The following is a 72,089-nucleotide window of genomic DNA, read 5'->3' as shown; positions in this document are numbered from 1 at the left end:
ATTTGAGATCTCTATTCAACTTTCGATAAGTGTTGTCAGCCACACTGTGTTTTGCTTATTTATTTATTTTTTTTTTTTTTCTGAGCTCAGTTACTTAAAAAAGTAAAAAAAATATTTACAAAAATGCTCTATTCAACAACAAACATACATACATTTTTTACAAATTTTTAGCACTAACTTGAAATTTTGAAAGACTCAAAATAGTTTAAAAATTAAAAAAAAAATTATTTTTTAAATAAAATACTAAAAAGTTTTTTTACATACGTCAATTTTTTTCTATTGCCATGAATATTTTTTAAATTTTTTTAAATTGTGGAACAGTTAAAAAAATTTTAAAACTGCTATTTTTGTAAATTTTGAACATTACCACTATGACAAATAAGTATATAATAACGCTGCATAAAATTACTTCTTAAAAAAATTTAAAGTAATTTTTAGGTGAAGACTTTGTTTTGTAAGAAAAGTAACAAAGAAAAATGTCGAACATCACAGTTGTTTATTTTTTTTACTTGTTTCACAACTGTTACGAATCTAAAAAAATGTACTTTAAAGTAACAAACATTAACACATTTTTTGAACATTATTATCACTGAATTCAAACTCTAAGACACTTAAAAAATGTTTTAAAAATCCTAAAAAATTGTTTTTTGAGTAGTATAACAGAAAAAATTTTTAAACAACACGTAAGCATTTTTCTATTACCGTCAAGTTTTTTTAATAATTTTTATGAGGTATGGAACAGGTCAAAAAATTAAAAACTGCTATTTTTGAAGTTTTTGTTTAGTTCGTTACTACGGCAAATAAACTAAAAAAAAAAAGCTCTGTAAATAGAAAAGACGTATGAAAAATTTTATATCAAGTTTTAGATCTCTATATCACTTTCGGTGGGTGTGATCGGCCACACTATGTTTTTTATTTATTTTTTTTTTTTTTACTCTCAGGTGCTTAAAAAAAATTTTCAAAAATTAAAAAAAATGCATTATTAAATAAAAAACATACACATATTTAAAAAAAAATTTTGGCACTGAATTTAAATTTTAAGAGACTTTCAAAATGTTTTAAAATTAAAAATAAAAAAATAAAAATTTTTTAGTAGTATGACAAAAAAATTAATTTAACACGTAAACTATTTTCTTGAATTTTTTATTTTTTAATTTTTATAAGTTGTGTAACAGGTCAAGAAGTTTAAAAACTTTTATTTTTGGAATTTCTCTACATTATTACTGCGTCAAATAAATTAAAAATAAAGCTCTGTCGATTGAAAAATAGTATAAAAAAACTTGTACAAAATTTTGGATTTCTATATCATTTCCGGTTAGTGTGATCTGCCACGATTTTTCTTGAATTTTTCTTTTACTTTTTTTTCTTTGGGCGCAACAACTAATAAAAAGTACAAAAAAATTAGAAAAAATGCACTATTCAATTACAAACATACTTACATTTTTTTTTTTTTTTTTTAGCACTGAACTATAATTTTGAGAGACTTTCAAAATATTTTAAAAATCCCAAAAAAAGTTATTTTTTGAGTAGTATAATAAAAAAACTTTTTTAACAATACATAAATTTTTTTTCTATTACCATGAATCTTTTTTTTTTTATTTTTAAAAGTTATAGAACAGGTCAAAAAATTAAAAAACTGCTATTTTTGAAATTTTTCTACATTATTACTACGTCAAATAAATTTAAAAAAAAAGCTCTGTAAATCAAAAAGAAGTATAAAAAATTTTGTATAAAATTTTAGATCTTTATATCACTTTCAGTGAGTGTGGACGTCTACACTGTGTTATTTAATTTTTTTTCTGCTCTCAGTGACTGAAAGAAAATTTTAAAAAATTTACAAAAATGCGCTATTCAATAAAAAACATACATACTTTATTTAAAAATTTTTAGTACTGAATCAAAATTTTGAGAGATTTTCAAAAAGTTTTTTTTTTTAATTCTAAAAATAGTTTTTTGAGTGGAATGTCAAAAAAACTTTGTAACAAGACGTAATTTTTTTTTTTTTAATTATCACGTTTCATTTTTATTTTTAAAAGTTGCGTAACAGGTCCAAAAAATTGAAAACTGGAATTTTTGGCGATTTTCTACATTATTGCTACGTCAAATAAATTTTAAAAAAAGCTATGTAAATCGAAAAGCACTATAAAAAATTTTATATAATATATAAGATCTTTATATCATTTTCTGAAAGTGTCATCGGCCACACTGTGTTTTGTGTTTTTACAAATTTTTTTTCTGCTCTCAGTGAATTAAAAAAAATTTGTTTTAATTCATAATAATGCATTTAAAAAAAACAAACATACATATATTTTTTTTAATTTTTAGCACTGAATTTAAATTTTGAGAGCCTTTTAAAATGTTCTAAAAATTCTAAAAAAAAATTTTTTTTGAGTAATATGACAATAAAATTGTTTAACAGCACGCAGATTTTTTAAAACTACCATGAACTGTTTTTACTTTGAAAAGTTGTGGAACAGGTCAAAAAATTAGAAACCACGATTTTTGGTATTTTTCTACATCATCACTACGACAAATAAGTAAATAATGAAGCATCGTAAAATTACTTCTTAAAAAAATTTTTAGCAATGGTTCATGTAGGCTTTTTTTTAAGACTGCGTATGTTTCACAAGTAAAAATATTTTAAAAATTATTAGTACTAGAAAAAAATTTTGCGTTGTGTTCAAACAAATTTTTTTGGCCATAGCACCTGAAAAAGATATTTTCTAAAATTTTAAACAATTTTGAAAGTCTAAATAGTACAGTTTAGTACAAAAAAAGTTTTAAAAAAAATTGATGTATATTTTTTATTCATCAGTCCATTTTTTGTACATTTTTTTCACCATTTTTCAGTCACTTACCAAAAAAAAAAAAAAAAAAAAAAAATTCCCACTTGCACTACCCAGGATTGATCTAGAAATCTGAAATTTGGCTTAACATTTTTTTATACTTTCTTTCGATCTACAATAGTATTTAGTGCACTTTAACTCTTCTTACCTGGCTAAACTCTTTGCAATCACATTTTTGAGACAAAAATTTTCCAAAAAAAAAAAAAAAAAAGATTCAATAAAACCATTGTTAAAAACTTTTGTTTAGTGGAAATACACAGAGTTTTTTTTAAATTTATTTGTCGTAGTAATGATGTCGAAAAATTCCAAAAATTGCAGTTATTTATTTTTTTGATATGTTTCACAACTTTTTAGACCTTAAAAAAATTCGTGGTAACAGAAAAATATTACGTTTTGCTGAAAAATTCTTTTTGTCATACCACTCAAAAAAAATTCTTTTTTGCTTTTTAAAACTTTTGAATTAATTTGAAAATTTGGATTTAGTGCTTAAAATTTTTAGTAAGTTTATATATGTTTGTTGTTCAAAAGTGCATTTTTGTACATTTTTTAAAACTTTTTTTTAGTGACTTAGCTAACATGATGAATAATAATAATAATAATATACATATAAGAAAATAATAAAAATAAAAAACAAAGCAAAATGAAAAACACAGTTTGCTTCATTACATCTACCAGGAGTGATCTAGAGATTTAAAATTTCAGTTTTTTTCTCACTAAGCTGAGAAAATGAAAAAAAAACGGTTTGACCGATCGCACTTACCGGGAGTTGTTAATTTTAGAGATCTAAAATTCAGCGTCATAATATTTTTCATACGGCCTTTTGATAGTTTGGTGTTATTCTCCTTAACTGGCTAGACCCTTTAATGAAATTGTATTTTTATTTTGAAATATTTAATACTAAAATTTAAACAGAAAATTTTAGTAAAAAGAAATTTTTTTTTTAATTATATGGTGAATGTGCATCAGATTTTTCAAATTAAAAAGTATTTTCATTTCACAAAAATAATAATTATTATCAAAGAGCTATTACATGAATAATTTCGTTAAAATATCCAACTTTATTCGGTAAACAATTGACCTTAAGTTATCTCTTTGTATTAATATACATGCACTGTTTTTCTCTTAGAATAGAATATTCTAGAACAAACCCAAGAAATCACTACTTCATTCCTCCTCTCACGCACATAAAGAACAAGAAAAGGAAGAATCCAAGTATCTTCTCTCCGTCAGATATTCCCTGCACATATACTGAGATTTATTCCACCCCACGTAACTCCAAGAATTTCGCGCTTGCATGTATATGAAGCTCGAAGCTCCTTCCATATTATGCACAGGAACTACATTTAAGAGAGAACTCACGCTCGGGTGCTCTGCTACTCTGTGTAATATACCTTCTAATAAAGTCACGGGATAGAAAGACACGGCGCCTCCCTCGGGCGCACGTGTTTGTCGTTTCGGACGGCTTCGGCTTAATTGAGCTGAGATACGAGCTCGGATGCTGCCAGGAATTATTTAGAATGCAAGCACGGACTGCCGCGTTTACGCGTATTTTTGCTGGAAAGAGTGGGATTTCGAACAAGAGAGGAAGAGAGAGAGAGGAAAGAAAGTACGTGGATGATGAGGGGTGAGCGAGAGTTTTCGCGAGTTATGACCGTGGACGAGGGAACTTAAAAATAAAAATTATGATCCACCAAATGAACTCGGGTGCGTATCCTGTGTTGTGCTTGTTGGTCTTTTTGCGGCGATAAAAAATTATGAAACGTGTTTTGGCGTAGGTTGTAAAATGTTTATTGTCATTTCGACAAGTTCCGTAGGAAATGACAAGAGCAAAGTTTTTAGACGGAGGATGAATTTCGAATTGATTCTTATTTTGCTGCGAAACTTGAAGTCGTATTTGGACTTTGTTTTTTTTTTTTTTTTTGTTTTTTAATATTTGTGTATATTCAGTAAGTACAAAATACTTATCTTTTTGAGCCATTATTGCGGGCGTTTGAGCCATTGTTTTGTAAACAAGAAGTCACCAAGTATTATGAGAGTGACGGGCGTGCTTTCTGAGAAGAGACGACACTTTTTCCCGTCCCACTAGTCAAAACACCAAGGGCTCTCTTTCATCTTGTTTATATGGTTGATGTTCCCAGCGACGATGGACGTTCATTGATCGGCTTGAATCTCGTGCTCCTTTATTTATCTTTCGCACGAAATCTAGCTGTTGAAAGAGCTTGAAAAGTATCCGTCGCTGGGCATTTTTTACACCCCAAATATATATCTGTGAAAGAGTGTATTTATATATACAGCGAGATACAGATAGAGGATATACATTGAGACAATCGGATATTTTGAATCTTTAATGTCATGGTGCTTATGATTACCTATTTATTGAGTTTATTTAAATATTATGTGGAACTTTATATTGCTTTTTGTCCACGCGTAAACTATTGGTTTTTCATAAAAAAGATATTGCAGGTATTGAAAAAGTGTGAGCCATTGTTTTAAATTATCGTGTACGGTACAATTAGTTGGATAAAAACGTTGCTCTACTCAATTTTTCAAAAAAGTTACGTAAAAAAGTTTAAAATAATCTATATGTAAGTCCTCAAATTATGATTTGTAGTAATTAAAAAATAATTTGATTGTGGGTATTACTTTATGGTGGTTCCAGTTAGTAAAAATAAAAAAAAAAAATAAAAAAATGTGTTAGCCACGTATAATGAAGTGGTTGTTTACATTGTTTTTTGATCATATTACATTTACACATCCTGATTTGTCTAAAAAGAATGATATTTTAAAACTTTGGATTAAAATTTACATCAAAATATTATCTAAAGTAACTACACGATAACGGAAACTCATTCACTTTTCACTCCCAATATGATAAACATGAACACCAAGATACTTCTTGATTTTCTATTATAAGTAACTTTCTAGCCCTTTCAGCCGTTTTTGAAATTCAACCTCCTCCCAATCGTACAATAACTTACCCCCTACGGAAAAAAAGGTCTGACATGCGTTGCAGCTCAAAATTCCATCCGGCGCTCGTTCCTTAATTGACATTTTGTTTCGCGCTCCTCGTGCCCCCCTACTATTCCCCATACACTTATTACCATCAACAAAAAAAAAAAAAATAAATAAGGGCTACCGAGTTAGAAAAAAAAAAAAAAGAAAAAACAAAAATAAGTCCAAGAGACGACAGAAGCCGGGACAAGTCTTGCTTGGTTGAAACGGTCTTTGCTGTATAGAGACGTGGAGCCAAGTGAAGGGAACGACTACTCTTTTTTTCTTGTTTTCCCCTGTTGGGCCACGCGCCCACGTGTGTGGCCCTAATTGTCAAAGTAATTACTGAATCTCTTTTCCTTCGCGGCAATTTGGAGAATAAAAGCATACGAAGTTAGGATTTCAAATGAACTGTTGCTTCACTTCGTATAATCTCTTTTTTATTAATAATCCCGAGGGACTTGTCACTATTACGTGGAGGGTCCACACTGTCGTCCCAGCGTATGTGCCATAAGAACAACATTGCACTTACGCTTTTTTTCCATAGGACGGCGGTGCATAGAGATGATGATTTTAGAGTGCATTTATCATTTAAAAAACGATTTTTTAAATAATTATTTAATAAATGTTTTTTTTATGGTGTAATTATTTTATCTTATTTAATTTGATTTAAGACGTACTTTTCAATACTCGAAAGTAAATGTCATACTTTTTAGCATAAAAGCATGTTTTTTCTCCGTGTACAAATAAAGTTTCAAACGTTTCTGGGCTCATGACGTATTTGAATTTTGATTGCATTGATTCCATTGATTCTATGATATTTTCGGTATAATTTAATTGATTGGATTTCATTTATCTACATTTTTAAATGATTCCACCACTCACCAGCTTGCAAAATCCACGGGCAGAGTTATCAATTCTTCAAGTGTTTATGATCAAGAGCAAGAAAAACATTTTTTTGTTTTAAATTGCAGATGTAAAAAGGCAACCGAAGAAAGTGAATCCTAGCCACAGATCTTGTATATTCCCGGGGTACTTTTCCTTCCGTACCCAGCACGAGACACATTAGACAGGACGCATATAAAAAAAAAGTACTCCTCTTTCCAAGGACCGAGAGACGTTCACATTGTACATATTATAGATACCCCTATAGACGGAGCCCACTGACACACATGTTCTCATAAACGTCCGTCCGATAATTTGTGTTGGGGATGCACTCGAGCGCTCGGAGGGCGGTGTCGAGTTGTTACTCTCCGGCCCCCTTCATAATATAACTTAGGTGCGCGTGCATGTACGAGGAGAAATGGAAGACGGGGGTATGATTTCTTTCTATTTTTTTTCTGCTTCCCTCCTCGCCAACGTTAATTAATCACCGGTACTCCCGAAACTGTCAAACGCGTCTTCGCTACCCCCACCCCTTCCGTCTTCCGTTTTTCCCCGTAGGTGATGGACGCGCTCTCTTTTCTCTCCGTGTGTGGTAAGTGCGTGCGTTTTGGGGGGTTGGGGGGAGGAGGGAATTTCCTTGCGTTGACTGAACGTTTCTTTTTTTTAGATACTTTTATAAAATCAGGATGGTCTAAGATTTATGTACAAGCACATGTGTGTTGAAAGATAAGATGATAACCAAAAGTATGTAAAAATGTATTTAAATTGATGGGCTTATTGAAAGTTTGAAAGGGAGATCCGTACTTTTATTCATTTTTTTAAATCGTCAACAAAATATTATTTAAGTAGGTAAAACCACATTGCATAGAAATTAATGTATGCACTGTATACATTTTGTGAAGTAAAGCTCGTAGTATCAATTATTAACTGCATAGACACATATGTACAGTTGAATACTCATGATAGGGTTGTATACGATCATTGTGAAGTATAAATTAATGTATAACGATTTCATATTTTATCTGGAAAAGTGAATATTGTCGCCTGATTTTGCTGAACGCTAAGGAATGGGATAGCTTTCAGCATTTTGGAGTAAAAAAGGGTAACTGGGCTTGAGAAAAAGTTCGAGTTATACCTTATTATACTTCCTAAATTTCCAAGTTGGTCCTTTATTCATCGCAAAGTTGTGTCATATCTTTGTAATTTATTCAATAACAAAGTTAATTAATTTTCAAATACAGAGCCGAGTTACATCTTTATTCATCTCAAAAAACGATATAGTATTATTTATTTAAAAAGAGTATTATTTATTTAATTATTTATTTCACTTTCTAATGAAACATCATGACAAACACGTTTGTGTTACCTATATTAAATTTACTCCACGAAAAAATAAAAATGTTTCATTAAACTTTAATGTAAAAATTTTGGTTGAGATGAGATTCCACAACATATTATATACGTGTAAACTTTCATAACCAGAGCTTTCTTGTCACATCTCCCGACCTCGTGGTAATGTATATATATATACACATAGGCACATAAGTGCACGGAATGTCAGCCGAAAAAGCTCTCAGCTCGTTCCTCTCATTATTCGTCATCATCTCCTCTCTCTCGTGCACACGCGATGATAAATCTAGTGCTCGATGCCCAGATGTTGTGTGTGCGTACACCCGAGATGCTCACATTATATATACGTACATTTTTTCTCTATAGAGCCCGTATTTTTTTATCTCTTCTCCTTCCAATAGAGATCATAGGAGCAAAGTATCTGAGCCACCGTGGACTCGAAAAAGCGATGGAGATAGAGCGATGCCTCAAGGTGAAGGGGTCGCAAAATTTTACAGCCTCTTCGCGCGATCGCGCGCAAAGTTTCAAAAAGTCTCTTCCACCACCCCCATCGCATGCATCCTCTCTCTTTCGGATGCCACGGTCGTTAAAAAACCCCCGTCGGTCTGTGCGCGGAGGAGCGTGTGGGCTTTTGCACAACTTTCGTTACCTCACCACGTGGCGTGTGAGTACAAGCACAAGGTTTCGAGACGTCGTCGTAAACTTTCGCGACTTCCTTCTCCTGCAAAAGTTGTTGACTAGTTGAGACTTATTGCGCGTGCCCACCCGTCCTCCCCTCCCCCGTTTGACTATCATCTCGTTTTTTTTTTTTTCCTTTTTTAAAGAGGAAGCGATAAAGTTGTCACTTTTTTCCGCCACGCCCACAAATAGACAGCCCTGCACATATTGTATCTAAGTGGTCCTAGATTCCACGAAGCTTGCATAACAGCCGCTAAAGCTCCATAGAAAAATTATCGTGCGCACATTGTACCTCTACCAGGTTTCCAGTGCAAATCGTAACATATATGTTCACAATCATTATTTTAGCGCATAGATTTAGCTGAAAAATTTATTCTCCTTGTATGTCAAATTTTTCTTATTATTCATCTCGATTGCAGTTCGACTTACGGTGTGTGTCTTTAACATAAACTTTTGTTGGTGTTTTTAATTACAAGAATAACATTTCAACTTAGTCTATCGTTCGACCAGTGACAAGTGAGTTGTAACATTTCATGAACTTTCGCGTGTTCCTGAGCCTAATGAGGCTGACACAAATGGTCAGAAAAACGTTGGTGTATTAAACTAAGAGATACCAAACCCCAGGTGTTATTATTTCTTGAACCTCACCCCCAACAGATCAGCAAACACCTTACTTCTCCATAACATTTCAATTTACCATAACAATCATGTGCCTGTTACTTCTTACCGATTTCTTGATTCATCTAAGTTATCAAACGCTTTTATGTATCCACACAAAGCATCTATTGGTTCCTCTTTTAATAATTTTAGTATTTTTTTCATGTGCATTTCTTCATAATCCGTAAATCTTACATTTCCAACTACCCTTTTCTGATTTCATCCTACATTTGTTTACCTGCCTCCTTGCACAATCATAAGTCTTCTACACTTTTAGTATTCACTGGTACCTAACTTGCTTTAAGTACTCATGAGGTATGATTGCGGAAGAGATGTGTGATCGCTTTGTGATTAAGTTATTTGGTTACAATCGAGAGTCAAACATATATGTTAATGATTAATCACTCGTCTTCTTTCACGTTACAGATAATCCTGAATTCGATGCACCGCTACCAGCCACGTTGCCACGTGGTCGTGGCTCCGTCGCCACCGGGCTCGTCGCCAGACCCACGTACCGAAAACTTCAAGACTTTCTCATTCCCGGAGACCCGCTTCACGGCAGTGACGGCCTACCAGAACCACCGGATAACCCAACTGAAGATAGCCAGCAACCCGTTCGCCAAGGGTTTCCGTGACTGCGAGCCGGACGATTGCGACGGGAGCACCAGTGCTGCCACCAATGCATCCGCGAGCCCTGCACCCAAACGTGTACCAGCTTGTTCAGTGGCTGCGCAGAGCGTGACCGCAAACCCAGTTACTGTGGCGACGGGCAGTGGTCCGAGTATCGGTGCAGCGGCATACCCCACCAGTGGCATGCCACTGATACCAGGTATACCCACCCAGGAACAACATCATCAGTTCTACGCGACGCCCGCCGCGCACTGGTCCTACCCCCCGCCACATCAGAGCGTCGGCCCCACGCATCACTACACCGGACACCATACACACCCCCCTACGCTTTATGGTCCCCGGTAAAACCTTTTTTGCGGGCAATGCACGTCGTTGTGTTATTGACTATTTTTCCTCTTCTTCCTTTTCTAAGTCACTACATTAATTTATATGATTTCGTTGTAATAAGCTAGAAAGTTTAAGCACGAACCAGTTACAACCTGTACGTGAACTGGTTATAACATGTTTGCAAACTTTAGTTCTTAGTGAGTGTATGTGGAGGGGGTGTTTGTTTATTTATTTGAATGAGAATAGAAGGAGCGAGCTAATTTTTTCTAAGTTTTAAGATGTTCGGAGTTTTACGTAAGAATAATTAGAGATAATCATATTTTGTACGTTAAAAACATGATATTTACATTGATGAGCGATTTCGTAAGGAAATGGATAGTATTAATCTAAGGATCTGCAGAAGTATGAAAAAATAATGCGATACATGAGTTAATGTTTCAAGGAAAAAATGTTAAAGTTATTTTTCGAATTTTCAAAGGAGTTATGTAAAACCTTTTCTTAATAGACAAGTTATCATTGTCTTTAGAAGAAAACTTTTTAAAAATTCAGCAGTTTCCAAAGATAATATTTTTTGACAGTTTTTAAAAAGTTTGAGCTTGAAAATAATTATACTTATTGGAACGAATGCCGAAGCAGATAACAAAAAAAAATTTCAGCATTTCTAAACTTGGAAAAATTAATATTTTGAAAAATATTGCAAAATATTTTTAAAAATCTAACAAAACTCACTCAAAAAAGAGTATCAATCTTCTCTGATTACGTGCTAATAAAGTTTTATATCCCTTCGCAAAGCTGTCCATCAATGAAACTAAAAAAAAAAAAAAAAACGTTTTTGTCAATAACTGAGACACATCAAAACGTAACCAAAGCTCAAACCAAAGTGCCTGTATAATAAATACGCATACCTTAAGTTTATACGAAAGTCTTAAGATATTTAGTAACATGTAAAGTTTTATTTTAGGATTTTTAAAAATATTAAGAGCACAATTGGTCACCCTTGAAAAGTTATTCAATAAAAGAGCTGGGTGTCTAAGAAACGGATTTTGGTGACATTTTGGTGCATTACTTCCAGCTTTGCCTTACAATCAAAGAAAGTACTTATACAATGATACTATTGTCGTTTTGATTCGAAAACATCGGATATTTTGAATCATTTTCAATCCACAGTTATATTTGGAATTTAAACACAAGCTCAAATAGTATAAATCTGGTTTCATTTCACCAAAATGATCATCGAATCTCAATACGAACTAACGAAGAACCTTTGTCATTAATTGCAGCTTGGATGCAATCACCTCACGTTTCATCAAAATCCGTTATCATTTTCGTCGTTACACCAATGTAAAACTTTTCAAACTTACCATTATGACTTTGAACTCTCCAACTGTATATGTGGTGCAGTGGAGTAAAATACCAAACTGGCGTATTTGTATGCATCTGGTAAAAGTGCCTTGATAGTTTAACTTGATTAGAAACCAGTGGTGCCTAATATAAATAATGAATTTCGTTTCAAGTAACGCCAGTCGCGTGAATGGTATGTATTCTCTCGGCTCAAGTGAGACCATGTCACAATTAACCAAAGATCTGTACGGCACGAGAAACCACCGTACGTGTAGAGTACGAAACGCTTTACAAAAGAAAATACAGCTAAAGACCAAAAAAAGACAGCGTCCAAAGAATACTAAGTGTTTCAGGTACACGACGCCTGCTGCGGTTTTAACTTTTCACTTTGGAAAACCAGGAGAAAAGAAGAAAAACCACACCGAGTAACAAAGTGGCCTTTTGTATAGATGTGAGAGAGAGAGAGAGCAAGCGTCTATTTACGTTGGCGCCGTCTCTCATACGCATAAATAAATACCCACGAAGACTTAAAGCGTCACCCCTTGGCCTTCTTGCACGGAGTGCCTTAATAAATTAAACCTCGAGTGCGCCCGCGGAGATATATCTCACTCTCGATTTCTCGAGGGTATTAGGTACTGCTTCTCTTCGCGTATACTCGCCCGGAGCGCCGGACCCTCGAAGGAGTGTACATTACACGCAGGAGACGTCGCGGACTGTTCTCCATTTGGCTCGCACCGAGAGCCATCCAACTCGTAAATAACGTTGGGTGTACGTGTAGGTAACCGAGCGCCGGCAAAGGCTTTCCGAAATGGTTTTCGATGCCTGTAACGACGACTCGTGTCTTTTGGATTAATTTATTGCGATCGGGCGTACGGGCCGAGATACGAAAATTTGGGCGAATCATAGTCCTCGCGTTGCCGATCGTTGTGGTCGCATTGTGCCTTGTAAGATTAGACGAAACCTTTGTATACATGTATGTATAGCTTTACTTAGTCTTTTGGGGTTTTGAGTGTGATTTTCGAGAGGGTTTGGTTGTATTGTATTTGAGGGTCGCAATGTGCGCGTCGAGTGCAAGCTAGTTGTGTAAGTTACGGTGGACAATAAAGATTATGAATTTTCGAAACGTGAGAGACTCTTATTATTTTTCCTTTCCTTTCGATTGCGTGTACCATCCAAAGTATTGTACGATTTATTGCTTCCTTATTGGAAAAAAGCTTTGTAACAGACCAAGGATTGAGTTTTCATCCGGCCAGAATTTTTTGTTTCTTGATCCAAACAAACGTTTGTTTGAATACAAAAAAATAATTAATTTAATTGAACATAATGATTATTTATTCAAATTAAATAACACCAACAATTTCCTTACGGCGTAATCTTTAATGAATTTAACTAAAAGTTAATTTGAACAAAATTTAATTGTTTGTGTTTGAATAAGTAGACGTTTTATTGGATTGACGATATTTTTTTTCAGTGTATTCTTAATAAGAAAATATATTCTGTTTTTCAAATTTTTCAAAAATGTTGTTTTTTTTAACTACAATACATTTACGAAATTACACTTAATCACTTTCTGAGAGAACAAATTGTTTGAAAAAACATTTTTTGTCCGTCAATGTTTTTTTGATAAGACCATTAACAATTTCACATTTTTTGTTACTAAATATACAAAGTGTTTTTCATTTACATCGAAACAACAACAATGATGTAAAAACTTCGAAAAATAAAAAAAACTGACGAGTTAAAGTGTACAATAAAATGTATCAAGTTTATAACAACGTGTCATAATCAGTCCTAGGAATTAATTAAAAAAAAAAAAAACTATAAAAATTCTAGGGGTTCGAAAGAACTCATGCCAATTAATTAATTAGCAGTGGAATATTTAAATTACATAAATAGTTTTTCACCCATCATGACATTGTCCATAATACGTAGTAAAGTTTCATAATTTTTATTAAGTCTTTTCCTCATAAGCCAAACTAAATTTTTTAAATATCTATAGATTTTTTTTTTAAAAGTACCTTCTTGAATAAAAAAAACTGTCTTTATATATACATTTTTTATTTAAAAAAATGTTATTGTTTAAGTTAGTAATTATTACTCAATTTTTTTTTATTTTTACGTTTATAGTTACTGAAATAAAAGAAAAGAGACAATGATTTTATTATTTGATTTTGCAAGTACATATTTACTTCTGAATACAGAGCTGAAATCCATTTGAAAGTTTAAGCATAACAGTAACACTCAAGGACACTTTTGTATTTATACTATTAGTTAGACAAGACAAGGTTCAACGTGTAAAAACGAGCGTACTTGGACAAATTATTTTTATGAATACTAATAATGACCCAATAATTTACGTAAAGAGTACATTTAGTGCGAATAATCATCAATGAGCCGTTTGGGACGATAAGTGGAATCGACTCTTCTGATATCTTTATTGAAACAGATGTCCCGCGAAATGACTGGACCATAGTCATCGGATACTGTCCACGTGGTCCAACGTGTGCCCCGTACCATCCTTCTCGTATCAGCAAACACTTGGGGAGCACGCGTCGGACTCGTCATACAAAAAAAGTCGACAAGTACGTCCCATCATCCGAACTAGTCAGCGAGGAGAGGAAAAAAAATTGCGCAAGAAAATGACGTCCGGCAAGCTTGGTGCTGTCAAAAAGTCGCGTGTGTTCGCCGCGCTTAATAGCCCAGCCGAGCCGAGGCCCACTATAGAGCTAACGGAGAGGGACTATCATAGGCCGTGATTGATGCGTTTGGGCAAGGGACCGTGCTATGTAAACATATTAGTGTCCCCCAGCCTCCTCTCTTTTTCCTCCTCGGGCGAGAAGATATACACACACCATCCGACCTTAATGACTCTTTCTCTTCTTCTTTCTTTCCTGCTCGCGCTGTACCATTTGGTTTTCAAAGAAATTATCTTCGTACTGAAATGCAATCATTTTCTGTTGCACGATGCTGAAAAAAGCCAGTCGAGTTGCAGGGTTTGGCTTGAAAAGATTTTACTTTTTATTCGTATTATAATTTGTATTGTCAATTCAAAATGTGCAATCATCGAAACATACCTACAATGCCAATGTACTCCTTCAATAATCTCAATCAGTGACAATTTACTGGCTGGGGATGAAAATATCTTACAGCGAAAATTAAGGTTCATTGTTAACTAAATACTTTAGTAAGTTTTTTTCTTCCCTCGGTCAATGAGGCTGATTAGTATCAATTATGACAATTAGCGCTACTTGATAAATTATTGTTCCTTTGAATTTTATTGCACTGGAGAATTTTGATCATTACGCACTTGACTGGCCAACATCTAATTTTTAATTAAACATATTTATTTTTCATGATTTTTTAATTAAGTCCGATCTACAGCTGTTCCGAAATAAGTGATCTCGATTGTAATGTTTATTTCTTTTATTGTGAAGTCACCTGTTCTTGAAAATCTACGTTTTTATTTTTACAACCAGTCATGCAATCAAGTAAAATACTGTAAAAATTAATTTTTCGTCAAAGATCATCTTGAATTTTTAAAATGCATGATGTGTCACATTAAATCGTCGCCCCTTACGAAAAAGAAAGTGACTGAGATTTTTCTTAAAACAAGACTTTAGAAAAATTTTTATCATGATAAATTAAAAAATTTTTTACGCAAAAGAGATTCTAGTAAAAATGCACGATTTTCGAAAAAAACTGAATTGCATTATTTTTCGTAAGAAGCGACGAACCATCTAGCACTTATATTGGTTTCGAGCCCATTATGAAACGAAGTAGTATTAAATTAGTAAGTAATGAGGTCAATAAATACATTTAAATCAAAACCTTAAAAAAAAACTTGTAACCCCTAAAATAAGGGCTTGGATATACTAAGATTTTTTGAAAATAATTTTACATGTCATTGACTGATAGCATTAACTTCTCAGCTAGAATATTTAAAACTTAATCCGTACCACCAACAAGAATAAATAAGGTTTGACTCGCTTAACTTGTACCCTTTTGAATTCAGTTTGATATATATATTTTTTTTTGCAAAAATTCCGCCTTTATAAATATTAAAAATTCAAAGTGAAGAAAAACACAGGCTTGAGTTGCGTGTAAAAAAAAATTAAACCAACCTGATATTTATCTAAAAAGTACCGAATACTTAAAAAACAATTTTCCGATCATTATACATCATGACTATCCAGGCGTAAACTGAATGAAAACTTGGAAATCTCAGAAAAATCGAAAATCTTCAATTTATGTGTGCACACTTGTCATTAATATTTTTTCATAACAAACCACCCTTCGTTATAGCTTTCTCATTTTGTCTGGAAGCCGACAGCTGTTAAACTCTCTTTCTGCCTTTTTTTCCACTTGCCTTTGCACACACGCACACATCGCGGGAAGCTTCCTCTCTAATATACCCACTCCACTTGCGCTGTTGCGACTTTTGAGAAGTGATCTGTTACGACTTGACAAACCATCGTATCAATCTTTCTCACTCATTTTCGAGACACTCGACATGTTTCCGTCTGAACACCTTGGGTCGTGTTAAATACCTATTAATATCTGTTAATTTTATTGCTTTGAAAGTTTTTTTTTTTTTTTTTTGTTTATTCCCAAGTTTCGTATTTTTTATATCAAAAAGTGTTGGAAATTAAAAAAAAAAATTGTTACCTCCGTTAATACGTTATACCGAATAAAAAGAAAGCCATCAAATCGAGTACTTTCCATAATTCGATTGCAACGCGATCCCACCGTATTTCCTAGTTTCCAACATTTTTTCCGACCAAACATTTATAAAAAAAAAAAAAAAAAAAAAGAAAATCATAATCCAAACACAACAACCCTGCACCGCTCGACGTGTCTCTGCTACTGCTCAAACGCCTCTCAAAACAATTCCGCTTTTCCGCTCTGCGGTGCACCAATGCCCGGCCCAAAAACACACTCGTAAAAAGGAAAGCCCGTGCTTTCACTCCCAAGGGTAGAAAAAAAAAAAATTTTCCTTTCCCTCCCCCCGAGCCAAAATAAACAAGCACAAACCTCTCAACGCGCCCAACGTCCGAACCCCCTCGCCCTGAAATTTATCAAAGCGTCACCGAACGGAGAAGAAGTGCACTTTGGCGCGCTGGTGGTGGTCCCTCGCACATACACACACTACTCGAAAAAAGGAGGAAAGGACTTTTCTTTTAAAGCTTCGTATAAGCGCGCAGAGAGTCAGAAGGAAGCGCACATACATATATATGTACCCTCGTGGGTATACAGTTGGGTGTACAAATATGCGTACCGTTAATGGGTGTGTAAAACGCGTCACTATGTGCATAAACTACGCGGAAATAAGGGGTGGGTGTGGTACGGTAAGCGCGCGCGAATCGACGTCGCGTGACCCGACCGGGACACTTTCATCTCGCTGCTCGGCTGTACACCCACTACGCGACACCTATACCGCGGGGGTGAGGCGGTCTTTTCGGCACTTGCGAGCGACGATCGTTAGTACATCGCTTTTTACGATGTAGCCAAGCGAGAGCGCGAGTGGGAATGCCGGAAAGGGAGGAAGAGAGGGAGGCTTGGCGAGCCTTTGTTTCTGGGAAGGATGATTCCGCGGCGGAGTTTAATTTTACGAGCTCGGCGGGCCATCAGCACCATCGGTTTCTGCGGGAAAGGGCTTTTTTTGGTGGTTCCTTTATTTTTTTTTTTTTTTTTTTTTTCTTACGCTGCTGCCATGAGATTTTTTACGACGGATGACGGCTGTGTGTGTGTGTGCGAGTGCACCGGGTTTTTCGCGGATATACAAGCTTGCGATTTGTCTGCGTCAAGAGGACTCCTCGTCGTGCGAATTTCTTGACAACCACGTCCGATGATGCATTTACGTTTTCAAGATCACAGCTTATTATGATTTTTTAGTAGTTGGAACGGAATATTAGGTTTTGTGGTTGCTCTTATTCATATGGAGGAAGCTTTGTATATAATGGGCGCAAAATTTTATGCTGATTCCCTTTTGCCTTATGATTGAAGGACACGTTTTTTTCAATTTCTTTTAATCGTGGGATGCTCACAATTCTCATCGCCAATGAAAAAAATGTTGTTTTAATTGCTTTTTTTGCGATTTTTCCTGAAGAAAATTTCCTAACTTTATGTTGTCATATCTCTTCTTTTTGTGTATTTTTGTCTGTATGCATACATTGATTTCTTCATTCCTTCGTCTGTATGTATCTTTGTGACTGACAATGTATTTTTATGTCAACCCCTGTGTTATTGTCTCTGTGTCGCACAAGTCTCTGTTTGTGCAGTTTTTGTCTATATACGTGCCTTTTTTACATAAATCTTCGTATGAGTGACCATGTTTATCTATTTGTTTCTTTCATATATCTGTCTTTATACCTTTTCCTCTATTGTTTTACCTTTTTTACTCTTCACATCTGCATTTTTTTTTATTGCAATTTGATTTTTGCGTTTTAAACAACCTGTTGGAGCAAACTAACGAAAATGTGTTAACAATTTTATATCTGTTCCAGGATTGGTCGACGTAAAATTTTTTCATGATCACCAACACTTTTCAAGTTTATAACGAAGATTTTTTTTTTTTTTTTCTTAAGAAAACTGTTGAAAGTTGCATGGATTCCATCCGTACTTTTGAATTTTATTCTGTTTTTTATGTTAGGCCACATAAATTTTCAATACAAAGTTTACAGTTAATAAAGTTTGTAAGCTGTGACTTTCAATTTTTAAATACCCCCAGACCACTCATTGAAACTTAAAAAACTCTCTTGAACACGTGCTTTTTTTTTAAAGAAGAATTGATGATTCGAGTGATTTTTACCAATAACATTTGAATATTTTTTAATCATTGTAAAGAGAATCGAAAATTATAAAAGCATCACTGAGTATGGGACAAAAAATAATTACTTTTACAAAAAGTTAACATGAATAAAAAATGTGTCGATCACGACCTTTCATTGTGCTGATAAAAATTTAAATAACCAAGTAATTCTCTATCCATCTATAATTTACATTCAATTACACTGAGGAAAATTAAAAATATGTGTCTAAATAAGTAAAAATGTACGATGTCTACTTTGGTGACTCGAATCAATCAGAAAGATTTCGCCGAGGACTCTCGAAAGATGATCCATTTGTCGATACGACCGCAGAAAAAATTATTTCATACTCTCGCATAAACAACATATTATATGCTAAACCACAAGATCCCGTAGAATCGAAATTAATCACCAAGAAGCGCAGCTGTTTCTTTTGTTTCCAATTAGGCAAACAGCTCGTCAGCGAGGCACGTCGAACACTCGTCCGACTCGTATAGGCGCGAAAACTGCCCATCGCGCAAGTGTCAAACAGCAAGGCCGCGCTGCACCTATACACACGGAAGGAAGAGCGCGTCGGCTCGCTAATGAAGCAGCAAGCGGGGCGCGACCGAGGCGATAAATCTGCCTAATTTTCCCGGCGTCGGCTCGTTCGTCGCAGATCAAAGCCCGACAAATTAATCGCGTGGCGCTTACGGGCTCCCTGGGCTGGAGTGTGCGTGTGTGGCAACAAAAATCCTCCAGCAAGCGACGACGAAATATGTATTACGCGCGTGTAAGGCTTTCCACTCCTCGTCGCCTTTGGCGCGTGTGTACGAGCATAATAACGAAGGCTTCGACTGAGCACGTAGCATTGACTAATTGGTCGCCTGCGTGTCGAGCCCTCTCTGTCCCGAAACTTTTTTTTTTTTTTCCTATACTTTTTGTCGTTTCGTCTCGGTCTGGGGGATCAGGGGCGCTGGCGCTTGTGCGACATTTTTCGTTTTCATTAAAATTTTTGCCAAATGATGGGTCTCTCGCATTGGGTTTTTCTAGCAATCGTAAATACCGCGATGGAGAGATATGAGGGAACAGTAGACTAGTTAACAAATATCGATGTTTGGGCTTTTTGTGATAAAAGTGTTTACTCCTTTGTTTGTACTCTGTTGTTGCGATGGATTATATTTATTTTTAAACGTATTATTATTACGTGACTGCAAAACATACAATGTGAAACATATACAGTTATGAGGGGTATAAGATAGTGTTTTTTATTGAATTTTATCGTACGGCTTTTATGGTTTCTTAATAAAAAAAAGTGTACATTTATGGGATATTTCATATAAAGTCAGACAATCGAAAAAAATACTCGTCGAAACTTGTGCCAATCGATAGTCCTTCATGAGAAAACTATACTTTACTTTTTTCGAATTTTTTGACCCACTCAAAAGTCGTCATTCACAATCACAAGCTTAAAGTTTTTTCTATGACATAATTTTTTCGAACTCTCTCGTTAAAAAAACTAAAAAAAAAAAAAAATCATAAATAGGGTATGTTTTGGTATATTTTTTTTAACGTAGAAAAGTATAAAAATATTTTTTTTAATTTTTGAGACTACATTATTTCTTTTTTAACATTTTGAAGCTTAAAAATTTTTTTGAACAGAAAACGATCCATTTCATTTATCTTTTTTTCAAACTCCATGAAGGGTGTGGTTGCTATACGTTTTTGCCTGAATTACATATATTGTTTTTTTCATCGAGGGCGGAAAACGGTAGTCTCACTTGTCACCTTAGGTGAAAAGAAATTTTTTTTTAATAAGTTCAAATATTCTTTTTGTAAACAATTTTATTTAAAATTTTTACTTTAATTTTCGAGATTCGTTTTCCATTATATACAAGCAAAAATCATTATTTTGATACTGTATGTTTTTCAACATATTTATTACTGTCGTAAAAATTTTTACGAATAAACCATACAATAATATTTAATAAAGAAGTAAATCAGTCTTATCTAATATTTTTTTTTTTAATTTCAAAAATATAACTGGATTAATTAATTAAAAAATTAGGATGATAAGTTATTAGTTGGTTGGTTTTCACTCTACGGTCAGTGATAAATAGTTGTTTTTTGGAACATTAGTTATGATAAGTAATAAACAAAGAATTTCTGTAACTTTCTTAAGCAAATCATAAAAAATCATTAATCTAAACTTTACTCATTTGTTATTAGCGAAGGTTACGTGTTCATTTTGACTAAAAAACAAGAAGAGTTATCTCAAGTGTTGTCGATTAAGAAATTGAAATTTTAATCCAAACTATGGTAAAAATGTTACAATTTTCGCTTAATTTTAAATCTATAAGACATTTTATGTTTGAAATTATATAAAAATTTGGACTACAGCACTATTAACATTACATGAAAAGTTTTTAGTAAATATTTACTTTTGCAATTCACTTAACAAGTTTAATAATTAAAAAAATTTTCAAATGTAACGTTAATTAAAGTTTATTATATTTAAGCCATTCATAAGATATTGAATTCTCGATTTATAATGTTTTTCCTTTGTAGATTGAGGGTAAATGTTTCAATAATAGAATGAACCTTAAACATTAAAAAAAAAAAAAATTCTAATTACTATAGTCAAAGAGTATTCAAAGTGTCTTTTCATGTGTTATTTGGATAAATACTTGAAATTTGCAGTTTTTCCAATGGGACATATCCCCCCTCGTATGTATATATTTATGTACAAAATGTATACGCATGATGCATCCGTAAATAAAATTTAAAAACTAAGCATCGATTAAAAATTAACGCAAGGCATGAAACCATTCTACCCCTCAAAATTTCTATTTTCATCTTATCAGAGTAAAATATGAGAAGCCAGCAATCTAAATGTAGCAGTCCCAAACTCGTACATACTCTTCCCAAGTTTTCCGTACTGCTATACCAACTACTACCTATATTATACGCTCTGCTATACAGCCTTTCATATATACACATGTACCTATTCTCGTGTCAGCTGTAAATCTGTCATCGACTGCCCACGAATAGTACTATGAGTTCCTATGTAAGTATATTACATGTGTGAGAAACACGCGCCGCAAAATCTCTCCCCTCCTGCATTACTATTTGATGGTACACCCACGAATATGGGCACATAATTCAATACATGTAAATGTTTTTTTTTTTTTTTTTATGAAGTGTTTATTTTTATGCTACACAAATTTGTAAGGGTACATTTGAAGGGGCCGTTTGGCAGACCCAGGGGTAAGTGTAGAAAGAGGAGGACAAAAGGGGGAACGTAAGGGTTAGTTGGTTTTAACAAACACAATTTGTTTTGCTAACAATAGTTATTTTATGTCAATTTTTAAATCTTAGTTTATACATACACGTATAAACATGCATACACGTTTGAGTTAAGCGGAATCACGGATGCAATAAAAGCGTCGTCGGTAGGATCGCATTTGTACTGTTTTCGCGGGCATTTTAATTTCAGAAATCGACAAACAACTTACATTCCACGAATCGTCCGTAAGGGCCATAGTCGTAGCAGAAATTATGATAGCATTTCGCACGAAATACTTGATTAGATAAATAACCGGGGGCGAGTTTGTAAAAATACGAGGATGCTTCTCCGGAGTGGTGAGACGTATGTTTATATATAACGTAAGTAATAGAAGAGCGTGGCTTCCTTGGAGAAAGGGAAACCGGAAACTCCCGCTGTGCAACTATATATTATGCTATTATGCATGTGAGCCTGCCATGATGTATACCTATATGCGGTCGTGATACCCTCTTTCGCTGGTGACATTGGACCATTGAATGCTTTGCTGATTTTTAGACTTACGTTTTAATACAAATAAGTAAAACTGTGCGATAAAACCACATGACCAAACTATGTGTAACCATTTTTGTCATAAATACACTTTCAAATGTCACGGGGTTTTCAAAAAAACATATGGTTTTTGAAAAATTCATACACTGTGTTTTTGCTTGAAATAACATATGATTCTTAGATATCATGTAACATCTATACATTTTTTCTTTTTAACAACTTATACGGTAGTTTTTTGGTAAATTGTCAAACCCATAATTACTTTACGGTGTTTTACAAATCACATAGTTTTTGAAAAGCAAAAAATGTGAGTTAAAAACTACATGGTTTTGCTATGAAGCTTAACTAAATAGTTTTAATTCTTAATAATAATGTTAATAATGATTGTTGATAATTTTAACAGTTAATAGTATTTATAAGCCAGTTATATTTGTACAAGAAAACAGCAGTCATTAATGACAAAAAATAACCATATAATAATATGATTTTGCGGTAACTGAGAAACTAATGATCTAACACTGCTAGTCACTTATACAGAATAAGGACACGAAAATATACGATGACTTTGTAGTTATCAAAAAAATGCAGTGAACAAAATTTTTTTGAAAGAATAGTCAATTTAAAAAAAATAATTTTTCACACGTACAATTATTTTATCCTCCTATATTTAATAGTTAAATATGTGGTGTATTCCACGTAACCCCCTACTACCCCCCCAAAAGATCCTCCACCGACCGTCCACTGTCCCCCACAAATTAAGGTAAAGTTCATCTTATTTCTACGTTATTTAAACCCAATAAATATTAGATCGAACCACTGCCCCTCCATATGATTTTTCTTACCCCCCCCCCCCACTGCCCCCTACCCGATTTTTCTACTGTTTCAATGTACTTCCATTGTCGACGTAGAATGGATAAAAAGGATGCATAATAAACATGCCTGTACTAAACATATGTACTAAAGATAGTTTTAGTAATAATACAGAGGCGCTCTTTGGAATGAGTTTGTTATTAGTAAAAATGTTTTCCTATAATATAAGGTATTAAGCAAAAAAAAATTCAAAATTTCACCTATTTATTTAAAGTGCTAATATTGCCAATGCGTTTTTGAAACTACGGAAAAATTAGAAATTCATTAAAAAAAACATAACAACAAATTTTTTGAATGTACTGTATGCAATATAATTATAAAAAAAAAAACATTACGTACGCCACGTAAGACAGCATGCGTACGGTAAAATTATGCGTTGGCTTATCTGCGACCAAAAATTTAAAAGAAATGAAAAAGCATTCATTTAAATATACTTCCAAAAGAAGAAGCAGTATAAGTACAAAAGGCTTCTTAAATTTAGAAACCGTTGACTTTCCCACCGATATTTTAGATTACAAGAAAAAAATGAGTGCCATTACACCTCTTTTTCATCTGTAAACTATCATTAAAATTTTTTTGTAGCAGCTGATGAAAATTTCCATCAATATTAACCATTTCAACTTCTTACTACTGACGAACAAAAAAATGATAAGTCATTCAATTTTTAATTATGTCATCAGATGTAGTATTGTCTTACGAATCGATAAATATAAATTACTCACTCTCAACGAAAATGTCATACTTTTTACCTGTTTTTTTTTTTTCGTGATACGGTAGATTTGGCAAAATTACATAAAATCTTGATTAAAGATAAAAGCTGCCCAGAAATGATGAATTTCCAATATAGCTAGTGACACCTTATTAATTGTCCAACATTAAAAACATTTTGTTCTAAAATTTTTGTCACAAAAATTCAACATTTTACAAACGTCGGTGATTGTTTTTCAATTTTAATTAATACGTGGCTGGATATGGACTGGAAAATTTTTCTCTGCGCTGGCACACGCATACCCACCGTCGGAACTACGTAAAGTTCCCAGCCCTACGTTTCGCGCATGCAAACCTGTGAAACGAATAATAAAAAATCTGACATGAAAGAGGGAGAGCCCGGCTCAAAGTGCAAGCAAAAGCCCGAAACGATTCCGCGATATGGGCGCAACGACAGATTTACGCTTTCCATGCCTCCACGGCGAGGGCCATTCGTGGGCTCCCTTCCTCCCACTCCCACGGAGCACAGATTGCTCCCCCCCCCACCTTCTTGTTTCCCGCACTTTTAATCCCTCTGTCGTTCTCTCCTTTATTATCTTTCTCTGGCTCCGCTTCGGTCGCGTTTTTCTCTCGTTACGTGCCTCCTCTTCCCTGGATGGATGTACCAGCTGGGGCTCTCGGGTCTTCTTGCGCTCATCAGATCGCACCTCTCGCGCTCTGTTTACCCTTTTTCCGTCTCTTGCTCAACCTCTTTTTTTCCCTTGCTCTGTTTTCGGCGTGCGTTACTTTTCTTTTGTTTATTTACTTTTTTTTTTTTTTTTTTTTTTTTTCTTGTTTTCAAAGTTCAAGCACCTTGGACTCTTGCATTTGATGAACCGATTTCGTTATACATAGCTTCGAGGTGGTGAAAAGCACAACGAACTCTTTCATCCGAAAAAAATGGCTACAAAGAGTAAGCTGCAAATGTTTTATGAGGTCAAAAAAATTTTTTTTTTTTTTACAGAAAATGTTCTTTAAAGTTAATACATTTTTTAGTTTTCCATGTGTGTATGCCGACAAAAAAAATATTCAAACTTCAAGATTTATCATTAGTAACGGTTGATACAATGAATGCTGTTGAAAAGTGCGTCTGACTTGGGGAAAAAATTCTCAAGTAAAGTTCTTACCCTAAATCTAATTTTGCCATGTTTTGGATAGTTTTTTCAATGCAAACTCGCAGAGGAAGCTTCCGATCGGTTGAGGGGTTTTGTTAAAAACGCATGAAAAATATTTTATAACTATTTTAGTCATTATATTACGATTTCATGGGATACAAAAATTTAACATACAAATGAGAGTACTTTATTTCATGCCTATTGTTCTCTGTTTTTTTTTGAATTGTTTTCCTACCCCGAGCGTTTTGGAGGGGCTGGTGTGCCCTCGGTAGGAAAAATAGCAAAAATGCTTCGCAGGTCCCTTGGGCCGCAAAATAGCCCCAGAGACGATGGCACTTATCCGACGAAAACTACTATTTTTCCTTTTAGTGAAGGATTTCCAAATGTAAATAATCAATAATAACAAAGTTTGCCTCTCGCTTTCATAGCTAAAACTTGATTAGACAATAGTTGACTAAAGTGAAAAAAATGTATTCACATATCCCATGAGGTCTACTCGGACCAGCCTCATATAAGGTGAAAAATTTGATTGACATCGAAAATAAACGGTTTATTAGTGGTTACAATACTTGCTCCAACAAAAACGTAAGGTATACCCACGCATACACCGTTTCTTAAAAGATTTCCGGCGTGCGTAAATGTAACTAAATAACGTAAGAGAGCGATGTTATCATAAAAAATGATTGTACTCATAAACTGCATCTTGAACGTGAAATTTCTGGTATAGATTGATTGTAGTAATGACATTTTAGTCTGGCTGGTACATCTAACTTTCATAAGTTTAATAAATTTAATAAAATGGAATAAAACTTATCTGATTGTTTCGACGTATTTTATGATAAATCAGGATGAAACAAAAATGTTATTTAAATTTCTTAAGTAACACTTATCGTACTTTATTACATAGACCATATGCAATTAGACAAAACCTCATACAGTTATCAGATAAATGGTGGAAATGCACACATTGAACCGTATATCCATTGTCCTATCAGGTCTTCTTGAGTATAATAGGGCGTGTAATACATTAAGAAAATATTTTGGGCTTATATTGTTACATAAAGTAAAAAAAATATAAATTATTACTGAACTTTCTTTTATTTCTTGGCATGATATAATTCATTTGATAAATGTTTTGGAGAGTCTGATCAATAACATAAAGAAGGTTATTATTTTAAAACCTTTACGTATTTTAGAACAATTATTTATTTATTTCATTGAATATTTTTATCAGTTACACAAGTATTAACTCTTACAGAACCCGTAAAAAATGTGATACATTTACCATTTTTAAATATATTATCAATATTTCTTCCTCCCATAGCGTCTCCGTTGTTTACAAGTGCATTATCAATTTTTGTACAATTTTCGACGGCTATTTCAGCTACTACTGTAGAATTCATGTCACTTTCCATTGGTTTTTTTTTTTTTTATTGAAGGACATAATATTAGCAGATATTCTCATGGCATTTTAAACATGAAAGCGGTGGTCAATATTCTCAGCACCTTCATTTTGTTCAACATTAAAATGACTGGTCGCCAACCCAATATCACTCCTAAAAGCATTATTGGCTTGGATATCAGCCATTTTTGTAGCATCTATACATTCTCGATATAATAATTTCCAGTTAATGAGGTGATATACGGGTTTTCTACTGCTACTTTCAAATTTGGGCTTAAGTACCTATTAATTTGTGTTTATGGATTTTGCAAAAAACTATGCTGACCAACCATACCAGCATTACCTCGAATGAATCGATTCGTTCCATCAGCATATGGATGTGATTTCCCGTTAACGCCACTATGCAGATTTGACATGTAATTGCCATTGTTGCCAACTTGCCCATTACCGTAAGCAGATGCTCTGGGTCTTAAATTAAAACCAACTCCAAAATTTACGCTCCTCGGTGACAAAATAACACGTCCCATGCCATTTTTCGCCAGAGGTTCGGTCCTTTCTCCAGCATCAATACTTTTTTGATGTTCCTGTCCATCAACTGAGGGAATGTTCCTTTTTCCTACCGTTCTTCCATAATTCATTTCGTGGTCCCAAGTATTTTTCAAAGGACCATACTGATCAACCGTACCAACATTACCCTTGTATCTATCAGCATATGGATGTGAATTTCCGTAAACGCCAAAATTTTTATGCTGATCCGACATGTAATTGCCATTGTTGCCAACTTGCCCATTACCGTAAGCAGATGCTTTGGATCTTAGATTAAAAGCAGCTCCCAAATTTGCGCTCCTCCGTGACCTAATAACATTTCCCATGCCATTTTTCGCCAGAGGTTCGGTCCTTTCTCCAGCATCAAAAACATCTTTGTGCCGATTGATTCCGTAAGCATGTGGATGTAAATTCTCGTCAACTCCAAAACTTCTAAGCTGGTTTGCGTCGTAATTGCCATTGATACCAACTCGCCCATTACCGTTAGCAGATGCTCTGGATTGAAAGTTAAAATCAGCTCCCAAATGTGCGCCCATCCCTGACCCCATAACATTTGCCAAGCCATTGTTGGCTCGATTTGTAGAAGGATTATAATGGTTAACTGTGTCACCATGTCTAGTATACTCTGGATTCGACTGTCCGTTGGCAGATGGTTTAAAATGATCATCAAGGCCCAAACCAGTTTGGATATCTTGATTCGAAAGTTGTTTACCATCAACACCAAACTTTACATTATTATTGACGGATCCCTTGGATTCTACATTGGTTTTTGGCCCTCTATTAATATGCATTAGATCCCTTTCTACTTGGAGCCTAGCTTCCTCCCTAGTCATACGTCTGGGTTGTGACATGGAATTTTTACCTTGATTCAAACCATTGTTGTTATTTATTCCAGGTTTTGATTCAGTTGTAGCATCGTTTTTTGCCTCAGCTTTGTTCAAGGCGAATTCATGTGAGTTTGTATTACCACCATTGTTGAAAAAATTTTTATTGCTTGAATCAGATTCACTATACGAGCCAGTGGAGAAATCGTTGGCTTGACTGCGACTACCAGTAATACCGATGGAAACCAAAATTATGAGTACCTGAAATTTTTTTTTACATATTTCAATACTTCATGTATTTGCTTTCTAAATTTTCCGTGCCTACTTTAAAAATATATAAAAGTCTACAGATCGTGAATAATAAATGAAAAAACGATTAAAAAGTTATGTATTTCGTGAGATGATTGGCTAAAGTAAGGCATCGCATTTTGAAATTCTTCAATAAAAAACATTTGTTATGTACAGCATATAGCTATGCGTCCGTGTACCCCTTCTGGGCCCGAAAAGGTAGGGAAATAGAGAAGAGAAGCTATAGGAGAGGAAGAGCGAAGCAAAGGACAGATAAGTAGTTCGGGAGATTAGCGAGAGACACGCGTTCCTTTCCACACAGATAAGAAGTTCTAATAATGTGACTTAACCACGAGCTGTGCCATTATTTGTTCACGAATCGAGAAACCCACGAAACACATTACTCTCCAAAATTAATTCATGGAAAACAATGTATTACTATGATATATTCTTGTGGAAAATGCGTCACAATTTTTTATAAAAATGTGTGATGCCAACAAGTGTTTTAAAAAATTTAGAGATATTATCCATGCTGTTAACAATTTTTAATAACCATTTAACAATATACATTTGACGTACAATTTTAACTAAAAATTTGATTTTTAAAAAATATTTCAAACTTTCTCCAAATCCGTGATTTTTTAAAAAACATTCGATTTTGTAACATTATTTTTTTACAAAGTAGCTATAAGGATATAGTAAATTTAAAGCAATTTTTAATTAAACTTACTAGTGCGTTATTCATGTTGTTGAGGGCGAATCTTGAACAGACTGCAGTTACCGGGCTTTTTGACTTTGTATTCTTATACCTGTCGAAAGCAATCATTAATTGAAATCCTACTATCTGAGAATCCCGTCGTTTTAAGAATTGTCGCATGATGAAATTGATGGAAATTTCGTTTTACAAAAAAAAAACAAAAATTTTGCACCATCGATATATATTAAAAAAATTTTTTTCTATTTAAAAATAATTATTACATTTTGAATAAAATCAAAAAAGTATTTCTTATATTTAAAAAAATAAAATTGAAACATGTTTTTTCTAGCTTCAAAAATGTGTGAACTGAAAAAAACCTTTTTGAATTATAAAATTGCATCGAAGATGGTTCTTTGGAAAAACCGATAGTTATTACTGTTTAATTAATGAAGTTTACCATGCAAAGTTTTATTTAATTGACTATACAAATTTTTTATCGTAAGTGCAATTGCTTTCACTGTTTGCAGAATAAAAATTACTGTCTAGCGTGGTATAAAAATATGGTTTCCAAAAGTAAAAAAACAATCAACATTCCTGAGGTAGCAACAACGAGTCGATTTAATTTTTTAACATCATTTTTTTGTTATTACAATAATAAATCCTTCCATAAGTTTATTACGGTGGTTTAATCCTTTAAGTAACTTTAAAAAATTTCCTGATATCATGGAGTCTTTTAATTTTAATTATTTAACTACTTTATTGATTCTTTCAGCAACGTAATAAAAGTTTTTGTAAATTTTTTTCGTGTTCAAAATTTTTAATAAATTTATTACGTAGTTAAATAATTATATGATGATAACAACGTTCCGTAAGAAAATAATAACACTTCAAGTTTCTAAATTCAAATAATGAGCTGCATAATTTTATTAATTTATGTGATAATAGAGGCAAAAAAGTATTTTTTAAGTTTTAATATATTTGTGGTACAAAGTGGTTGTGTTAAGAAACTAAATAGAGGACCTTCTAGATTATTCTGCATTACAAAGTAGGATTTAACTAACATTGGAACGAAAATGGCAGATAAATATGCCTTTTTAACACAATTAATAAATAGCTGTAATTTTAGTACAAAATTACTGAAACTCAACGACTTGCCTTTTCGTAAAAACTTTGTGAATTCTTAATTCAGCAAAAACAACTCAGTTTGAAGGTTCAATGAAAACTTTATCCACATGGACTATTGTGAATTGGACTAATCTACTTATAGGTCTTTACATAACATATTGTCATGTACAGATAACTAAATTTTATTTGCATCCCAACGTATACGACTTACTGAGGTTTAATAAAGATTACCTAAACCACGAATGGCAAAGATAAAAAAAATTTTTTTGTAGTCTCTAAATCGTGACCCTCAAGAATGCCATGTGTATTTAAAATATTAAAATGCTTACTGCGTAGTTACGTACTTCTTTTTTATGACACCAGTAAATTTTATTGACAAATTAAATTGGACTTTAGGTTTGACCTTAGTAATTTAACACACGAAAAAATTCGTGATTTTTTGATTGTAGCTTAGAAAAAAATTTGTTATTTTCAATAAACTAAAATAAGACTCAATTAGTTTGCATATGAAATCTTGTAAAAAAAATGCATAGCATAATAGGTTTTGCATTTTTTAACTAATAATTTTTTGTACGATGCCCTGAAACAAAAAAAAATTTATTTTTAAGACCCATTCATACATCTTATACCAATTTGAAGTTGTCAAATTATCGATATACATATCAATCCTTGTTAGAAATAAAATTGAACAAAATAAAAATATTTAATAGTTTGGACTAGATTAACACAATACAAATATTTAATTGTAATGATTTTACAGCATAATCTAATAAAACTAATCTTATTAAGTATGATTATGTATTATAGTTTTTTGTTTAGACATTCTCCTATTTCCATTAAACATTGTTTCGAATATACGGAATATTACTAGTAGAATTCACACGATTGAATCAACAAAACTCTTATGGACTCTGCAAAATTTATTTTCTAGTATGAAAAAGTTCGACTTAGTAACTCAGTAGCGTACGAAAAAACATACTGCAAATAGTGAAAGAAAGGACTTTAGATACATGTTTTTGGTTCATGCAAACAAGTTAAAAAAAGTTTACCCTGTCATTTTTTATTGTTAAAACTATAATGTAATCGCTTGAAATCTTTGAAGTTAATGAGCAGTAATACAATGAAGGTAATTTAGTGAACGTAGCATTGGAAAAAAAAGTATTGATAATTGTTAAGAATAATAGTAACCATATAGAATTTTCCTGACATGATTGTTAGAACCAATAAAAAAGTAGCTCCAAAAAAAAACTTTCATCAGAAAACTATGAACTGGAAATTCGGAACTAAGTTCAAAATCCTTTCACCAACAAAAGCAACACAAACAGTCGTCAGATGAACCCTCAACCATCAAAGAAGCCTCTACATTCAGTTCTGGCAAATAAGCAAACTTTGCTGGAAAGCCAAAGTGAGAAAAAAAAGCCTATAATAAGCTTGGATTGATCATAGGGCTGGCTATCACATCTCCAAGCAACGAAAAAATCCTAAATTATTTCCTGCTTTTCCTACCCTTCTTTCCCCTTTTTTCAATGCTTATAACCCTACATCCGTATACATCCACACGTTTTTACAGGCATTCGAGCGATGCAGCTTTCGTATTCGGTCATCGTCTGTCTTCACGGGAATCGTTCTTTTTCCTCTTGCGAACGACTCTACCCACGACGATGGACGTCTTCCTTCCACGCTGTTTTTTTTTTTTTTTTGTTTTTCTTCAAATGGCTTCTTTGGTTTTCTTTTTCTATATGTGTCTTTATTTTGTTGCAGGTCTATTATTGCTTTAGAAGTATTCAGTGAGCACAGGACTTATGTATGTCGATATTATCTTCTGTGTTGTATTGAAAATTAAAACAGTATCAAGGCACCACATAAGTATTTTTAATAAAGATGAGATTAAGATAAACAAATTAAAAAAGTCATTTTTACAAACTTATTATTTTCATGGAACTTACAAGTTCAAAACATATGTTACACGTGGATAGCCAAATACGAATTTTTTGTACAATGTAATATTTCATGTTGCACCCTTCATTCGAATTTCACCGATATTATTAGTGCCTTGTACATTAAAATAATATGAGGTAATAAGGACAAGTATCATCAACATTTTATTAAATAAATTTGGTTTTCTACTGTTTCTATGGAACAGATATCTATAGAGATCATTTAAGTAAACAGTACAACAAAAAGTAGCGTGATTCTAAGACGTCATTTATATAAGTTATCAGCTTAAATATTAATCGTTCTTATGATTATTCTTGTATTTAAATATTTTTTAATAGAAATTATTATATTAAAAAATGTGCAATGTTTAAAAAATGTTTATCTCTTATTTTAATAAAAAATTATTCACATTTTTACGGTTAATTGTTGAAATTCAATACATTGATATTTTCAAAAAGTATAAGTTTGAATTTTAAAATCAATATAAAGAATAGAAATTGCATAAAAAAGGCATATGAGTTATGATATTTTTGTTTAAAATGTATCTAAACAGTACTTATTAAATTTAATGAAATGAGTTGTTTGAAACTTTATACATTTACTGAAATTTAATAAATTGAGTATTAAAAATTTTTTGTGTCTTATTAAAATTTCAGTTACAAAATTATAAAATTTGTTTTAAATTATAATAATAAATGTTGTAATATTAAATTATTTTAAGCAACTAAATTATAAAACTTAAGGTACCAGTGTTTCTTAAATATCTTTTAAATTCAAAAATTCTGTGTAAATGATAATTCATTCTACAAGTCTTTAAAAATTTCAATACTTTTTTGAGCAATAATAATTTAATTTGAATAAGTAACTATTAAATACTTTTCAAAAACATTTGTCTTTCTTTTAGCTTCATGAATAAAATTTTATACATTTGCAGAAAAATTGTTTTTGATTTTTACTTAATAATAAAAATAAGGTGTATGAATATCCATAATGAGTATCGGAATCGTTATATTTTTATTTTTTAATGTACTATCTTGAGATAACGAAAAAAATTGTACATAATGGTGTATGAATATTGATATTGTATGAAGGCAATTTATCAATTGTGGTTATAAATAATCTAAATTTAGTGTTGATATTTTATTTTGAGTCAGAAAGTTGATATATTCACTATTATTTGATTTTGTAGGTTTTTCTAAATTTGTATGTTGCTGAGAAGTATACCCTTACTTTAGTAATTTTTGTATAAAACCTTGTGATACAAATCAGATTTTACATTCTCACCAATGAATTTTCATTTATTTTTACATAAAAGTACGGCTAGAATTTGTAAATATTTAAAATAAATATTCGAATTTTAATACTTTTATTTATCTTTTTGTTGCCATACAGCGGTAAGAAACTTTTATCAACTGATTTATTACAATTAATAAGATTTTTATAGAATTTAATAAAAACATACATGACGTTTACAACTTCTTTTGTCCTAAATATTTCAAGTTTTAAATTATTTAAATTAATGTGACTTGTCTGTGAAAATGTTGTTACAATTTAATATTTTTCTACCAGTGTAAATTTACGGTTAATAATAAAATTTCGATTTGATTCACTATTTTTTTCAATTTGATCAATTTCAAAATTTTGTTTTTTTGTTTTTTGATATTCTTTAATAGAAACTCTTAGAAATAACATTCTCTTAAAAAAAATTTATTTGCATGGTAATATTTATCATTTTATTTCATAAAAACAGTTTACTTGTCCGATTAAGTTATACATACATGAAAACAATTTTATCAAAAGAACCAAAATTTTTTTCTATAAAATAATCATAGTCTATAATCACGTCCTATAACAACATTCTCAACAGCTTTGAAAAAATAAACTATTTTCTCAGATCCACTGCTTTTTGAGCCATACACGTAATAATAGACATATCATCATTTACCAAGACGAAAACCCTATATTAACTGCAAATAAGCCAGAAATTCTTATTTTCACACTGCCAAAAATGCATGAAAGCACATCCAATCGACTTTTAACTTCGCAAGTAAAAGTTTGACTTTGCAAGTATGAAATGAAAATCAAAAGAAAATTCAAACGGAACACAGTCGGCAGGCCCATCTTATCTCATCGCTGAATTCCTCATTACGTCTGTCGTCGCTCGCACGCTTCTATAGACACACCTCTTTGACCCCACCCTTTTCTCCCCAGTTTTCTTCTCATCTTTCTTGGGCTCTTCGTTATAGCCTCCAAGCTGTTTTCTCTATACCAACTGGTACTTGGTAATGCCTTACTTTTGTCTCTTTCTCGCTCCCTCTGTCGCGGTCTTTCTTTTATGAATGCTTGTTCTTTTTACGTTGCGTCGCGAGCCTCCCATTTTGTTCCTTTGATTTTCACGAAAATTTTTTTCCAAGCTTAAAAAAAAATAATAATAATACTTATTCAACTTACATGACATATTTCTATCTTGAAACTACTAAAGGAAATAAAGAAATCCGTATTGAAAATGAATACGGAGACAAATAAGTCAAAAGCTATCGTCTCGAACTTTTTCTCGAGGATGCAGATTTGATGTAGCAACTTGGAATAAAAGTACAAGTGTAATACGAAGAAAAAAAAGGTTCCAACTGTCAGGATCATCAAATACGTATTATTATGGTACTTTTATTTCTATTAAAACGAATACATTTTTTGTAAAAACATTTAAAAATAGTCAATTTGCATTAAAACAAAACTAAACTCGGCTTCGCCTCGGGCGTTTATTCACGTGAAATCCAAGACATTCTTAACTTCGCACACTAGGTGCGTAATATACTTTTCCACACACTTTTTCCGTACACTATGCGGGAAAATCGATTTTCGACACGAGAAATAGTGCGGAAAACACTTATTTTCCGCACGCTATTGCGAAAAAAATTATTAGAAGACGTTTTGATTAAACGGTCTTGCATTTTTTGTGCTTACAATTTTACCAGTGATGATATTTTTAAATATTCCGTGACGAAAATATTGTAAGGAAGATTTAAAAACACCCTGCATGTATATGGTTTCATCTAAGTTTTGGTAGGGATTTGTCACGTTAAATGCCATTTTTTTGAAAATGGATGAGGCAAATCATTTTATTGATGAATTTTTATGAATATATTTATTATTTTTAAGCTTTTGGAGACCACAAATTTTACAAATGTTAAAAAAAATTAGTTTCTATTCTTCAATATAAGTTGAAAGTATTTCAGTATATTACAGACAATATACTATGTAAAAAAATTGCTGATTGATCATTAATTTGTACGTATTGTGAATGGCTAGAGGCCACCAATCTCTTTAAATATTGTTAAAATGTGTACTTGACAGGAAATTTAGTTGACATTTCCAAATACTTAGAGATTAATAATTAGATTTTATTTCCACCCAGTCGGAGTAGAAATTTTTTTTCTGCTGTTTATAACAGAAGTTCTCGGCTACGTAACAGATTATTACAACATTCTTACGCTTTGAAATTTTAAGTGTTGAAACAACAAAAAGTCATGACTAACTCTAGGTCATTAAAATTACGTTAACTAATTTTAATTGTAAGAATTCGTACGAGTGTAAAAAAAAAAAGTGGTAGTTGTACACGAGTAAAGAATGTTGCAAAAATTCTAGCTTTTGGATTAAACCAATACAGATTAAATAGTGGGAAAAAATGGTTTACCAATTTTTTAAATCAACACTTATGCGTTATACTTATAGAACTATTAAAATATAAGGTTCCGACTGCAACTTTAATTCGAGCTGGTTGGAGCTCTCTACCTTGAAACGTTGACACCTAATATAGCTGTAGCTGTTTTAGTATATGTTCAAATGTTGAAAAATTTATAATATTCTAATGATGTTGAAAGCTAATTTTTTCTACTCTAACATAACTTTTCTGTGAATATTATCAATATATTTTTTTCTGAGAGTTGCTTATACCAAGAAAAGTAGCTCTCCACGCGACTCATAAAATTGCCTTTACAAAGAAGCTTTTAGAATTGTTCAAAAATAATTAAAATAACATTTACAATCCAATGGATAATGTGAGCACGAGAATGTTGGTGCGTGACTTTGTTTTGGTAGCAAGATAGTTTTACGCTCGTAATTTCAGCAAAGCTTGAAATAATGTTAACTTTTTAGTAATGAAACAGAAAATGCAGAGCTAGTAACTACCCCTTGTCCATTAAATGTGATGAGTCCTAATGTGGGTGAAATTTGTTTATTAATACAAAAATCTAATGTAGAAAATACTAATCTGAAGTTTCTTCATTAGCGATATCCACAAATCGCAAGAAAAATATTTTCTTTACCATTTTACTACATAGTAATACTAAAATAGAAAAACATTTGAGATACTTGGTTGAAACAAGAGAAAAATTAATTAATGATACACAACAAATATATAAAAAACAAATTGAACGATAGTTCAGCTCCAGATAAGAATCGGGATTTTATGGAAAAAAAAGGATTTCTAATAAGTGATTAGAAGCCCAGAAACAGCTCGTGTCATAGAGTTGGAAAGCAAAATTGAAAAAAATAAATATATAATGTGGAAATTAAGGGGGTTGTATCACAACGGTAAAAAATTTAAAAATCCCTTTAAAAAATGTATATGAACTAAAAATAATTTACGGATACAGGCAGGTATAGGAAAACGGTTCATTTCTTATTTTCTAATTTGTTTCTCGTTTTTTTACTAATTGGTAACTTAGTGCATTGTAATTTGTAATAAAAGGCTACATGACGTATAGTAACATCTTTTGAAAAATAAACATATCAATAATAAATTTATAAAAAAATGGATTCATCAGCTTTATATTATAATATAACCTCCTTACTACATATCACTTGTTTCTTAGAACTTCTTACACTCGATAATTTTGCAAGTCTCAAATAAAAAATTTTGATTATATAAATGTAGACTTGACAGAAATAGATACACTATGTTATAGATCTGGATGAAATAAATCTTGCATAAATATTCTAAAAAACAGAGTAGTGTAAAACTGAAATTCGTACTAAAAATTTAAAAATTTACAAAATACATCTATTTTCTCCTACTCTTCACAATATACTCTGAAAATTTGTATTCTACGTCATCTCTTCGGGACACTCATCAAAAAATATTTTCATAACATTTTATATTAATGATATGATTAAACAAACATTTTTTTTTTTAATTTTGCCTCACTACTCGGTAACATAAACTTTTAGAACTCCTCAAAAAACACAAAAAGTAAATTCAAATGAATGAGCTATAAAGTAAATTTTTTTTAAATTTTTAGTCCACTTAACGATTTTCCATTATCGTAGGCGTTCTAATCATCAGTAATCTTTTCTGCAAAATTTGAGTGTTGGTAATAAAACGAGTTTATCTGAAATTCCGAATTTCTTGAGTTTTCAAATTTCGCGCTCAAAGTTGTGAACACAGCTTGATATTTACTGATTGGCCAAGCAGTCGACGTACGCTTTGGGTCTGCAGCAGATTGTAGTAGCCCCCTAAACGACTCATCATCTAATGTCACCATAGAACAGCGCAAGGTTAAGTTGACGTTTCCAGAAAAATTCGTTTTTGTCGATTCTCAAGTTTATTCAACAGTTTTTACTACGTACTGTGGCTCCTGTATTAAAAAAATGATCGATTGAAGCGTGAGTGGCAACCATAGCTACCTATACCCGTGCAATGTCGCGTACAAAACTTCCTCCAGCTCGAACGTCGTGACATTGCCCAGCTTCTGCAATATTGGGACTATCTTTAGAAACAGCAACGAAAAACCATGTTTTCCCCGTTGACGTTGAGCTCGCCGTCGATGAGCTCGCCAGGATCAGTGGCCCTGGAGACGGCCAAAAGCCTGAAGGACCAGGTGACGTTCAAAGTGCCAACGGCTCCAGCGAAGAGGAGCAGAGCCAGGGTCCTCGACGAGGAGAGCTACATCGAGAAGGTGGGCGAGATCATACAGAGGGACTTTTTCCCCGACTTGGAGAAGCTCAAGGCGCAGACCGAGTACATCGAGGCTCAGGAGCACAATGACATCAAGAAGATGAGACAGCTGTACGAGAAGTACAGCTTTGGGCGACCGCGACCCGAGAGGCTGCCCAGTCCTGCGACGTTCGAGACTCCCGTCAGTAAAGGAAACGTGGAAGAGGACGAAGAATCTGTGGCTGCCGATGCTGCGAGTGAAGCCAAGCAGGACAAGAGCGAGGAAAGGAAGGTTGGGCTCGATGAGTTTTTGAGCAACAATACCAGCGAGGACAACGCTAGCTTCGAGGACATATTGGTGGAAAGTGACAAGAAACACAGGCTCAAGTATGCTTGGCTCTACAAGCCAGAGTCGGAGCCACAGCTCGCTATAGAGAACAGTAAGCTTTTGGCTATCGAAAATGGGAGTGCAAAGAGGCCATTTGCCATAGACACTTGGAGTTACAAAAATAAGAACTACATAATGTATATACCCGATGGAGTCGAGTTGACTTCGGAGGAGAAAATCGAATTTGCCAAGAGGAGGCAGGAGGTTGTGCATTCTAATACAAGGTTGAAAATTAATCCTTTCAACGAGCAGCAGAATAAGGAAACCATCAGTGAACTAGCAAAGATACAGTCCAAGACGAATGATGGAAAGATAGGCATAGATGGCAAGGAAATACTAAAAAATGAGACGCCAAACGTAAATGGGTATACTTTTGTGGCAACACCAAGTCTGAGTCCGAGTCCAATGCCTAGTCCCATGCCCGAGGATATATTAGGTAGTCCTATCATGACTTGGGGTTTCATTGATGGAACTCCATTTAGACTGGATGGTGGTGATACTCCTGTGGTGCATGTGAGTCAAGGTCCTTCTTTTAGAATGGCAGAACCGCCCAAAAGAGAAAAAATTGCTCTGCAATTGGCAGAAAAAGCTGGAGAAAGAAATCGAGACAAAAAAATGAAAGCTTTGAATGCTGCAAGGAGATCTCTGGCAACGTAAGTTACATGCTTAACTAATTGTTATCAGTTATAATATCATATTGATTCTTCTTGATGTTTTCTTATGAATTTTTACACACTTAGAGAATAAAAGTAGAACCAAATGTATTAATGTATGTTAAGTTACTGAAACGTTAAAATTTAAACTTTAACTCTCAATTATATTTATTTGTACATGGTTTATCATTCATTGTTATATAGGTTTGATTTTTACATTAAAAACATTACTTAATCATCATTCTGTAAAAATATATTTATGATTCCTTATCTGTTACAGGCCTTCACCATCGCCAAGATCAACAATTGATCGCTTGAATACTATGTCACCAGCTGCAAGAAGATTCGCGACACAGAAGCTACGAGTAACCGTCAGCCCATCACCAAACAGATCACCATCCGTGAGAACACCTTTGTTGGGAGTCAGGACGCCTAACACGCCGAGGTCTGGTACATCTTGTATGAAAATTGGTGGGAATGATATTGGCTTGAAACCACAAATGCCTATATTGACTGACAACCTACTGAAATTACCTCAGAGGCAAAGAGCCGCTGATTTCTTTAACGATTAACTTTAATGATAAGAAAAACTTGTTCGTTATATTTTGAGAAAACTTAAAAAAGTGATTATGCTTGTTAACTGTACAAAAAGTATTTTTTTAAATGAAATTTGTAAATATAGATCTTGTGCTAAGTGTTGAATGTAAATTATTAGTACACGTAGTATAAGTTATTCATACATAAGGAGATTGTATCATACACTTTATTTTTCTTTCAACTAAGAATATACATTAAAATTACAACTCAAAAGTATAGTGTCTTTATTTAAAATAGTTCATTACAAAAAAAAAAACGTGTTTGTTCTATAATTATTTTTGAAATAGTTTTTTAGATTAACTGTTTCACTAAAACAGTGAAATTTTTATAAATTTGTAATGTAATTTAATTGTATGAAATTAAATTAATTATTAATAATATATTTTTAAATATAGTATGCCACTGGTATTCCAAAGCATCACTGCTTAACTGGACTGCCTTATATTTTTACTAGAGAAAAAAACGTAATCATAGGTGAATAATCGTTGTTTGTGTTTAACAAATTTTAAATTTGATCCAAAAGTAATCTAAGAGATACTATTTTTACCGACTGCTATCGATTCAGACTATTTTCAATAACTTTTATGTCAACTCATGTTGAAATTTGACATACCTTTTTTGTTGATGAATTGAATTGAATGTTGTAGGTATTCATTTTACAACAAGTTATGATTACAATAATCGTATTGCTTGATAGCATAGTATTTCAATGTAATTTCCTCCAGTAAAGATTTTTATTGCAGATAACACAAAGTGTCGATTTATTTATCTACTACATAAACACTAACTTGAGTGGTTTATTTATTCATACACTTTATTGTGAATTGGTATAATGTATACCTTTGCACGCATAAGGGACTTTTTAGATTACAAATCCACCGTATTCATATACAGAGATCATCGTTAAATATATTTTATATAATCGTTTTTCACGCATAAAATTATCACCATTACATTTTTGTACAGAGTTTAATTTATTTATACAGTAAGGTATGCCATTCATAAACAGCTCGCGGAGCCAAGTCTTTGTTTTACAAGGATATTTTTCTCGTTGAACACAGCTGTGACAAAATCAAGTGTGCATTAATTGCATCGGAAATTGGACCCACGAGTCCCTTGACCCCTTAGACTGGGCTTTTTATCTAACTATCACCCTTTCAATCTCTATAACTTGAAAATTAAAATTAAAATTAAAATTATTTTTTTTACCCAATAAGTTTTGTCATCTGAATAAAAAAAGGTTATAAAATGACAATCATCACTATAATGTTATACAGGTTCAACCTAAGCCATACGCTTCCAAAGTAAGATATAATTGTAAACATAATTTTAATTTAAGTGAGTTACATCTTATATCAGTATGTAGAAAAAGAAATTATTTTATGTTAATAATAATAATAATAATAATAATAATAATAATAATAATAACAATAATAATAATAATAATAATAATAATGATGATGATCATGATGATGATGATGATGACGTTAATCAGAAAAAAACATTAGTAATCATGAAACTACGTGTGTGCAACATCAGTAACATTGTACTGATGTAAATAGAAAATTTAGTTTATGAGATTTGAAATCTCGCGCTTTAGGATATTCTCTTACCTATAAGAAGGGCCAATCATAAGCGTGCGCGCGTCTATTAATACACCAATAGACTCTGTTTATACTTACCTTTGTCCAGCAGCTTGCTGCTGCTGCGGTTATCGTTAGTCAGCCTCAAACGCCCTTTTCGGTAAGTCGCTTTGCGCTCGTGTTTATAATTTTCACGTGTATCGTTTTATGTAAGATTTCTGTAACGAAAACGATTCACAATTTCGATTGACACGTAATTTCTCCGTCTGACTCAAAAATTAGTTCTTCCTTTTTTTATCTTGCATGTAAGCAAGTATTATGACTTGTTAAAGTAAAATTAAATAGAGAGATTGTTTTTTATTATAAACGGCTAAAGTGTTTAAAAGTGTGATGTGCATTTATTATTGTGTCTTTTTTATTAACATCCTTTTTCACACTCCCCCAAATCCGGCGTGCGATATAAAAAATATACAGTCCACTATCTTACTGAGATCAATTTTGAACATGGTCCTTCGAGCCGGATGTGGGGAGGTAAAATATAGGTGTAGGACATTTTCCTTTTGTGGAAGACACGTGGTCGTTTTATCGGCCATCTTGGCTTCTTTTTACGTTCTTCTCGGGCGACGAGGCTGACGCGGTCAACGCGCCGGCGCGTAGTCCGTACGCACTACGCACACACACACAGAGCCACATCTCTTTCTCTCTTTTCTTTATTCGTTTGTCGTCGGGTGCGAGCGAGTCCATTGTTATTCTGGAGACTCACTGCTGCTCGTACTTAGGTCGTCGTCAGCGTGTGCTGCTGCCTGTCTCTGCAGGCTATTGTGACAACACCGCTGCTGCTGCTGCTGCTGGCTCCACGGGTCCTTTCATCTTCAGCGTGTGCTGCTGCCAACTTATACAGGCTATTGAGTCAGCACCGCTGCTGTCAAGTCCTGCAGGTCTTTCGAACTCAACATAACTACGAATACTTGGTCCTGTTAACACAGTTTGTGAAATTGTATATTTTGTGGTATGTAATATCAGTTCCTTGTAGTTTTTCGTTTTTTATTTTTTTTTCTTTAAAGAGCACAATAATCCATTTGAATGTCAGTTCGTATTCGATTGATATAGATGGTCATCTGTATTGAGAATGAGTAAATGCAGTGAACTGATAACTGATGTATGTGTGATGTCTTGTGGACGAGTGATATTGAATAAGACACACACTAGAAAGATGTCTTCACATATTCTCCTATTGATCCTTCTCTAACCTCTCCTATTCGGGCCTTAGACTCTTCCACAAACACCCTCATTCGATTTGTTAACTCAAAATCAACTGCTCTTGCATAGGTGAACCACGCCTCTCCTTTTGGCTCTTTTGGCTCATCTTCTTCGAATTCTCCCAATGTGGGATCTGGTACCGTGCTGGTTTGTCCCTTAAATGCCTTGACTAGCGTAACACTGTTTGATAAAGCATTTGCAATGATGCGAGCCATTCTTCTATTGATGACAATGTTACCTAAGTCTATCATCCCAGCATGTAGAGATCTGGGAGAGTGAAGCAGAGAACCAACTGCATGTATGATGGAATATACATTGGGGTTTTTGCTTGCGGAGTAATAAGATTTCCGGACAAGACCTAAATCGGCTTGATAGGAAAAATAAGAAAACTCTGCCATAATCAATCCGGTCTCTTTCATCATATCAATGCATTCACGTGCCATCCGCTTAGACCAGACCCAATCAAGAAAATCAGCTTCGTTATCTAAGCTGACTGTGAGAGCAAAGTATCCGATAGTCAAAATACCTGCACAGTCTTTGTGTCGGCTGCCCAATGTGCAGACTCGTACATATGCGAGTGGATGGCCCGGAAACTTATACATAAACATATCAATCGCTGCGACCATCTTCATGTACCCCGGATCGGCAGCCCATGGCTCGTATGTATCTTTTGATGGAAAGACGGGTAACCGATTGGTCTGCAGTTTCATCTGCTCATGTATCTTGTCCCGAACTCTCTCTGCATACTGCTGTATACTGATCCTAGACAACCTAGCTGAACAAAGACAATATAAAGCGATCCAATGGAGGTCATCAGCTTGATGGGATTTTGCTTCGACACCAGGTAGGACTCCTTGGACAGTCTTAATCGATATGATCGACCAGGGTGAGACTGTATCTCCTAACTGTCCGATCACTCGGTCGTAAAACTTCCATTTCTCCTCCAACCTGCTAGTGACTTTATGAAAGTAAATATGCAAAAGTCGTTTGATAAGATTTACATTAGTGGGACCACCTTGGCTGATTCCCCGTTTGACTGCACCTGAAACATTATTATCAGTTATTGCAGTACGGATATATGAGGCTGTTGGTTTCTGCTCAGTATTCTTTGTAAACCACTCAGGCGGGTACTGACACGCTGGTGAGGAAGAAGGTACCTCCACACTAGAAAGACGTCTTCACATATTCTCCTATGGATCCTTCTCTAACCTCTCCTATTCGGGCCTTAGACTCTTCCACAAACACCCTCATTCGATTTGTTAACTCAAAATCAACTGCTCTTTCATAGGTAAACCACGCCTCTCCTTTTGGCTCTTTTGGCTCATCTTCTTCGAATTCTCCCAATGTGGGATCTGGTACCGTGCTGGTTTGTCCCTTAAATGCCTTGACTAGCGTAACACTGTTTGATAAAGCATTTGCAATGATGCGAGCCATTCTTCTATTGATGACAATGTTACCTGAGTCTATCATCCTAGCATCAAGAGATCTGGGAGAGTGGAGCAGAGAACCCACTGCATGTATGATGAAATATTCATTGGGGTTTTTGCTTGTAGAGTAATAAGATTTCCGGACAAGACCTAAATCGGCTTGATAGGAAAAATAAGAAAACTCTGCCATAATCAATCCGGTCTCTTTCATCATATCAATGCATTCACGTGCCATCCGCTTAGACCTGACCCAATCAAGAAAATCAGCTTCGTTATCTAAGCTGACTGTGAGAGCAAAGTATCCGATAGTCAAAATACCTGCACAGTCTTTGTGTCGGCTGCCCAATGTGCAGACTCGTACATATGCGAGTGGATGGCCCGGAAACTTATACATAAACATATCAATCGCTGCGACCATCTTCATGTACCCCGGATCGGCAGCCCATGGCTCGTATGTATCTTTTGATGGAAAGACGGGTAACCGATTGGTCTGCAGTTTCATCTGCTCATGTATCTTGTCCCGAACTCTCTCTGCATACTGCTGTATACTGATCCTAGACAACCTAGCTGAACAAAGACAATATAAAGCGATCCAATGGAGGTCATCAGCTTGATGGGATTTTGCTTCGACACCAGGTAGGACTCCTTGGACAGTCTTAATCGATATGATCGACCAGGGTGAGACTGTATCTCCTAACTGTCCGATCACTCGGTCGTAAAACTTCCATTTCTCCTCCAACCTGCTAGTGACTTTATGAAAGTAAATATGCAAAAGTCGTTTGATAAGATTTACATTAGTGGGACCACCTTGGCTGATTCCCCGTTTGACTGCACCTGAAACATTATTATCAGTTATTGCAGTACGGATATATGAGGCTGTTGGTTTCTGCTCAGTATTCTTTGTAAACCACTCAGGCGGGTACTGACACGCTGGTGAGGAAGAAGGTACCTCCACACTAGAAAGACGTCTTCACATATTCTCCTATGGATCCTTCTCTAACCTCTCCTATTCGGGCCTTAGACTCTTCCACAAACACCCTCATTCGATTTGTTAACTCAAAATCAACTGCTCTTTCATAGGTAAACCACGCCTCTCCTTTTGGCTCTTTTGGCTCATCTTCTTCGAATTCTCCCAATGTGGGATCTGGTACCGTGCTGGTTTGTCCCTTAAATGCCTTGACTAGCGTAACACTGTTTGATAAAGCATTTGCAATGATGCGAGCCATTCTTCTATTGATGACAATGTTACCTGAGTCTATCATCCTAGCATCAAGAGATCTGGGAGAGTGGAGCAGAGAACCCACTGCATGTATGATGAAATATTCATTGGGGTTTTTGCTTGTAGAGTAATAAGATTTCCGGACAAGACCTAAATCGGCTTGATAGGAAAAATAAGAAAACTCTGCCATAATCAATCCGGTCTCTTTCATCATATCAATGCATTCACGTGCCATCCGCTTAGACCTGACCCAATCAAGAAAATCAGCTTCGTTATCTAAGCTGACTGTGAGAGCAAAGTATCCGATAGTCAAAATACCTGCACAGTCTTTGTGTCGGCTGCCCAATGTGCAGACTCGTACATATGCGAGTGGATGGCCCGGAAACTTATACATAAACATATCAATCGCTGCGACCATCTTCATGTACCCCGGATCGGCAGCCCATGGCTCGTATGTATCTTTTGATGGAAAGACGGGTAACCGATTGGTCTGCAGTTTCATCTGCTCATGTATCTTGTCCCGAACTCTCTCTGCATACTGCTGTATACTGATCCTAGACAACCTAGCTGAACAAAGACAATATAAAGCGATCCAATGGAGGTCATCAGCTTGATGGGATTTTGCTTCGACACCAGGTAGGACTCCTTGGACAGTCTTAATCGATATGATCGACCAGGGTGAGACTGTATCTCCTAACTGTCCGATCACTCGGTCGTAAAACTTCCATTTCTCCTCCAACCTGCTAGTGACTTTATGAAAGTAAATATGCAAAAGTCGTTTGATAAGATTTACATTAGTGGGACCACCTTGGCTGATTCCCCGTTTGACTGCACCTGAAACATTATTATCAGTTATTGCAGTACGGATATATGAGGCTGTTGGTTTCTGCTCAGTATTCTTTGTAAACCACTCAGGCGGGTACTGACACGCTGGTGAGGAAGAAGGTACCTCCACACTAGAAAGACGTCTTCACATATTCTCCTATGGATCCTTCTCTAACCTCTCCTATTCGGGCCTTAGACTCTTCCACAAACACCCTCATTCGATTTGTTAACTCAAAATCAACTGCTCTTTCATAGGTAAACCACGCCTCTCCTTTTGGCTCTTTTGGCTCATCTTCTTCGAATTCTCCCAATGTGGGATCTGGTACCGTGCTGGTTTGTCCCTTAAATGCCTTGACTAGCGTAACACTGTTTGATAAAGCATTTGCAATGATGCGAGCCATTCTTCTATTGATGACAATGTTACCTGAGTCTATCATCCTAGCATCAAGAGATCTGGGAGAGTGGAGCAGAGAACCCACTGCATGTATGATGAAATATTCATTGGGGTTTTTGCTTGTAGAGTAATAAGATTTCCGGACAAGACCTAAATCGGCTTGATAGGAAAAATAAGAAAACTCTGCCATAATCAATCCGGTCTCTTTCATCATATCAATGCATTCACGTGCCATCCGCTTAGACCTGACCCAATCAAGAAAATCAGCTTCGTTATCTAAGCTGACTGTGAGAGCAAAGTATCCGATAGTCAAAATACCTGCACAGTCTTTGTGTCGGCTGCCCAATGTGCAGACTCGTACATATGCGAGTGGATGGCCCGGAAACTTATACATAAACATATCAATCGCTGCGACCATCTTCATGTACCCCGGATCGGCAGCCCATGGCTCGTATGTATCTTTTGATGGAAAGACGGGTAACCGATTGGTCTGCAGTTTCATCTGCTCATGTATCTTGTCCCGAACTCTCTCTGCATACTGCTGTATACTGATCCTAGACAACCTAGCTGAACAAAGACAATATAAAGCGATCCAATGGAGGTCATCAGCTTGATGGGATTTTGCTTCGACACCAGGTAGGACTCCTTGGACAGTCTTAATCGATATGATCGACCAGGGTGAGACTGTATCTCCTAACTGTCCGATCACTCGGTCGTAAAACTTCCATTTCTCCTCCAACCTGCTAGTGACTTTATGAAAGTAAATATGCAAAAGTCGTTTGATAAGATTTACATTAGTGGGACCACCTTGGCTGATTCCCCGTTTGACTGCACCTGAAACATTATTATCAGTTATTGCAGTACGGATATATGAGGCTGTTGGTTTCTGCTCAGTATTCTTTGTAAACCACTCAGGCGGGTACTGACACGCTGGTGAGGAAGAAGGTACCTCCACACTAAAAAGACGTCTTCACATATTCTCCTATGGATCCTTCTCTAACCTCTCCTATTCGGGCCTTAGACTCTTCCACAAACACCCTCATTCGATTTGTTAACTCAAAATCAACTGCTCTTTCATAGGTAAACCACGCCTCTCCTTTTGGCTCTTTTGGCTCATCTTCTTCGAATTCTCCCAATCTGGGATCTGGTACCGTACTGGTTTGTCTCTTAAATGCCTTGAATTGCGTAACACTGTTTGATAAAGCATATGCAATGATGCAAGCCATTCTTCTATTGATGACAATGTTACCTGAGTCTATCATCCTAGCATGAAGAGATCTGGGAGAGTGGAGCAGAGAACCCACTGCATGTATGATGAAATATACATTGGGGTTTTTGCTTGTAGAGTAATAAGATTTCCGGACAAGACCTAAATCGGCTTGATAGGAAAAATAAGAAAACTCTGCCATCATCAATCCGGTCTCTTTCATCATATCAATGCATTCACGTGCCATCCGCTTAGACCAGACCCAATCAAGAAAATCAGCTTCGTTATCTAAGCTGACTGAGTGAGCAAAGTATCCGATAGACAAGAGACCTGCACAGTCTTTGTGTCGGCTGCCCAATGTGCAGACTCGTACACATGCGAGTGGATGGCCCGGAAACTTATACATAAACATATCAATCGCTGCGACCATCTTCATGTACCCCGGATCGGCAGTCCATGGCTCGTATGTATCTTTTGATGGAAAGACGGGTAACCGATTGGTCTGCAGTTTCATCTGCTCATGTATCTTGTCCCGAACTCTCTCTGAATACTGCTGTATACTGATCCTAGACAACCTAGCTGAGCAAAGACAATATAAAGCGATCCAATGGAGGTCATCAGCTTGATGGGATTTTGCTTCGACACCAGGTAGGACTCCTTGGACAGTCTTAATCGATATGATCGACCAGGGTGAGACTGTATCTCCTAACTGTCCGATCACTCGGTCGTAAAACTTCCATTTCTCCTCCAACCTGCTAGTGACTTTATGAAAGTAAATATGCAAAAATCGTTTGATGAGATTTACATTAGTGGGACCACCTTGGCTGATTACCCGTTTGACTGCACCTGGAACATTATTATCAGTTATTGCAGTAGGGATATATGAGGCTGTTGGTTTCTGCTCAGTATTCTTTGTAAACCACTTAGACAGGTACTGACACGGTGGTGAGGAAGAAGGCTCCTCCAACTTGTAAGGCACCTTGGATTCCTGATACACGAAGGTGAAATGTTGTAGTGGTAAGCCTATATCTGATGTTACTGCATATCAGACAGTTGTTTTAGATTCCATTGTTTGCCAATTTTGTAATCAAAAACATCATATTGTTTCTTGTGATTCATTTAAATCACAGGAGTGGAGCGATAAATGGAAATTTCTGAAGTCCCATCGTCTCTGTGTTAATTGTTTTGGTCCTCACCTTAATCGGGAGTGCTCTGGTAATAGTAAGTGTTCACACTGCAACCAAAAGAATCACACCATTTGCACAGAGGGGATAAGTCCAGCTCTACATCTGTCTCTGCTAAAAATAAGCAAACAAAATCTGTAAATAACTTGACGAACTCCTTTACTGTACAAAACCAAGCTCAGATTTCTTCAGAGTCTAGTGTGAATGTACAGTCATGTAGTAGTAATAAAATCGTTTCACCCAAGGTGCTTTTAGCTACTGCTCGTGTTTTCGTGTATGCCACTGATGGATCTCGCATGTTGGTACGAGCTCTTATTGTTCAGTGCTTACAGAGTTGTCGTATTACTAAATCTCTCTGTGACATGCTGCATTTGAAACCGAGATCAGTTAGTACGACTCTGTCAGGAGTGGGTGGACTGATTTCCATGGACGCTAGTAAATCAGTTGCTTTCAAATTTAGGCCTCATTTTGAGTCTGGTTTTGAGCTCCTTGTTGATGCGTTAGTCGTGCCCAAAATTTCTTCCTACGAACCACCTCTAGGTAGTCATTTGGTAAATTTTTCTGAATGTCGTCCAACACTAATTTTATATCTGATGGACGGATCAAGGTAGTTGGAAATATGTTTAAGGAGAGGGATTCTTGCCCCTCCTTATAGTATCTCCTGAATTCGAGTAGGTGATTGTCTATGTCTGCCAACATTGTTATTGCCTGCAATGCAAGGGATAGCATTGCACTAGCTCTTGTGAGATATCTAGAAGCTGTGGTGACATTGTTGAGAGATATCTGAGTAAACATCACTGTCTCTGTTAATGATTTTGAGCTTGCCACTAGGTGATCCACATTGTCTGAGGCTGTGAGAATATCACCAACTGACGTGTTTTTCATTAGTAATATAATGCTAGACATATCATCGTACATGCTGGCCATTGCTTGGTTAGTTAGATTCACTTGAGAGAACAGGTTGTCTATTTGGTCTTGTGTGGACTTTATTTGATCTTCAGTTGACAACCCAAAGGACCACTGATATACTTTTCCCATAAAATTAAGTACTCCTCTTTTAGAAACTTTTTTACTAGCATTCGACTTGCTTGCTTGCCTAGCAATCCTAGCTGACATAGGACTATTAGGAGTTGCCATATTGAGACCGCGTGATAAGATGGAGATATATTTAGTTGCATCTTCTATCGGTAGATCCATTGATTCCTTATTAGCTCTTGTTGCGTCGCAGATGGATACATCTAATACTCCGAAGAAGGTCTCGTATATAGTTGTCATCTCATCCAGATGTGTAAGCGTTAACCGGCTTCTCTTTTCAATATCACCAGCAGTATTTTGCAATACATTAATCATGATATCCAACTCTGGAAGCTGAGATGTTTTCGCGTTAAACCTCTGATCGGACAAAGATTGAATTCCACTATATAGATTGTTTAACATAGCATTGATTGAATTTTGAAGCGACCTATCTGTTATGATGCCCATGCAAAGGCTTGTCATAGTAAATATGCCCTTCCACGTGGCTGATAGGATATATATTGATTGATGGACCTTGGCAACACTGCCAATGTCATTATAAGTCAACATTTGACATGTCACTGTTGTAGTACACAGTATTGCTGTCCATAGGAAGCAAGTATTGGAGTATAATAGTAACAGTTGCTTTCAAATTTAGGCCTCATTTTGAGTCTGGTTTTGAGCTCTTTGTTGATGCGTTAGTCATGCCCAAAATTTCTTCCTACGAACCACCTCTAGGTAGTCGTTTGGCAAATTTAGATTATGGGAAGGATGTAATTCTAGCAGATCCAGAATTTTACAGTTTAGATAAAATTGATATTTTGTTAGATGCATCTGCCCATGCAATTATTATCGGTCAGGAAGTTCGCAAATTAGCCCCTGACTACCCAATTGCCTCTGCTTCGCAAATTAGTTGGTTGTTATCGGGTCAGATGCCCTTTGGTTCAGGATCCAACTTGTCACAAAAATCAAATATTATGGTTTCAGGGCCCCCAAGATTCTTCATGAATTGCACCCTAACTATCCAGAGTTTGGAGTAGAAATGATTGCCCCAACCTCTATAAATGTAAATAGTTTAATGCCTTCTGTAAATAGTCTTGTAAATAGTTCTGAGTCTTTTTATATGACTCTATTAACTCGTTGTTCCAAGTGGGAACGGTTGCTAAGAGTAACAGCATATTGCCTTCGTTTTACATACCGTTGTTTACATAATGTTGAACAAAAGAATTCATATTTACCTATATCTGGAAATCTTAAGCCCCCTTTACAGGCTAGTTTGCAGTTTATTGACTTGTATTCTTTTATTGAAGTTGACTTGATTCACCTTTCAACATCAGAAATTGATTGTGCTAGACTGTGTCTAGTTTATCAGCATCAACAATGTCACCTTTCCGCTGAGTTCAAGGTACTAACTCAAAATCAAGATCGTAGTTTAGAAGATAGCTTACCACTACTTCGATCTAGCCGTTTGCTTAATCTTACGCCGTTTATAAACTGCGGATTGATAAGAGCTAGGGGTAGATTGAGTAAAGCCTTACTTAATGATGATTCCTCTGAGCTTGATCCTCTTACTCCTGCTCATTTTTTGATCATGAGGTCTTCATTTCTTGTGCCAGAGCCCGATATTTCTTCTGAAAAGGTATCGCCACTTGAACGCTGGAAGCTAGTGACACAATCGTTCCAAGTCTTCTGGAAAAGGTGGTCACTTGAATACCTTTCCACTTTACAAAGTCGTTGCAAGTGGTTGAATCCTCAACGCTCGGTTAAGCCTAGTGATCTCGTGCTCATAAAAAACGAGTCTTCTCCACCTGGTAAATGGCCTTTAGGCATGGTTGTTGAAGTCTATAAGGATGCCAAGTCTCTCGTCAGAGTCGCCAAGATTAGAACCGTTTCATCTAGTTTTGTAAGGCCAATACACAAACTAATATTATTGCGTACCGTATCTGAACTTAAGTCAAAACACAATAATAATTAGTCTTATTTAGATCAATTTATTTTCTTTTTATTTACTATTATGATTATTAAATCTCATATCTAAAAGTCACAAACCTTGCGAAAATATATAAAATTATCAGTAATTTGTTTATTATGTTATTTTTATTTTATTTTTTGAATTATTTGCTATTGTACGTGGAAAGCGTTCCACTGCTTTATTCACGCGGTACTTAATTGTATATTATTCCATCATTCTGTATATCAACCTTGGGACTATGTAAAACATCAGTATTACTGATTGTTACCGGCTAAATGTCATTATATTAAAAAAAAACTTTCATTATTTCGAATTTTTGTAAGTGGAATGCGATCCACCCTTTTGTCTTTCTAAGACTTGTTATTGATATACATTCGTTACACTTCTGTCTATCAACCTTGGGACTATGTGCAACATCAGTAACATTGTACTGATGTAAATAGAAAATTTAGTTTATGAGATTTGAAATCTCGCGCTTTAGGATATTCTCTTACCTATAAGAAGGGCCAATCATAAGCGTGCGCGCGTCTATTAATACACCAATAGACTCTGTTTATACTTACCTTTGTCCAGCAGCTTGCTGCTGCTGCGGTTATCGTTAGTCAGCCTCAAACGCCCTTTTCGGTAAGTCGCTTTGCGCTCGTGTTTATAATTTTCACGTGTATCGTTTTATGTAAGATTTCTGTAACGAAAACGATTCACAATTTCGATTGACACGTAATTTCTCCGTCTGACTCAAAAATTAGTTCTTCCTTTTTTTATCTTGCATGTAAGCAAGTATTATGACTTGTTAAAGTAAAATTAAATAAAGAGATTGTTTTTTATAATAAACGGCTAAAGTGTTAAAAAGTGTGTTGTACATTTATTATTGTGTCCTTTTATTACATCCTTTTTCACGCTCCCCCAAATCCGGCGTGCGATATAAAAATTATACAGTCCACTATCTTACTGAGTTCAATTTCGAACAACGTGAATCGCATTTTATGTTTGCCATGTACGTTGATAATAAAAACATCAATCCTTTTTTACTACAGCCTTTGATTGTAAGCTCCAATGACAAGATGTAGCAAAGTGAAGTTTCGAAAATTAACTTGGTGCACTTAATTTATCATCTTTGATTAGTAGGAATTAAATATTACAAAAAAATTCACTATAATATATATTAAATGTGAACTTTAAAATCATACAACATACACATAAATGTTGACGATTCACACTTCTGATTGAAAAGATGAAACAAAATCGTGCATTAGTTTTATCAATAAAAGTAATAATTTAATAAGGTAAAATGGGGTATAGTGGGACATTTTTTTAAGCAAAAAATATTTATTCCTTATTTTTGAAGTTCCACCAATGCTAATTCACCTAAATTTTTTTTTAAATTGAAAATATAGGTCTTTACTTAAGGACGTTCGGTAGTGATTGAATTTTCCAACGAATTTTTCTGAAATTTTGACCAGACGTTTTTATTGTTGTTACAATAAACCAGTTAAAATTTAAAGAGTTTCCTCTGTTTCGTTTTCGAGATATTGAATTTCAAAGTTAAGTCATTTTAACACTGTCGCTTATGGGAGAACTGACTAAATCACAGTTTTAAGCAAATTGGGCCAGTGAATTTGGCCAATTTTTTTATATGTTACAGATAATGTTATTAATTTGATGTATACCAAGTTTTGCGACGATCGTCTGATTCGTTTATAAATAAAAAATTAAATAAAAGCTCGACCGAAACGCAACGGCAACGTCGCAAGTGGCGGGAAATTCAAAATGTTCCAGGATGTTGATCAGTAAATATCTCAATATTATTGTAGATATTTATGCATTCACGCATAAAATACAAGCTTACGTGTGTGCGTGAGTGTATATACAGAACGCCCACCCCTTCCCATAAAAAACAATAAATGTTAATAACACGCTATTTATTTATTTTTTTTAATTTCAAATTTATTATTTCTTCTTAAGATACAATTTTTTTGCACATTACAAAATCACATGCTCATAGTTTGAATCACTCATCTTGGAAATCATCCTACTTATCTGACATCCCATGCTGTATGAGACTTGTCAAGTCATTTAAAAATTCAAGTATTTTATTTACACTGGTAGCTCTTTTGATTAAAGGGCTTTGCCCATTTATTAGAAACGATCTTAAACCATCATTACCTTCCATAAATTTATCAACAATAATATTAAAATCTACTTTATTTTGACTTAGATTTTTAATCACTGTTTTGGGAATGATAGACGACACGGGGGAAAAAGTTGGCGAATACATTTTTTCATCAGAAATTCTTTGAATTTTCGCAAGAACATCTTTTACGGAAAACACGTTCGTTGAAATATCATCCCATGAAAGATATGTAGCGGTTAATTACTTACAGCTTTATCACAAAAACATTGATACACGAACGCTGTCGTAACCGACGCAGCACGCAGCAGACGAGCAGACAGTGTAGAGTGTGCAGAGACACCTGATGCGTGTACATGAACACTCACACATTTAAGACCCGTACGACGTTGCCAAATCTTCATTCATTGCTGGTTTCCCCTCACCGCGCAAATGTTTTCCCCCGCTAACACTACCGAACGTCCTTAAGGAAACAATATTTATGGACTGTGCTTATCATTATCCGTTTAATTAAATAATTTTTCAAATAAGTCGTGAAATCTGCAGTAGTGGGACATAGCCTTTGAGGATTACGGCAGTAGTAGGACACTGTATGTGGTAGTAGTGGGACAGTATATGACAATGTTATTTGCATGTATGAGAACACAATTTTTTAATTATAAGAGGTGAATTGTCACTTTTGAGAGTATCTAAATATTAAAAATAATAGATTAATAGGGATTTCTCTTATCTCTTATACATGTATTTTTTTCTACGATATCACAAAATTCCTACTTGCTATGTCCGTTAATAATAAAGGAAAAAATATATTGTCTAATACAACATAAACTAAATAATATATTTATTAATAATACAAACTACGAAAATAGTTATAGTGAACACAAGTTTAAAATAAATATTAGTTTCTAAGGTCTTAAAACTTTTTTTTTCTTTTTATTTTGCTTTTTGCTCTGCAATAAATGAACTTCACACGTACTTAATGCTTTTTCATTGTCTTCAAGTTTAGATAAACATTTTTTTATTTCCTGTGCTATTGAGTCATTATTTGCATTCCGGTTTTCTTATTTAAAATTTTTTTTTTAATTTTCAATTTTCAAGTTATTTTCTTTTTTTGTTCCTAACAGTTTTTTACTCTCTTGAAACTTCTTGTTTAAATTTTTTTCGTACCCTTTAGCGTTTTTGTTTCTTCTTTTTCTTGTTTATTAACTAAAACCTACTGCTTTTTCAATTTTTTTTTTTTTTTTTTTTTTTTTTTTTTTTTTTTTTTTTTTTTTAATTAATTAATGTATCAAATTATTAACAACCGCCATGGGTCGGTTTTCCTTAGCTGCTTCCTTCTTGATCTTAAAATTAAGATTGATTACTGAAAATATATTTTTTAAAGGAGAATTATTTGATTCTTCTGTGGAGATAAGAAGCAAATTTGAAAGGCTGAAATACCAAATGAGAAAATATAATGTGAGTAAACTAATACCTGTATTTTTCTGTTGACAATTTTCAGAGGTATTAATTTTGTTCAGTATTTTTTTCAATATTAGTATGATGAAAATTAATTATTGAAATTGTATATCATTTTCTGCAAAGTTGATTTTTTTACATTGGGTAGGATGGATTAATACAGATTGCATTGAGGTTAGGCATCAGATTATCAGGTAACAATGCTCTCATTCAATCAACTACTAATCCTACACATATGTTTGAGTTTAATTTTACTATTAAAGATTAGACTGATGACACTCTCACGATTACTATAGTAAAAAGCATGAAATCAGTCGTTAAAAATAGAATTTGGTCTTGTCAAGTACTTGTCCCACTACTACTTAGTTTAAAAAAAAAAAAAGATGCAGTAGTGGGACAGCAATGATAAGCCTCGTCCCACTTCTACATGGTGTTTGTAGAGAATAAGGGTATATAGGTATACTAGGACAGGCTATATTTTATGACAAAGTAATTATTTTTAAGATCTGATTAATAAAACTTGTTCTTCAGTGTCATATTATAACGTATAAATAGCTCGAACGTACGAAAAAAATTTTATTTTCGGTATATCGTCTTGATAGTCAACTTTAGTGTTACATCTAAAATGGGCGAAATGCCTCGTTTAAGACGTATGCATTAAACGAGTGCTTGGACAGCTTGATAAAATATTTTTTCATTCTCCCTTGAACATTTACCACAATCAATTTTTGAAAACTTATCTAGCTAAGAGATAAAGGAATATTAGGAAATTTTTTAAAAATAGTTTTTGACAAATGAATTTACCAGTTATGATTTTCTCCTCCTGTCCCACTACTATACCCTGCAATTTTTGCGTTGTCCCACTATACCCTATTTTACCTTATCTCGTTCGCTTTCAAAACCGCGATTTTTAATACAAGTTAAGAAAAATGCCAATTGCGTGATACAATATATATTATGATCTAATTTATGAAGTTACACGTTTGCATTAATAATTATGTAACCATTGTGATAACTCATAATTTAAAAATGATGCGTCAGTTTAAAAGACTTCGAATAAGAGAAAATTAACCATTTGGTACAGAAAAATATCTGTACAAGCAGAGTGAGTGTTATGTGTGCAGGCCATATAAATTACTAAAACACTCAAAAAGCCATAATTATTTTATAGCAACACATGTGCCATTCCGGGCAATTTTTCAACATAAAAATAAAACCTCGAGAAAAATTGCGATCTGAACGTTATCGCTTGAGGAATTTTTTTTTATCTGTTACTGAAATATTTATTCAGTTATTTGGTTAGTAAAAACTTTGACAGGAAACTACATCTTTTTGTGATGCAATTTTTGTTGCTCGAAAAGAAATCGCATAAGAATCGCGCAAAAATTAGAAGCAAACGATGCAATTTATGCGAGAATGGTGTGAGAAAAACAATATCTTGGGGTGAATTGTAGGGTTCTGTTATTTATTTAAATACAGTGCATTATTTTATCTAGTCTCGTAATTATACTCTGGTTGTACCACCTAACAACCTTGTGTATTTATATTTAATTCTGCTTATATTCTTTGGGTCACTAGTGTATTCAAATAAACAAATAAATTACATTAAACACAATTCGAATTTTTTATTACATTTATTTTTTCATTATCGATGAAACTAACGTAATTTCTTACGTATTATGGTTGTGTGATTTATATTCTCATGCATCCAATCAACGAGAAACTTATCATTTAATCGTAAAAATATACGTTAAAAATCTTAAACGAATATACTTAAACGAAACATAAAATAATATTCAAAAAATATGTTTATAACATCGTAATTTCACAGTTTGCATTAGTATACGGTGTGTAAAGATAAAATTTTTAGTTTGATATTAATATCATTCATACTTCCGATTACATAAGATAAACTTCATACGATTCAATTATTTTTGTGACTACTTTTGTAAGTATGAAATAAAATGTTTATTATTAATTCCATGATTACATCTACTATACTATTTCTATATACGAATACCTTCTTGCAAACGTATATATGTTATTGTCAATAATTAATTGAAAATTAATTAATAAGTTAATTTTTTTAATAGAACTTTTTTCAAACTTTTTTAAAAGAATTTTAATTTAAATAGTACAAGAGAAAGTGGTGATGGTAATAAAAAATTAAAATAAATAAATGCACGCTACGTACACTCTTATGTCACTCTTATTAAATCAAATCTCTTGTCTTGTCTGACTATTAAAAAAACATATTCAAATAAATTAAATAGAAGAACTCCAGATCATTTTCATTGCGTTAATTACTTTAAATTTAATTATTCCTACAATTCAATGCGACTAATTAAAAATAAAAAACATTGAACTAAAAACTGTGATATGCGGTGTGACTGGTGCCACCAGGTACAACATCTACTATTTTAATGTTATGTTTTTAAGAAAACTTGTACGAAAATCGTACTATGTTGAACTATTATAAAACCCCTTCCCTCAATAATTAAGAGTAAAAAGTGTGAACAATGCTTAACTTTGATTTGTATGATTACTTACTAATTATTAACCTCATACAATATATATTTTGTAATGATCTAACTGTAACATAGCGGTAAAACAACATTGTAAAAATTTGATGAGTGACCAGTAGTGGTGTAAACTGTAAGATCATTGTGTAACTAGTAGGACTAATCGATCAATAATTAATCAAAATTTACAGGTAAAAACAAATGGTATCGAGGTAAAATTCAAAATACCTGATTCAATGTCTTTTAATGGTAAATCTTCTAGTTACAATAAATTCAGTTTACATTAATCAAATTTAGATATAAAAAATTTTTTTCAAGTTAGCATAGAAAATTATTTCAATCTTATTCAATCTGATTATTATTTATAAATTATTACCTGCCATGTGTTTTATTCAACACTCCAGACTTAGTTTTAATTTATATGAAATCCATCATAATTAAATTCTAAAATTAATCTTCTAACAGTGCCCAAATTATTTTTGCTTTAGAAACTGCGATTTCAATTATTTTGCCTGAGATTTTACACAAGTAAATACACACCAGATCGCGTCTATACTGTGTCCTGTTGTAGTATGAGCAGCATCTGCAGTATCAAACATATATTTAATAGACACCTACAGTATCAAATTTTATTCCCGTTCTGGAACTCATACTGTGAAAAAATAATTTTAATGTAATTATACATGGCATAACTCTTTATGATATAGAAATAAGTTATTTTATGGATACAAGTTTCATGACGACATTGTAAATTAAAGTGTGTTGTGGTACACGTTCAAAGACCGTCGTTGGAATTGCTCTTTTCTATAAAAATGCATTCTGGTTGTGTAGATGCCTCCTATACAAGCTAATATTTACCGCTGACCGAACTGAGGTAATGAAAAAAATGCAGTCACAGCATATACTTATTTTATTTGTGTTGATGAATATTCATATAAGGTGAACGCTCTCGAATGCGTGGTATTAACGAAAGAATTAAATTTCCAGAACCAGGCCATCGAGTGTGTTTTAAAGTGTATTTACAAACAAGTATCGATAAAGTTTATTTGAAAGCCACAATCGGAAAATAATAAATGTTGACGTTGTGTCTTTCATTTCTGTTCGTCCAATCACATATTTTGTAACAATTAATTTCCCGCAATTATACGACTTCCTGTTTGCTAAAAGTGTTGAGTCGTTCAATTTTTTCATCCGACTTTATGAATTCCTGTGCATGTACTTGTAATTCATTGATTATTTTAAGCAGGGACTTTTTTTTAATGATTTGTAAATACCAAAAGACAAAGCTTTTACACATATTTGTGTTTTACGTATAAAAAAAGTACTAATAAATCGATGAAATGTCGAATTGAGTAATGTAATAGATTGTTCTTGAAATAATTTGACTCATTTAGAAATCTCGTGCATCGATAAAATATGCAACTAATGAGTCTTTTTATCATTTTCTAGTCAAGTTTTACAATTTTTAAAACACCAAATTTTGGAGAGAAAAAAGAAAAATTATGTATTGGGATAAACAGTGCAGTTGTTGATCTCCCTACAGTAATTCAAACTTTTTTTTCACCCAAACAATATAATAAAATTGTACCCACTGTCATTCACACGTATGAAAATGATCGTTAAAAATTCAAGACTGCACAGAATTTCCTATCAATACTTTCGTTGAATCTCAGCAACATTGCAGTGAAACTAGTTTTTGTTTAATCAATCATATTAGTTTTAGATGGTTACGGAAAAAAGTTTAATACATAATAAAAGTTAAATATATTATTGTATAAAAAACACTGCTTTACTTTGGATTTATTTATATCTCTTTGATATGATAAAATAAAAAACGATCATCTGAACATCATTGACTATCTGGTAAATATCGATATCAATTGTTATACATGTGGACAAAGAGAGTCTGTAGCAGCTAAATAGCAGTTAAATATTTATGATTCAATAATTACCAATAATTACGATAACATCTAGTCGAACTAAAAATCATATTCTGCAAAAGTAATTATTCAATAAAATAAAAAAACAATGGTGAGCAATAAAAATACTTAAGATATTTCACTAATAAGTACTTAAGATGTTTTACTATTTTAAATAAGATTACCAGAAGAAATTGAACAAAAACATGGGATATAAAAGTAAAATAAATTTATACAATAAGTCATGAAAAAAAAAAAAAAAAATATTACAAAGCCAATACAAAAATACAAAATGAGATTACAGGAACAAAAAAAACAATACAATATCAAATAAAATTGCAACAGTAAAACGAAATGACGAGAAAATGATGTATATGTCTAATGGTGCTAAGAAAAAGAGCAAGCATCTTTAGATTAAAATAAATTGGACTATATAGATAATTAAGAAAATAAGAAAATGTTTGATAAAGATCTACATCATGTTTAAAACTAAGTGAATTAAAATAAACTGAGTTGATTTGTATTATTATAAGCTTTTGTCGCGAATAAAGAATTGAAGTAAAAATTAGAAAATTTACTAAAAAATTTACTTTGTCTGAAAATTTGGTGATAAAACATTTATTCAAAAATTTTTTAAAAATTTGAAAAAAAAGGAGGGAAAGTATTCATTTAATGTATTGAACATTCTATTACTTGAATATTTAATAACAGAAACCTCTACGATTTTTTCAAGTAATAATCTGTATTTTGACTTAAATTTTGGGGGTCAATGACTAACAAGTAAATATTTTATGATTATCCTCAGTTGGTAAATGATTTTATCTTTCTTTATGCAGGCCATGATCTTTATGAGTTTTTAAAATAATTTTACCAACATTTTTTTTAAATGTTATTTTTTTTAATAGTGGATCATTTTCAATTTTTTTTTATTTGAATTTTTACTTGTGAAAGGTTTTTCTACACTATTTAATGTTACTTGAATTACTTACTTCCAAAAATACAAAAATATTACTTGCAACAAGAAATCTTAAAGGGTTCATATTTTCTTTTTATTCTTTATTTTTCTGTGGGAAATACTTTTTTTTCTAGGCGTATTTTATGTTTGAATTGAAGATGAGAGTAGAAAAAATTCGAGAAGCAACTTTTTTTGTCCTTCCGAGTTATGTAAATAATTTTTGTTTCCTTCCACAGAAAATACAATGCTGTTTTACTTACAACTTAATTCTTTTAAATTTATTGCTCAACAGTAATTTAGATTGGTCATTGTGAAGATATTATCAACATAATTTTTTACAACCAATTAATGCAATTTTTCGCCAAGAAGGAACTGTGTCATATTTTCTTCTGAGAATTAGTAGTACAATTTCAATTTCAGTGAAAATGTGTGGAAAAAAAAATACTTTTGCGATACTACATTTATATCATACTATGTAAAGCTGCATCAGTGCAAATTAAATTAATGTTTTCCTAGTAAACGTATAGTTCTGATTAAAAGCAATAGTTAAAGTTACTAATTTAAAATTGAAGACAAGTTGATGACTGGCCAATGAAATAAAATATATAAAATGAGAAAACATTTTATTTCTAATGAAGCAGTAGTTGAAAAAGGGTAATTGGTAAAGACTTTTTGTACTTGCAGAATGTTTTTTTTTTTTTTTTTACAGTTGGAGCTATTTTTTATATTTTTGAGCTTATAGGGTTATTGATACTGATATTAAGTATTTTTGTGTGATTCATTATACTTTCAGTGGTAATGTTTTATAGGATATTGTTTGATACTTTGTCTATCCCTACTAAGGTTTATTGCTAAGGTTTTGAAATGTTGAGAATGTTTCTGAGAGACTAAAAAACGTTGATGTTCAATTTAGTGGATGACTAGTTAAAATTCTTGTCACTAAATTGGGTTATGCCTCTTTGGTTACAACTTTTTTTTTATTTCATCTTTTGTTTCTAGATGTGCATTTACTTCGCATAAATTGCCTTAACTTTTCTTAAAAGTCGTATGTTTTAGGACTACACTTACTTGGTAACGGTTGTATGAAAGAACACTAAATGTATTTGTTACCTTAATTTAAATTTTTTGTACGTTCGAAGCTTCATCTTCTATGTATGTATTGTTTTGTACACTTTTTTAATTTTTGTCTATATAAGTATGTTATGTGATTGTGTGAAGAAAGTTTGGATATTCTTATGGTTTATTAATTTAGTTTTAATTGACAAAAAATTGACGCATATACAGTAGAATATTGTTTTTTGATTTTATAGCCTAATCGATTTGTATGTGCATTTGTAGCTTTTATTTTTCGATTAATACGAAAGTCATTGAGATTGTGATGTTTGTATTGTTTTTTGAATGAGAAAAGTCATGAGATTTTTTTCTCATAGTTAATTTATTTTTTGCATATTACATTTCTGCACAATATTATTTGATTCAAAGTTGGGCACTAGTTTTTCAATTGTTTTGTACTCGTGTTCATTTTTTTGTAAATGTTCTTATATTTCTTAATTATTCAGGTTTCTGTTGTTCGGTATATTTATTTAATTTAGTGAATTTATTCCATTTCGTGAGTAAAAAATTTTTGGTTTATGTTGGTTTGGTAGGCAACATTTTAGTGTCATTGTATTTAAGGTCTACTATGATTTTTAAGATTTGATGATTTCTTTTTACATATTTGGCAATAGGTGGTTTGTTATAAATTGTATTTGTTAAAGAAGAGGATGAAGAGCTATCGTTTTCTGTGGAATTATTTGTTATAGACTTTTTGCCCTTAGACCCGGTCTCCAGCCATGATTTACTGATGTTCAGGGAAATATTGACGCTGAAATGATATGATAAGATAGTATATAATACATAGATGTTACAAAAGTTACAGGTGTACTCAAAAAAACATTATATTGTACCCTCCGCAAATTAATAATTATTTACAACGAATCCCTTGGAGAAAGTAATCACAGTTTAGTGAGCCTCATCAATACGACAAACAAGTATAAACTCTACTATGATAACGAAATATAGTCTATTAAATATTTTTAAAAAAAGTAAATTGATTTTTACCTATTTGGCTGACACACTGCTTTATTTTTCAAATCGTTACGTTTGTCATTGAATGTAAATTGCTACTTCAGTGCAATCTTATAAGGAGATTTCGCCAAAAAAAAAAAAAAAATGTTAGATAACGCTAACAAAATTACGTTCTTTTTAAGAACATTATATGTGTGCACGAATTTTTTCAGTACTTTTTTCCAGATGTGTTTTCGAGAAAAAAAGTTATTTAATTCCGAAATTGGAAAAAAATTTGTTAAAAATAAGTTAATTGAAAGTAAGTTGTCTTTCAAAAAATAATTGATAAAAATAAATACAAAAAATCACACGAAAAATCATTTAAAAAGTTACAATAAATCAATTAGTGATTCCCAGAAGAGCTTATGTTAAATTGTGGAATTGAATCATTTATTTTTCCTCGAAAATACATTTCGAAAAAAATATTGAAAAAATTCATACTCACTATGGTACAATTTTATATTATGTTGTGCCATAGTTCTTACGTAAAACTGCAAATAAACCTTAGGGATTTCAATGCTCTATAAAGTGATGCAATTAAAACCAAAGTAAAATCACAAAATCAAAGGAAAATCATCCTAAGTCTTGAGTGTACATCGATTGAGAATTTAAAATTTCTCGTCACCACGAAAGCTTAACAATGAATGGTGCTTGAAGCGATTAAACAGAAACACGCCTGTATTATACGTGTGGCATTTAATAGCCAACGATGTCATGAATCGGCTAGCTCACAATTCTCATTTCACTAGCATCTTCTGCCTTTTTTCACCAAACGTCGAACCAACCGCTCGTCGGAACACGTCCCTTTTTCATAATTACAACGCAGAAGTAACAATATTTAAAATTACCATTAACCGAGACGATAATCATACTTGATCAGAAAAACAAAGCTCAACAAACAAACAAAGTAAAATTCCCCGTACCACCTTGCCGGCGCTATGGAGCGCGGCCACGTGAAAAAAATCTTCCTGCTTGCAACCGTCGCCGTCGCTTCCGCGTTTCAACGATCACGTTTCGCGGTGTTTACACGCGACGAGCAACCACCGGCCAAAACAAATGTCCGTCGGCCCGTATAAAAGGCCCCGGCACCGGTCACCCAGCATCGACAACCAGTGCTCGTCTCCTCCCGAGAACAACAGGTCCCGCAACTCCACAGACATATTGGACTCCTGTCTCCGATCCACCCTCCGAAGCTCACTCTCGCCCTGAAATGAAGATCACCTGGACACTCGTTGGCTGGGCCCTGCTGTTGCTCGTCCTCGGCGCCGACGCCGATTGCCCCAACTGCGGAAACGTGTGCAACTGCCAACGCTCCAGTCCCTACAAGACTTTGTACGCTGTACAAGAAATGCAACCTGCCACCGGGTATTTACCTCAAGCTGTGGCAGCAGTACGACCCAGTATCTTGAAATACGTGGCAGTAACTGAGTAAGGATTGTCACTTTTCTTATACTTTTCTGTAAAATTATGGGGTATTTTTTATGCTCCAACTATTGGGCTTACAAAGAAAGCCATGGTGCACTCGTGTGAAAGTTACCCGGTTGTTTGTTTTTACATTTCGCGTAAAAATTGTTACGTTTATCCGAATTTCCTGGGGCAGTTCTTTTAAGGATTCTCGTTCAAATTCCTACGCCATTCTTGCTTTTGGACCCCGTGGGGTATTTTTAAAGACGTTCAGTCAGCGGGGCGTTTGTGTAATTTTTTTTTTACCCATTAAATATGAAATCTTTGAGCCCCCTACGATTTCGATATTTTTATTGGGATAATATCATCGGAAATAGACGATATACCTCTGCCAAATGTTTCCCTGCAAGACACGGAAGTTTTTTTTTTTTTTTTTACTCTTTGTGCTGGAACCCCTAAGAACATTTTGCAAATATTCTTACGAAAATCCTTTGGAAAAATTTTGATGAGAATAAAAAAATTAGGTTTCCAAAAAAAGGTGGAAATCATCGGAAATTGACCTACCAGACTACGGGAGAAGGGGAGAGTCAATTTTGCTCCCCACATGCTCGATTACACCCCACCTAGTCAGTATTTTCTATATTTTCAGATTTGCAGCGAAATGATACGAGATTCATAGGCATATTTTTCGAGAGCTTTACCCTACTCACCGGATCACATGACTTATTTTCATTTTCACTTTTTTTTTGGCAAGGATCCAAATCACCCCTAGAAAATATATACGTATAAAAGTTGTCAGTGCCCGAACAAATTATTGGGACGTTTAAAGTACCCAATGCACGATCTTTGCTATACGTAACAGCAAAAAAATTGCAATTGCCTTTTTAATTTCAGAGCTCCCAAAAACATCGGGCCAAGGTTGGCTGTGAGACCAGTGGCCAGCTTTAAAGACATAATCGGCTGCTCACCCGACCTGGCCCGACCGGTCAAGGTCGAGAAGGTGTACGAGCAACCGATCAGGCCCACCTACAACTACAACCCCCCGCCACCTCCCACGACCGAGGCCCCGGCCGTAATAGAGCCGAGCACCTCCAGTCCTGAGCCAAGCACAGCCGCCCCATTTACCCCGATGGCAGTACCGGTCAACCCACCCCCTTTCTCTCACTCGTTCGGTCCAAGCTACTCCTACGGTCCTCCATCCATGATCCCTCAACAACCCATGCAGATCTCAGCACAACCAGGTGAGTCTCGTGTATATATATGTATACATGTAGATGTGTGTAAAAGATGCCATGTAAGCATCATCAACAAACATCGAACGTACTCATCCATGTGACGTTTGTAGTTTACAGTTCCCCGGCCCAGACGAGCTTCGTGCAGTACGGTCCGGCTCCGGTCTACCCACTGTCATCGGCCTACCCGATGCCGGTCCACGGGCCTTTTTCGTACAATCCTGCAGTGGCTGGAGTCAATAATTACGCCATGCCCCCAGCCTTTGAATACGCGTATCAGGTTGCCCCCCCACCTCCAGCTGCGGCTCCAGCTCGATTGATGAGTCAACCGGTGGTTGTCGCCGCTCCGACCACCACGACGACCACCGTCGCAAGTACCACCGCCACGAGGAACGAGCCACCCTGCGACGACTCCGTTCGGAGTTACCAGGACAACAATGAAGGTTCGCAAGCTAAAGGATACGTCCCTCTGAATTGCCATGGCGTGCTCGCTTACGATGATTGCTAATTAAATCGATGGGTGACGTATGTGGTTGTGGGGTCGCGAGTGCGCATCAGTAGCTTTTTCGACGAGTTGCTTACTTGCCTCGTGTGTCTGTGTAATAATGTGTTTTTGCTGCTGCTGCTGCTGAGAGTGAGCGTTCGTGTTGCGGGGTGCACGAAAATTTTCCTCTTTCGACTTGTACTGTTTTTTTTTCTTCTCTTTTTTTTTTTAAATTTTCATTTGATCGTTTCAATTGGACTCACGAGTGTATCTGGATATTTGAACGAAAAATAAACGCCTCTTGAAGCACATGTGAACAGATACTGCAGCTGTTGTTTTTCATTTATCACTCATTTGCTTTCAAACACATCCAAACAAATCCTTTTCCAACTTTTGCTGTGGACTAACACGAGTGGGGAGAATTTTTACTAACGATAATGCAGTCCAGTGGCGTTAAATGCTTTTTCGTTTGGACCTTCGTGTTTTTTGCTTTTTTTTATTCTTTCGTGACTGTCAAAATGGTTTTTGTCTTTTTCAAAATAGATTGGAATCTAATTGCATGTTTGAAAACAAGTTTGGCGTTTCTGTTTAACGTATTCAACGGTTTGAATGAAAATTTGTAGGTCCAATAATGATGGTCTAATAGTTCGAATACTCGACTAGATTGAAACCAGCTATTTTCATTTGACTTGAGATGTTTTTGTTTTTTATAAACTTTTTATTAATTGAATACGTTAAATGGAATATGGAACTCGCGATCGTAGAAATCATGAGGTTATTTTGAAATTTAATTGAAAAAAGGTGCTTTTTCTGAGTCTCACAGTTAGAGGAAAAAAATTATAATAACGAGGCTACTCTGGTAATTTGGTATTGTTCCGTTTTTACTGGTTTCACAAAAGAAACCACTATCTATCACGTGTTGAGAATTAAGTTGCCAAAAGTAAAAAAATCTACAGACGTTTGAATAATACCAGATCACTATTATATAGCACAGTAATTTTTTTTTTCTCAAGACACGCTCTCACCATGTTGGTTCCAATTTTTTTTATTAATGAATCGAAGGCTTCTTACGAATTGGGTTACTTTAATCTGAATCGACTAATTTGAATAATACAAGTTTGGATTGTAAAACAAATTCGATTATTGCTTACTTACAAATAGTCAATCAACTGATGAATTTTATACTCCTTGTTGCAAAAAAAAATAATTAACCTATTTGATCTTTGAAAAATTTTGTTTCTCAATCGTCACAACAGAAAGTTTAAAGTGACAATTACACCTTTCGGAACAAGTATGAAGAAATTATTTATGTTCACATATACTCCATTTATTCTGGCATTTCAATAATTAATCAATACATATTTATAATAACACACCGAGGATTTCGGTATTTAATTTTTAGTTTCAATATGGTTGTAAAATTAAAACGTAAGATATAAAAATGCATCCAAACAACAACTGTTTAACTTTGAAAGTTTGATTTTATATCGTTTGCAATACATACAGACGTATATATTTTGATTAATTTTCATAGCAACATGTAAAGGCGCGTTGAAAACTTTTGAAATTCCGGCTTTGTAAGACTGTATTCTCAATCTGTTACTGCTCGATCTCATTTTCACGCTAACAGTAATTTTTTCGTACTCAGCACTTTTAATTAAACAAGGTTGCGGTGACATCAACTTTTCCTTCCTGATTTCGTGAATACGCACAACTCGTTTGGTTATTTAACTTTTTAAATTTTAAATTTTACTCCATCAATCATGATTCGAGGTGCTTTAAAATTACTTGCTTGAAAAAAAAAATTACATGAAGCCTAGTATTTTTCCCAAGCTTTTTTGAATATATCATGATAAAACAACATTAGTTTTATATCAAAGAGAAAACTATTTGTTGTAAAATCGATGTTTGGAATTACTTTTGATTTCCAATACGGCTATTAAAAAATATGAAGTTTTCAAAAAGTGCTTATTCAACGGAAATGAATAGCTATAATGAGAAAACGTTAACTGAAAAAAAAATCTCTTCTTTTCGCAATTTAAAGCGACAAATTTAAGGATTTTTCCATCAATCATTTTAGCATACCTTAAATAAAATATCAATGGTAACATATTTCCCAAACAGCCCTATTTTTTACCAACAATTTCGAAGCTTCGATTTCCTTCCAATTCGCGGGAAATAACATTTCCATAAAAAAAAGACCCATACGCCTTCGAGTGCAAAAGAGCCAAAATAAACGTGTTCAAACGAAAGACCTCGAATTGCAGGTCCCGCGCTACCGGAGGAGTACCAGCCAGCCAACCCCCAGCCCGTCCCGACGGCAGATCCAGTCCGCCTCATATTCGCTGTCCAAAAGGAAAACGACTTCAGGGCCCCAAAAGTCCCGAGGTACATTGCCCAGGAACACAGACAGCCGGTCGAAGTTGAGTTCTCGGGCGGAGACTTTGACACGAGGTACGAACAGCAAGGCCAGTCGAATGGGCCGATATTTAGCCACCGATGGCCAGAGATCTTCCAGCCGTGCCCGCATGGCAACTTTCGGTACGTCTACGACGATGGCCAGAGCAGCTTCAAGGGACGCCAACCAGAAAGTATTGCGCCCACCAGGTCGGTATACAAAATAGTGAGGAAAATTGGTGTTTTACATTTTATCGTGTTTTGACGTGGGATGTCTTCGATTTATTTATCACTCGGTGTTTCTCATCCTGAATTTCGTACGAATAATTGCCTCGTAATGAGACCTTGCAAACTACAAAATTAGATAGATTCCACTGATTAAATGAATGAAAATTTTTGGATTCCTTTTGTTCCCGATACAAACGTTGGATAAAAGGGTGTCTATAAAATTAGGTACCCATATCATTGTTATGCCACAAAATGACTGAGTATGGCGACTTAAGCGACATTTTACGACCTTTTGAAGATAATAAAATAAGGTGTCTTGAAAATTATTCAGATATTTAGACTCAAGTTAATTTATTTGAGTTACGCCATTGGTGGCTTTAGGAAAGCAGTTGAAAAAATGAAAGCTTTTGGGACGTTTTGAAACCACGTTAACCGTACATTTTGTGCCAATGACAGCTACAAATGATTATTAGTTATTTCAACTCCCAAGAAAAATGCCAAAAGTCCCGTGACATCGCAATGTCCATCCAGCATCTCTCTTTTGAACATAAATAATAAAAAAGTCGCTCTTCTTCAAAGTTAAATGTGTATCGATAGTCCATGTGTGATTTGCCAGTAAACCAAATGGATCTTTGTCCTTCAACAGCCCGATCGTCGTCCAACCGAGCCACACCCTCGCTCCAGAGAACAGATTACCGGCGATCGTTACGGGAGCCAGTGGTGTACAGCAGCAGCAACCGGCAACGCCTCCACCCCTCCAGCCGCCAAGCTCCGTCTACGAGCCACCAAAAGAGATCCCCAGCACCAAGAGCCCCCCAGCAGGGCCCAGCGTCGATCCTAACGCCCGAGATTTGGGATCGGACCCGTGCGACAATCGAGGCGGCGGCAGCGGCAGCGCAGACGGCCCTAGCAGCACTACCAGCACTGCTAAGCCAACCCCTACCAAGCCTACGAAGAGGTCCAAGGGCAGACCTGCCAAACTACGGAGAGAAAAGTAGTCCGAGTGGGGGCTATTATGGCGCGTCCGAGTGGCGTTATGGCATGTAAAGTGAGTGTGTCTAATGCGTATGATTTTGAGTGTTTGCGAAGGATGAAAGAGTGCAAATGTGATCGCGTTGTCTGACTGTGGTCCAGGTTTTGGAGGAAGAATAACATGTTTGACGGGGCTTTGATCAGAATAGAAGGCTTGAACGGTGATTGTTTCGAAAGAAGGTTGTTTCCGACCGCGTGAGGGAGAGGGATTGTTTGGCGTATCCCAAGTTCGAGAGTTTTCTGGTTGACTCGTGTTTTTTTCTTTTTTTTTTAATTTCATGATTTTTGCTTTATCAGTCCCGTACCAACGTATCCTGTAGACTGGGCTGTCTCTCAAGAAGAAAATTTGTGTCCAGATATAGTTTATTGAAGGTGAATCAACCATCACTGTATCAAAGTATTTTTGAACAATTATTGAAAAACTGTAAATTAGAAAAAAAAACAATTTTATTTCCAAAAAATTGTTTAAGAATACTTTTACTCCCCAGTTTTGGTAATATCATCCGGATGATAATACGTCGTGGTTATAGCTGATACACCTTCAATAAATTAGATTTGGACACAAGTTTTTTTCTTGAAAATTTGAAACAGCCCAGTCTTTAGGGGAGTCTGCAGGATAATTTGGTACGGGATCGTAAATGAATAAATGTAAGTATATCTAGAATGTATGAGTGACGAATGACTGAGAGAAGGCGTAAAAAATAGTACGGTAAAATCCGTTTAAAATGTTGTGAAGATAAATGCTGCGAGAGAGTTATAGCGAAAAGTGATGAATAAAAGCGATAATTTGGTGATGATTAGAAATGTTGAAAAGAACTTTGAATGACTGCCAAAATGTATGCGTTTTAATGTTTGTGTCAATCCCTTGGTTGTCGTTAAGCACCTTGAATGTTGTAAATTTTTAATTTTATTTTTATTCGTATGAGAATGTATGAATTCAGTGCGAAAGCATCATCTGATAATTTTAACTAGTAACTATCATATTTTGACTAGTAATAATCATAAATCAATAAATGATTGAGGAGTAAAACAACATTTCACCTTTTACTTGATTGTGCAAAAAAACCTTTCTTTTTAGAATCTATATCGCTCCACCTTTCTCTGATCCCGGAACTTCAGATCCTGAAAATTTTTTCCAAAATCTATTTTGTCTTGATAACCCCTGTTATACTAAAAATCAATAGTTGCACGTTTAAGGATGACAAGGATTTTTGTTTTACTCAACATAGAATTTCAGTGAACTCTCAATTTTACACAAAATTTTTACGAAAAATGGTGTGACTAATTCTTAGTAAATGTCTCAATTCTGTCTTGATCAGGAATCATTTTATTTTAAGTTGATATATTAAAAACCAAAAATTGAAATGAAAAAATACTATCTTGTTCATGCACATTTTATAATTAAGTAGTCTTTTGTAATATTTTACAAATGTACGAAAATTAAAAATTAAGATAACACTGTAAAGATCTATAAAAAATATACACAGCGCAATTTAGATGGAAGAGATCTATGTATAATAATTTGACATAATACTTACCCATCGATTAATAACATCAATATCTAACACTGGATCGTATGAGTTACCTAATCCCTCACATTAAAATTGACACAAATTTTATGCAATGAATATGAAAAGCGACAATATTTTTTTTGCTTCGGGTAGTGTCAAAAAGGATAGTTGTAAATAAGGATTTGTACAGCATTGCCTTTAGTATTTATTATTTGATTGATTTCACCGGCTTTTCTTGGATGTATCATTTGAAATACAGTAGAACCAACTGTTTTAATTTGTTTACTTAATTATATTTATTTTATGGGAATGCGTGTACAACTTTTTTATAGACTTATCAAATATCAAATTATTAACGAACTTTAGTATATATTAAAGTACTCAAGAAAACATCCCATCTTTCTTACAAGTATACAATATTTTATCTTCATGGTATTGCTATTCTGCAAGGTGTTACCATTTTAATGAGTTTTTCATAGAGAATTTTCTTTGCTCATATGCACAAATGGAACAGCAAATAAGTTGAATCGTAACAACTGTATTTATGTCTAGGTAAATACAGTCATTCCTCGTTGTTTGCAGATTCAGACTCGTAAAATCTCACATTGCGCAACCCTGCGTTATTCACGCGTCGTAGTAACCCAGATTCGCAAACATTACAATCCAAAAGCAAGTAAAAATTACGTTATGATAATGCTTTGAAAATATTCCCGTAAAATTTTAAATTTAATATGTAATTGACTCAGTAAAAAAATTGTAAAGGAAATAAAATAAAGAAATAAAAAATAATAAAACAAGAAAAAACCTAGAAGAGTTTCGAAAAGTAGTTAAAAAGTAGCCAAGTATATACTCCCATGGAGATTTCAGGTTAGCAAGTCAACTATTCTCTCTATTCAACAAAATAGAAAAAAATTTGGAATAGAGTTTCGAAATTTTATGTACCTGCAGAGAAATAATAGCTGAAAAATAGTGTCACTCATTAAAAGTAGATAATTATAGCTGCCGACAAAGCAAAACAGTTTATCGAAGAAAATATTAAATGTAACGTTTCTGACTCAAAGAGAAAAAATTACGTTAAGATACAATGCTCGATAGAAAATCTGTGAAAGCTCGATACATGCGCTAAAGATACATAAAAGATAATTTTTTTTTTTTTTCTTCGATAAATATAATGCATT

The 72,089-nt window shown here is 34.1% G+C and overlaps 4 protein-coding genes across 4 annotated transcripts in view; 3 read left to right on the top strand and 1 right to left on the bottom strand.

Annotated features, from left to right (window-relative positions):
* Positions 1-10,772, top strand: part of LOC106643058 (uncharacterized) — an 18,261-nt gene extending 7,489 nt beyond the window's left edge. The window contains exon 5 of the mRNA XM_089588804.1: positions 9,834-10,772. Within this exon, the coding sequence (XP_089444930.1) occupies positions 9,834-10,382 (549 nt within the window). The 3' untranslated portion in view covers positions 10,383-10,772. The remainder of the gene's footprint in view (positions 1-9,833) is intronic.
* Positions 10,773-26,528: 15,756 nt separating this feature from the next.
* LOC106643074 (uncharacterized) lies at positions 26,529-30,061 on the bottom strand. The gene is made up of 4 exons (XM_089589105.1): positions 29,970-30,061; positions 28,848-28,926; positions 26,789-28,090; positions 26,529-26,741 (listed from the first exon to the last, which is right to left on the bottom strand). The coding sequence occupies exons 2-4, from the start codon at positions 28,860-28,862 to the stop codon at positions 26,529-26,531; spliced, it is 1,530 nt and encodes a 509-aa protein (XP_089445231.1). The 5' UTR covers positions 28,863-28,926; positions 29,970-30,061.
* Positions 30,062-37,423: 7,362 nt separating this feature from the next.
* On the top strand, positions 37,424-39,630 carry LOC106643078 (ess-2 splicing factor homolog). Its single transcript, XM_014358054.2, has 2 exons — positions 37,424-38,853; positions 39,134-39,630. Exons 1-2 carry the CDS (start codon positions 37,670-37,672, stop codon positions 39,423-39,425), a joined length of 1,476 nt encoding a protein of 491 aa, XP_014213540.2. The 5' UTR covers positions 37,424-37,669; the 3' UTR covers positions 39,426-39,630.
* A 24,114-nt stretch (positions 39,631-63,744) lies between these two features.
* On the top strand, positions 63,745-70,546 carry LOC106643073 (uncharacterized). Its single transcript, XM_014358046.2, has 5 exons — positions 63,745-64,051; positions 64,922-65,268; positions 65,373-65,702; positions 68,011-68,350; positions 69,015-70,546. The coding sequence occupies exons 1-5, from the start codon at positions 63,834-63,836 to the stop codon at positions 69,364-69,366; spliced, it is 1,587 nt and encodes a 528-aa protein (XP_014213532.2). The 5' UTR covers positions 63,745-63,833; the 3' UTR covers positions 69,367-70,546.
* Positions 70,547-72,089: the final 1,543 nt, after the last annotated feature.

Source organism: Copidosoma floridanum, unplaced genomic scaffold (assembly GCF_036245765.1).
Source record: "Copidosoma floridanum isolate Cflo_tuat_1 unplaced genomic scaffold, Cflo_Japanese_pri ptg000007l, whole genome shotgun sequence".
NCBI classification, from domain to species: Eukaryota; Metazoa; Arthropoda; class Insecta; order Hymenoptera; family Encyrtidae; genus Copidosoma; species Copidosoma floridanum.
Note: the sequence above shows the minus strand (reverse complement) of the source record. Positions and strands in the feature narration are given on the sequence as shown.

Coding starts and splice junctions, on each gene's coding strand:
- LOC106643078 (XM_014358054.2), top strand. CDS start 37,670: ATGTTTTCCCCGTTGACGTTGAGCTCGCCGTCGATGAGCTCGCCAGGA. Junction 38,854..39,133: donor GCAAGGAGATCTCTGGCAAC/GTAAGTTACATG, acceptor TATCTGTTACAG/GCCTTCACCATCGCCAAGAT.
- LOC106643073 (XM_014358046.2), top strand. CDS start 63,834: ATGAAGATCACCTGGACACTCGTTGGCTGGGCCCTGCTGTTGCTCGTC. Junction 65,269..65,372: donor GCAGATCTCAGCACAACCAG/GTGAGTCTCGTG, acceptor TGACGTTTGTAG/TTTACAGTTCCCCGGCCCAG. Junction 65,703..68,010: donor TTACCAGGACAACAATGAAG/GTTCGCAAGCTA, acceptor CTCGAATTGCAG/GTCCCGCGCTACCGGAGGAG.
- LOC106643074 (XM_089589105.1), bottom strand. Junction 26,742..26,788: donor TTCGAGGTAATGCTGGTATG/GTTGGTCAGCAT, acceptor ACAAATTAATAG/GTACTTAAGCCCAAATTTGA.